The sequence below is a fragment of the Buteo buteo genome, chromosome 19, assembly GCF_964188355.1.
Source record: "Buteo buteo chromosome 19, bButBut1.hap1.1, whole genome shotgun sequence".
Classification (NCBI taxonomy): Eukaryota; Metazoa; Chordata; class Aves; order Accipitriformes; family Accipitridae; genus Buteo; species Buteo buteo.
The window spans coordinates 1,571,389-1,625,987 of NC_134189.1; the positions used below are offsets into that span (position 1 = coordinate 1,571,389).

The 54,599-nt window shown below is 43.9% G+C and overlaps 1 long non-coding RNA gene across 1 annotated transcript; it reads left to right on the top strand.

The window, feature by feature from the left end:
* Positions 1-451: 451 nt before the first annotated feature.
* LOC142042231 (uncharacterized) lies at positions 452-16,667 on the top strand. The gene is made up of 4 exons (XR_012653653.1): positions 452-553; positions 12,279-12,316; positions 13,786-13,868; positions 16,240-16,667. It is a non-coding gene; the product is annotated as an uncharacterized LOC142042231 (long non-coding RNA).
* Positions 16,668-54,599: the final 37,932 nt, after the last annotated feature.

Sequence of the window (54,599 nt, forward strand, 5' to 3'; positions counted from 1 at the left end):
TCATTTCAGGGAAAGAAAGATGCAAGTCTTGCAGCTCATGGTGAAATGTCCTCAGCACTGTCAGCCACTCCTGGATACAGGCTTTGGCACTGAACATATCTTTAATTCCAAAGGTGTAAAGTATTACCTTCAGTCAACTTGACAAGCATTTTTCTTCCAAAATTTAGCCTTCAAACCCACAAATCTCAGCAGCAAGTATTGCACAAATCTTTAAAATTGGGCAGTAGCTAGGACCTGCTGCTTTTAACTCTCTTTTAACCTTTGCTGAGCTGCTGTTCTTTAAACGGCTGCTACTGCTAATTTATTGCCCTTCCCAGCATTATCACTTATTATTAATTTATTTAATTGTTTCTTCTCACTTGCAGAGTGGAAGATAATAGCCGTGTCATAGTGATGCAGCACTAACTCTGGGAGCCAGCCCTGGTGATGTCACGGCTGTGTCACAGCGGACAGAATGTTGGCAGTGGCCATGGAACAGAGGAGTCATTGACGTGGCAGCTCAGGACGGGTATCAGGGCTGCGCCAGGCCAGGCTGGGAGGTGAGGAGGCAGAGGTGAGCAAGGGCTCAGAGGGGAGGGCAGAGACAGAAAGGCAGGGACGGCAGGGGCTACCTGTGGTGGTGGTGGCATGGCCGGCGGAGGAGGAATTAACTTTTCTTGCTTCTCCAGACACCATGAAGGCATGTGACCAAACCATTGGCTGTTTTTTGCTGTCTTCTTTGGGAAACCTTTGGGGGCTTTTCCTTTTTGCATACAAATTGCATAAGCCTCAATTTCTTAGGAAGCTGGGCTAAAAAAAATTCAGAGCATATTAAGTGTCGTATCTAAGATTTCAGTCTGCGAGCATGGATATGTAAACCAGTTTTCTGCCTTTTTTGAGCAATGTAGCAAATTTGTATGACAAAGGAAAGAGCAGGTCCTTCAGCAGTGTAACTGAATCCAGCTGGGTCCCAGGGAGCTTGTGAGAATCCCTTTCACCTCTAGACTTCAAACCTCTGCTGGGCTCTCTAGGATGCAGGAATGAACAAATCTTAGGTTTAGCATCAGAAGAGACAGACCCTGAGCATGGCAGAAAAGCTGAAGGACTCACTTTGATTTATAGGCACCAGCTGTTACACCCTATAATAACTAATTTAATCGAAAGGGCTGAGATCAGTTTCTCCCTACTAACAAAGTAGAAGGAAAACCTTCAAGTGAAACAGCAGAAAATGCTCTCATTACAAGCCTACAATACCTAGACTGAAAAATCTTTTGCTACCATCCTGGTAGGACTGCTACTGTCACAAGAGCAGCTGAACCACTCTGCTCTAGCAAAATAAGCTTTCTTACAAGATGTGCAAGTGCGATGTACTGTGAAGTTGCACAGGAGGACCTGTGCTTTTAAGGATAAGGAACAGACTGCATGGCAGCCAGCTGACCTACGTCTACAGCTGAAGACGTAAAGCTGACCCACAGCTAACCTACAACACAGAAGGAGTGCTAGTTAAACGGAGGGTGTCTTTTAAAACGATAAACTGAGCAGGAGCAGCAGCACAGAGACAGGTTTGTTCTACTGCCATATGTAAGAAGCGAACCAGTTCAGTACAGCACGATGAGCTCCTGCTGGCAGGGAAACACAACTCAGAGTAACTCCTACCTCCTCACCGTGCTGTGCTGTGGGGAGGAAAGCACGCTCTTGGTATGCGAAGGCAAACCCAGGCTTGGGAGCGCTCCCAGCAGTAAGTGAGATGGCAGCATGGGCCGAGCTGGACAAACCAGGTGGGTGCCGGGGCCCCGAGGCAGGCAGCAAGGCTGCGGCAAAGCCAGCGCTGCTGTGCTCTCGCTGCCGCCAGACCCTTGGCATCAAAGCTCACGGAAGCAGCGACACCCAGCCGCAAACACGGCTTGCCACGTGAGCCTGGATAACCTTCAAAAACAGCAAGGGGATAAACAGTGCATTTGTAGGGTTGCTGGGCCATAAAGAGAGCAGAGGAGGAAACAGAAGCGAAACCTTCCCCCAGCTCAGCGGGGATAATTGCATCAGCACAGGGAGAGACTCTCGCACACGGGACCAGATTTTTAACCGCCACCAAACGAAGTAGCTGTGTTGAGATCAGCACAGTGCTGCTTCACGCTGTATGAGGATCTCCCTGTTGGCAGAAATCAGCCTTTAGGAAAACAGGCTCCCATTTAGTTTGCTGAGTCCTGCCCCAAATACACTGACTTTTTTTAGCAGAGCCTTCCCCGTCCCTCTGTGGAGCTGCATGGTTGTATGACCGCTAAAGAGCACATGAGCAATTACTGCTACAGTGGAAAAGGAAAGATCTAAAAGAAAAATTGAAAGTTACTACAAAACAAAAATGCATATCCTAAATCTGCCTTTTAAAGACAAACCATAACTGTTAATTAAGCCACCTTGCCTATAGTTAAATTACATGACACCGACACTTTATCCCTGGCAAGCATGAATGACGGTTCTATACTTTGGAGTTTTATAAGACAAAACCAGAGCAAGGAAAATAGCTTTGCTGTGCTCAATAAATGTATGCAAATCGCCACAGCAGGAAATGATCATTAATAAAGACTTTTCCTGGGACCAGCAGCTCCTACCTTGCTCAAGACCAACATCTGTGGTCTGATGAGATCAAATGGTGTCAAGGAACATGAAGTTCAAATCTCCGTGAGATAAATCGTTCACTATACTTCAATATAGGAACAGGTGTCTGAGTTTACTGTCAAAAGGACATCATCCAGAGAATATAAGAATAATTGTACAAAATCAGACCAAAGGTTCCCCTAGTTCAGTATCCTCTGTTCAGCAGTAGGAGAACATAAGTACTATCTTGGGAAGGACTACAAGAAGCAGGATAAATTCTGGGTGACCTTTTCCTGAAACAACCTTCTAGCTTCAAGTATGTAACAGCTTGAAGGAACTAACATAAAGGGTGTATGTAGAGCATCATGTTCAGTAGCCACAAATGTATTTATCCTCTGAATTTGTTCAGTCTGTTTTTGAACCCTGTCTGTTCTTGGCCTTCTCAAAACCCTGTGGTGCTGAGTTTCACAATTATATGCTGTGGGGAAACGTGGTGCTTTCAGTTTGTATTGAAGCTAATTTATTATAGCTTATAAATTCACTGGGTGCCCTTTAGTTCTTGTGTTGTGAGAAATAACAAGTAGTCATTTCCTATTCACTTTCTCTGCTCCACACGTCTTTTATAGATCTGCATAATATCTCCTGCTTTTTTTCCAAGCTAATGAAACCATTTAATACTTCCTCCTGTATAAACCACTGTATACCTTAAATCACACTTGCTCTCCTTCTCTGTAATCTTTCTAGTTCTTTGCAATAGTCAAGGTTGAAAATGCACCAGGAATTTATACAGTAGTACAATTATGCTTTCTGTCTTATTCTAGTCTTTTCTTAGTAACTCTTAACATTTCCTTTGCCTTTTTCACCTCTATGCAACACTAAGCCGATGTTTTCATAGATCTATAGAAGACAATTGTAAGATATCTTTTGCAAGCTCTAATCACTAATTTAGAACCCATCACAGAATGGCAAAGAACATTGAGAAGATAAAGATAACTTACTTACAGTCTGAAAGGAGGAGGACTGTGACAATTCTAGAAGATTCAGTGAAAAGTAGCAATGTGGTAATTTTGCAGTAAGCTGGATTGATTTCTTGTGAGTCACCTTCCTATATAGTCTTAGTTGCTATAGAGTAACATGAAGATTTCCCATGTTGTGGCACAACGGTAAGGGGACAGGTGAGCGCTGGATCTGAATTGGTTGTACCAGTCAAACATGGATCCAACTAAGTGATTTTGAATATGTGTTTAAGACTGCAGGGCCTAGAAGTAGAGATGGAAACCACATCCTCATCAGCTTTAAAGGAGGGGACTTGGGAATCTGGGGGAAAATGACCCATTTTGATAGTAGGTACACAGTTTTGTATTGTAACATGGACCACTGGAGACTGATGTTCCACACTATGATTGGACTAAATATGATCAACAAAGGAAGAGGTGGAAGATTAGAGAAGAAAGAGAAATCACGGTGGGAAAGGTTTCAAGAGAAGAGATTATTACAACAAGAAATAACACAGAGGACATTTTGGACAAATTGTTTACAAGACATTGTATCTTTAAATATATGAACCAGGCAGGGTGCCTAATTAGCTGTTCTTACTTCTGTAACCAGATTTAAATTTTTCTTGATGCTTAATTCATGGAAAGAAGTCTGAAGCATATTTTACTGGAAAAGTGATATACAAGCAATGCAGAGCATGAGCGAGCAAAATCATAATGTCACCTAAGTTATGAACACCAAGCCATGAAGTACACATTTTCAAATATCTTGGAGAGGCTATTGATTTAGCATAAAATCCCCCACTTCACCCCACACAATGCAGGTCTCAGAAGACAAGTTGGGAGAGAAAGAGAGAAAAAAAAAAGCACACACTAAACAAATCTTTCAGCTTAAACATTAAGTTTTGAACCAATACATTTCATCCACATGGTGCCAGACCTCCATCACCCATGCAGATATTGAATTTTGAAGCAGATCAGCCCTTTTCTGTACTGTCTTGAAAATGTCTTTGCTTTCTTGCTGGAACCTTCAAAAGTAAATGGCTTGGGAATCTCTCTGTTGACCAGGGCCAGCGCTCACATTTTTCTCATGTGACTCTAGCACTCTCATTCACCTTTGTGTTTCGCATAAATTCTAATATATCTCCTTAGTAACTCTGACTGAAGATGGCCTCCACACTGAACTGGAATACTAGACCAGAAGGGAAGGTTGTTTTGGCACATATGCTGAAATAGCATTTACAGGCTCATAGTTATTTTAGTGGTAGCAGACATCTCAGAACAGACATGTGCACCACCTAGATTTAGAGGCAACACAGATATGTGCAGAAACATGAGCCTGGACTTTGTCTTCTCAAGCCTGAAGAGGATGAGAGAAGTTGTAGTGGACAAACAGGAAGGCTCTGGGCAGGAGAACAGAAATAATGCAAGGAAAGTTTTGGAACAAGAGAGAAATGCAAACACTGACCAGGCAGCTCCAAAAAGAGACTTTCAATAGACACATACAAGCTTATTTAAAACAAACTACATTACTGAACTCAAACAGTTCAATTGCTGCCAAATGCATCAGTCTAAATGAAGGCAATGCGACTTAATAGACGACAGTGTACTCCACAGCTCTTGACAACCATTTCAGTCCTTGACAAAATCTTGGAAAGGAGAACTGAAATTGCAGCAAGATGTCCTTCTGAACACGGGAGGTAGCATTGCTATTGATCTTCGTTGCTTACTTTTGTAGCTGGCTTTGCAGCTTCTGCATACTTAAAGAGCTCTAAGAATCCTTTTGCTGGCTTCTAGAATTCATCAGGTCAGAAGGAAGAGTCAGAAGTTTGGATTTAAGATCTAGAGAGTTAAGCACTACAAACATGCAGTAAATGAAAAATTTAGACATTGGGCAAAATACCAATTAAAAATGTCTACTATCCATCACTTCATTATTACATCAGTTCTTTTGATTGGTTTAACTACAACTGCTCTGCACTAGGACAGACCTCAAAATACAATGCTATTTAGATCCTAAACACTGTTAATTCACCTTCTTTAGCCTTTCATAAAAGTTGCAGACTCTTTCGGCTTGCTTTCTTCCAGCTGATCCTGACATGATCAGGCATGGCTATTGCAACAATATGTCTCCCAAGTGGAGCCTGATTCTCGTTTAGAAACAAAACAAAATAGCAAGCCATTGTCTTAATTTGGAATTGAACCTAAACAAATAGTTCTAGAGACTCAAGAATGGTCTGTCAGTTTTTCCAGTCATTTTTCATTTCCAAGTTCTCTATTTTCTTTTCAATGGGAAACAAAACACAGAAATGCTGAAAGGATTCTCCCCTGCCCTGGTAATTCTGGTCTAGTTTTTCAAGTCTAAGGGAGGGGGGTGGAACAAACATCAGCCAAACTTTTGGATGCTTACATGAATTAAACTACCAGACTTCAAAGTTGTGCCAGCTCTGAGCAGTGTAAAAGGATTTGGACTTCTCTGATATGCTTTTTCTTTGTTTTGAGAAAAAGGAGCAAACATGGATGTGGGCTATTTTTTATTTTGTCTGCTTTTCTTATTGTTGTTATAATTGTCTTGAAGAAAGATAAACAAAGACAAGACAAGTATGAATTTCAGGGTGCTTCCTGAAGAGCTTTGTGTTCAAACTTTCATCCTGTGCATCATCAAGCAACTGCTTTCTACTTCTACATGTCTGCGTCTGTTAACCCACCCACACTGCAATCCTATAAGATCATACATATTTATGTCAATCACAGTTACTCCCTGTCTCCCCTGGGTGGCTGTCAATCTGTTATCAGGGCAGAATCACTTTAACCTGCTCTAAGAATTTATGCCTTTCGTCATGACTGTAGTACAGAAATATCCTCTGCTAATAACAGGTGTTAGCAGTATAGAATCACAGAATTGTTTGGGTTGGAATGGACCTTGTCCTGACATACTTGGATGTTATTCAGCATTGTTTCAACTGTATTTCTTCTCATCATCCTCCTTTAAGCAAGTTACTTTTATTCTAGTATAGAAAAAAGCCTTAGTTCCCTGTTCAACTGCTTTCAGCAGTACGCTGATAAACTCAGCCTGTTTAAACCAGTGTCCTGCTGCAGTTTTTAAGCCTTTTCTGTAAAGGGAGATAAATATCTCAAATATTACATACTTGGATACTAGTTTTGTGTGTCGTCAATCAGTATGCAAGCAGAGAAGCCCATTATCTATTTCTGATTTCTGCTTGAAAAATCAAACCCACTTCAAGGGGAAGTCAACTAGAATTTCACCTTATGAAAACAGAGGTGAAATGACCGACTTCACTGGGGCAATACCCACTCCTGTCACATGAAGACCTGGCCTACCATTTGGACAGAGTTAAGAGATATAAGACCTCTCTCCACATGACCTCAGATATATTTCACTGACCCGTGCCAAAGTTTCCACACCTAGAAAGGCAGATCAGGTCTGAATTTCCTGATAAAGCCTATGTGCAAACAGGCTACATTCCCTTCCTTAGGTACTTGGGATGCTCTGGGTGTGGTTGCACAGTGCCTTCTCCCATTCCAGATGTGTTTAGCCCTTTTATAGCCTATTACACAATAGTGCCATGCAGCTCATTTAATTTAATCCTTAAGTGCTTTAACAAAGGATATGATAAAATACCAAGTATTAGAAGCACTATCAACAGAAGTAAAACTGTCAGCTGGATAAAAGACAGCCCTTCTTAAAACAAATCTTTTCAATAACAGCTATGGAAATGCAGTACAAAGATTTTCTTTTTTTTTAGAGCAAAGTTTGGTCTAAGCATGAAAGTTGCCCTTTAGTAGATCAGGTGTACTAAATAGGTCCTCTGCTTTGTTTTAAAGGTGATCAGAGATGCCTGTGAGTGCTTACTGAAGGGTGCTGCTTCTTGCTGTAACAACACAAAGGAGGAGCAGCTCTAGTTGCAGTAGAAGCGTTGGTAATATTACTACCTGCAGCAGGGGAAATATTCTACTCTCCCCTAGACCCTGTTGCAGAGCAGAAAAACAAACATTCAGCTATTTTTGGTGTTAAATATCTGCTTCTAATCATCTGAATTTCTCATGGTTACACATGAAATCATCTGCTGTCTTAAGCATTTAAAAAATACTGGCACTTGGGCCAACAGGTTTTTTTACACACCAATACTGGTTAAATAAGTTGCAATTTGTAACCACCTCGCCCTTCTTTCTCCTCCAACTTAAAAGGAATGAAAAAAATCACCCTCATAACCATCAGAGTGGCTTGTATATGAGCATTCGCTCTTCCATTTATCATTTCTGTATTTCTTTTTCATCATGACTTGATAGTGTTCAGTGCAGATGAGCAGATCCCCTCCACTACCACTTTATCATTATGCTGTTTTGCCAGAAGCTCTGCAGATGAATGGCCACGAGTGGTTAACAACGCTGTCAGTGACGCCTAGAGCAAAAGTATGATGTTTAAAATGCGCCCAGCTTGAACAGGGTATGTATCCTGAGTAACGCAGGATCTACAACTTCCTGAAGTTTACCAAAATAAGTCTGTTTTGAAAGTAATTGCTTAATGAAGTACTAGTACAGATAGCAAAACAGGTCCTACCCCATATATTATGATATCTATTTAAAGTCCAGTCCACCAGGAAGAAATGGTATAAACAGGGATTTCAGAAGAGGCTTGGTTTGATTCAGGGAGCTGTTCACAAGGGCATATGCAGATGCTAACTCCTTGTTCTTGCAGTTTCTACCCCATGATGTTAAAGAAGTCCCACATCAGCCCTGTTGCATACAGATTATTAGCCTCTTGTTCATAGGCATCCTTTATCTTTACATTTTCCAGCTTCTCATGTTTAGAAGCATATCGTTACATTACATATCACAAAATGGAGAACAATACAGTGGAGTACCAAACTCAGCCTCTAGAGGTATTCAGTACAGCAAGGGGGGCATTTTCAAAAGACACTGGAGTGGTTTGGGAAGGATGTGTAGCAGGGGAAATTTTTTGGAAGCAGACAGGCGTAGGGAGAGAGGAAGACAGGGCAGAAAAATAGAAATGAGGATCAGAGCCAACTGACATGAAAGGGGATTTCAGGGCAGGAAGCCTGAGAGGAAAATTCTTAGGTTTATTGAGAAAAAGTTATTGTTAATATTTTTAAGATCCATTTTGCATAGTGCGAGTGTAATGGAAGCAGTCCCTGAAACTGAGTTTTCTGTAAATGGATTTCTAACAGCTGACAGGAGCTTAAAATATCTTTTTATGTAGGAGCAGTTCAACTTCCCCCCAATATGTTCTGTGCTTTCCTTCCTTCTATTTCACTGGGACTAAAATCAGCTTCTCTGAGGACAGTCCACCTCTTCCTCCTGCTGCCTCATCTCCTGCACCTCCAATAAGAGTCTTCTATAACGTCACCATTGATGTCACTAGCGGAGGGCTAAGACAGTAAATATAAGGCAAGGGGTGAAAGAAGCATTTGTAGTGGGAACAAGTCAAGTATCAAGAAACCAAGAGACTCTTTTCACGGCAATGCTTGTCTCCTTAGAGATGAAAAATGAGGAGGAGTCAGATGAAGGAAATCTCAGTGATTAGAAAGTGAATTGGGTTTAGATTTTTTTAGGTATTCAGTGAGATCTCAGTAACTCTTTACATTCGTAATGAAGACATGAAACTGAAGACATGAAACCAAAGACTTAGTCTAGCTGTAAAATTGTATTTAGGTATGCATATAGGAAATGTATACAGAAGAAAAAATCCTGTTGAATTTTGTTCCTTGCCTTAGACTATAAAAACATAGGAGAATGGTTATTATTAATTGTGCATATAAAGCAGGCCATAAATTTCTTTCTAAAAAGCTGATGAAAAAAACTGGGGCGGGTAGTGCTGGCGGTAATGCAACGACAAGAAGGTTCATTTTTACTCCTGTTAATGCAATAGGTCACCACAAAAGCTGCAGCAGTAAAAACCGATTAAAGAGCCAAAAGAATGGAAAAAGCTTAATTATACATAGGACTGCAGTCCCCTTGCATTTATCCTGAAGAGAGAAATAATCATTATATCGTATTAGAGAGCCTAAAATAAATTTGAGAGACCTGTACTCCTGTGAATCTGGCCCACAGACCTTGGAGTAATGGACACAAACATTTTAACATGGCCTTAGCAAACACCTATCCTAAAATGCAGTGAATTTAATGCAGGAAATTGCCGCTCAGTTTCCTATAATGTTGCTTATCTCAGTTAGTGTCAGTTTGACTGTACCACGTACACATTCTTGCTTTCACCACACGTGTGAAAAGCATAGAATAGAATCTAGCCAGAGGAAGGAATTCAACATAAATAATCTAGCAAAATAATAAAAAAGCAAAGCAGTAACAGAGCATCTGCATTAATTATACTTCTCCTCATACCTCTTACACATGCCACCAAATTCTCTGTGTTGCCATTACTTGGTATTAATTGAAGAACATATCATCAATCTCATACGCTACCAGTTATATTATCAGCATCTAGAAAGCAAAGAGTTCTATATCTAACTCCTAGGTACATATTCACTTGGCAATAAACTCAATTAAATCAAGACATTATCTTCTCAAAACTGTTTGTTACTGTCTTTCTGGTGGAGATTATGACCTGTACCTTTTAACCTTGTAAAACAAAACATATGTGTACTTTTCATGTGCTTCAGTGTGAAGCCAGCTCATTAGCTTGAGTAGATGATGGTGTTTTGAGGCAACTTAGCTGATTTATGAATAGCCACACTTGGAATGTGAAAAGGTATTTTTGTCTTCCTGGCAATAGGGAGATTTTAATATTTTTTTTTTTTTTTTAATGTAAAAGCTTGCATTTTAGCAGGTTATTAGGCTATTGGTCTTGACTTTCTATCCTGATCTTCAGTAAACGTTTTTTCTATACATTTTGTTCATGATTACTGTTACAGTAGGAAAGCAAGAACTGTAGGAAAAAGGCCAGTGATGAGAAAATGCATTTATTTAAATAATTACTTGTACTGCGGTAGCACCTAGAGACTCCTATGAGGTCTTCATTTTGCTATTTTGCCGTGATTTAAAAAACAGTCATTGAAGAGCTTAATTTTGTTTTGTGAGAAGGCAACAGGCAAATCACGGGTGGGGGAAGGGAGCAAATGACACAGTTTTGATTAGCTTAATAAGCAGCACAATTGTCTGCCTGAACTGTATTTGCCTGAGTTGTAGCTTACTGGCAAGCACTTAATTTCACTTCTAGAAATGCGAACACTACAAACCAGAATACTTGTTTTTCAGTCAGATTTTTCCTGCTGACAAAATGATGGAAAACTAGCAGCGCTCTCCGTTAAAGTCATTCTAGCTTTGCAAAAGCAGCCCCCGATGCTAGTCTTACTTGTGCAGTCTAGTAAATGCCATGTGTATTTCCAACTTACAAACTCAATTTCAGAGCTGCTCAGAACCTCAGCTATAGCCCTTAAGAACAGAGAAAAGGTATAGTTCAATTTTTAATAAGCAGCAGCAACCTGAAATTGGTGCAAGCTGCTTAGCTCTAGATAAAACTACGGCAGTTAAACCACAGTTAAAACCCCAAAGAGAAAATGACTGAGAATCAGGAGCGCATCCAAAAAACCTGCAGCACTTAATTGACTCTGTAACCAAGGTATGACTACAGTCATATGAAACTTAAGAAATCTTCATTTTGTTTTCTCAATCTTCCTTTCCTTTGAAAACAAAACTAATTTTGTTGTTCACATTTCCCATGCTGGAGGCTTGGCTACCTGCAGTGCGATGCAGTAGAATCTGAGACTGGCCTCTTTAATGAAAACAGAAGATGGGTTATAACTGAGACCGTCGTATTTCCCTGTGGTAGCTTTTGAGACAGATCTAGCAGCTTACTCTTGCCTTTCTCGGGCACCAGCTGCAGCCAGAAAGCGCTCAGAACACAGGGTCCCCTGCCTTAATATTAGAAGAGCCATAGCAGACCACTCAAATTTTCCTTCCTTTTAAACTGCCCTGCCCCACAAAAAAACCCAAACGACCGTGGGCACCCGAGTCAGCCCACAGGCATGGTACAGGGATGGCATTTTTTGATTGGTTATGTCTAAAGAGAAGACTTCTCTGCCTCTAATTTTTTTGTCAGCATCTTCAGTGATTGCTCTGTAAAAATAGCCCTGAGTTTGCCAGTAGGCATCTCTTTGAAGGGAGGAATAGTCTTAAAGCACGGGCCTTGGAACAGAGCTGCAGTGAGAAGTCATTCTCTCAGCTGCATTTATAGGTGCAATTTTTTCACGTACCAGTACACTAAAGAAGCAATTCTGTGTTTGAGTATTGGATTTCTACCCGCTGCAAGCAAGAGCAAGTCAGACCTGCAGCCTTTCCTGTAATATTCTGCTCAGACTTAGCACAGATGTGTTACAGTAGTCAGACCACTGGCCTGGTCTTCCAAGCTTTCTCCAAGAGTAGGCGAGTTTGATGCTTAAGTGCTGTTCTCTTCAAGGTAGGCAGTGACAATAAGGTTTTTTTAATCTCCGAGTTGTCTAAAGCAACTTGACTTTTCTCTGGCTTAAACCAAATTTGGCTGCTGAAACTTGTAGTCTAAATAAACCTGCTGCCCTACCATTCTCCTTGACCTGGTTATGCTCCGGTTTTCTGTTCTTTTAAAAGTTGTCATGGATTTGTTAAAAGTTTTGGCTATATCGGGACAATCTGTGAGATTTGAGTATGTAATTTTTTCTTAATTCATTTTCCTAGCTCATAAGACATTAAGGATGCTGAAGCCTCTTAAGATGGTGAGTATCAAGTTCATTGTCCCTTGTCTAAGATGTTCCAAAGCTGCTCACAGCTTCTGGAGCAAGAAAAAAAGTTCAAGACGCTCAGGCCCTGACTAGCAGGCTGTACTGCAGTAGTGCAGCAATAAGAGAACCACATAAAGCAAAATTATATAGCTTTTTGCTTCCCTATGTTCCCTCGCTGGCATCCAGCCCATTTCTAAGCTATGTCAGAACGATTTCTATGGGTTAGTTTTCCTTGATGTCAGAGTAGCAGCTGAGCAATTAATTCTTTTTTTATTTCATTTTGGAAACGAAAAAAGGCGAGTAACAAACCCATCAACTACATTACAGGCAGTTTTTGCAAGCAAAGTAGTCAGATCCATTTCTGTTTAGATAAAATGGAATATATATCTTCTGAGGTACAGCAAGGAAAACAGAAAATAAGTGATTTTTAAACATTAACTGCCTGACAGTGTAAGCACAATAAGCTGCTCTGCAACTTGCACTATGAAGCATTTAGAATAATTTCCAGGTACCTTTGAGAGACAGAACTGAGAACGACTTGTCTAAACAGCCAAACGCTTCCGTCCTCAGTGTCGGGGCCAAAGGTGCATTTTCAGATCACATCCACAGCGCTGTGCTTCTCTGAGAAAGACTCTTCTCAGATAACCCTTTTGGTAACCCGTTTCCCTTTTTTTTTTTTTTTTTTAAAAAAAGTCTAAAATGACTGTCGGGAAATACTTGACAGCCAAGCACTGAGCCATGCCTTCGTTTAGTGTTAAGAGATCCGTTAAATGTACAGATCTGGTCCGCAGAAAGCATTCTTTTGGCCTGCTGGCTTCCTGTGCGCGTTCGGGTATCTGCATCGGGGCGCGACGACGCGGGAGCCCTGAACTGCTGCCAGGGCAGGGCAACTTCCAGCCCAATCTTGCACCGCGCGGGCGGGCGAGGTGTCAGCATCCAGCAGCGGCACCGGCGCGTCGGCAGAAAGCTGTCTCGGGGCTAAAGAGCCCAGCTTTTTCAGTCCAATCTCCTATGCGCAGCTCTGCCTCTTCTGGGGATGAGCTGGTTCATGCAGCGCGGGGCGTGAGGAAGCAATTAGAACAGTAAATAAAACCCAAATGTAAGTACCAGTGAGATTTGTCTCTATAATCTCTGTCCCTGCTTTAATGAATTTTTGCTACACAAACGGCGGGCCGTCGGAACAGGCCTGGCTCCTAAATGTATTTGATGCCATGGATCGTGCCAAGACTCCACTAGCTAAGGATCTTACAGTCACAGAGGCTTTAGATCATTGAACATCCTGTTCTCCTTTCTTTTTTTCCCCACAATGGGCTGGCATTAGGGTTGTATGAACAATTTCCCTCAGCCGTTTTAGCACACAGAACAAAAGTACTTTCCTTTGTCTGATCCAAACCAAATGTTTTCAATTAAAAAATAATAAAAAAAAGTTCAATCCAAACCAAAACACTTTTTCCTTGTTTCAGGCATCTTTAACCAAAAATAAAGCAAAGGAAGTGAACAACTATGAACCTTACCAAACGTGTAAAGCAGCAGCTTGCCAAAAAATGTGAGATGCACTATTTTTAAATCTATCTTCAAAAGGTGCCTATTTTTTTAAAAAGAATGCTTTAACTATCTGCTTGCAGAATATTGTGGTGTAACTCTCTTATCGCTATTAACACTGCTTACTTTGAATTAAACACTTAAGTGTTCACAACTACAACACAGGTATCCCACTTCCCAAATGAGGGCCTAGCAATTCATCCCCAGTCTTTGGCTCAATGAATATTTCAATTGTCCCATGCAAAGCAGAAAAGCTACAACAGAAAATTTCTGAACCGTATTTGTGTGCCAATCTCATAGAGCCTCTCTCTCGCATCCAGGATTTCCTTGTGGGTCTGGTAGGTAGGAAAAGTAGGTTTAGGTCTTCTTGGGTAGAAAAGAGATTTTTCACTTGTTGGATGACCCTGGGTGAAAATGGAAGAAACTAATTCCTTCAAATTCCCTCCCCAGCAAATTCAATGTTAATTCTCAAGTTGTTTTGAAAAGAATAAAGAAATTACTGAACGAGAAGTCATCAAACCTTTAACTCTGTACTAACTAGACAGTAAGAAATGTCACCAAAGAGGAAAAGTATCCAGGAACTAACATCTGTGTATACTGTTGGTAAGATTAATTTCATTACCTGTGGGAAAACCAGTAATTTATGCCAGCAGACATCCAGCTTTGTGTTCAGATAATATGAGTATTGCAAAGAGTAATTTTTAATCCTGGTCACAGATAGGTGGGTCCTGGCAGGCTTCTCTTGCCCATCACAATACCAGCCACACTTTGTGGTTGGTTTCAGCTAGTGCTCATCTCTCAGACAAAAATCTATGACCATTTCTTACTCTTGTGGATTATGGTCAATGACTTCTGCTTTATTTGAATACATGGACATTCAGTTTTTTTAGTGCCTGGGATGTGCACACCACCGACCTCCAAGATTAACCACCCTGTTACAAAGATTATGCTTCTGTTCAGCTCAAAGAGGTGCAAACACACTGATTTGTCACTTACTACTTCAGAACTGGAGCCTCTTTGTTATGGTTTCTAACCCCTCTGCCCATCAGACAGCTTTGCACGGTCAGGTTGCCGATTTGGGCGGGTAATTTGGGCAGAAGGCTACTTAGTTCAGCAGCCCAGGGAGCCTTGCCTTCCGTCCTTGTTTGTGAGTCAAGACAAACGGACAACGACTTTAACCTTTTGTTAACACAAAGTGTATTGCTGAAGACCCTCGGCTATACTGCAACGCGGAGAGTTTGTGGTTTTGTTTGTTGAGACCACGGCAGGCGACTCTGGGCGCTTCAGAAGTTGCCGTGAGTCTCCGCTGAAGCCCCACTCATGTTTGTACCTGCAAGAACTACAAGGGCTGTTGGAGCACGGTGCCTGCCTTCAGGGCCCGGGTGGGGAAAAGTGCTAAAGCAGAAGGCGATGGCCATACAGCAGTTAGAGGGAAGGAGGCAACACTGGCGAGGTCCTTGCCCAGAGAAAGGAGAGCCCTGCACGGGCGAGGTGGCAGAGCGCCGTTTACGAGCACTTTCACACTCCTGGCTTGAGATAAACAAAGGAACCTGTGTTTCTCACGTGCTGGGAGCACGTGAACGCACGCGAAAGCAACATCTGAGGCTTCACGTGCAGCGGGAGGCTGACAGCGCCTGCCCCAAAGCCTGACGCGAGCAGCCGGTGAGGCTCTGACAGCACCCGTCCTGTTGGCGCTCCTGTGTGCTGCACCGCTCACAGAGCAGCAGGTCTACCCAGCTCCTCCGAGCCGCTGGCTTGAGAGGAGACCTTTTCTAATGAGAGGGGCAAGAGAGGCTTCTTCAGTGGGAGCTCTTGCATCCCTTTGGACCAGCTTCATATTCTCCCTCAGTTATTTGCTTCTTGGTCCCAGAAGAGGATATTGCTTGCAGGACCAATGCCTGAGTATCTTCAGATCATTACTTTTTCCTGATACTACAAAATACACCTCTCTCCCACTTCGTTATATAGCCCACATTCTGCTAAAAAGGGTATGTTCACCACTATAAACACAATTTTTTTTGCTTTCACTGCCTACGGTTGTTTTCAAATGCCCCATTCTGCTGGTTCGTGTGCCTGCCTTTAACTGAAAACAAATACACTTCAGTCTGATAGCCCACTAATCTTGCACTGCAGCCCTGTCCACTGAGTCCCAGAGAGATAATAGTACTTCTCGCTTTTTTTTGTTTATGTTGAGTACACTTTGCCAAAATTAAACTCCTGCCAAACCATGGAATTTGTAAGAACCATGGCTGTTCTGCTAAATGCAAGGGATTGTCTGGGCTTATTTTGTTTTTCACAACATAAATAGCTTTGTATGTGGAGGGGTTTTGTGTGGACTCTGCCTTTTACATTCTCTCTGATATCTTTTCTTACAGCATTTTGAATTTTCTAGAAGAGGAATACCAAGCCTTTTCTTAGCAACGAGACATTAACTTTATGACTACCTATTGCATGCATAAGCAGTGTAACAGAGCAGTTTCTGCTCCAGTGCTCCACAGATGTATGTTTGAACCTGTCCAGGTCCCTCTCTCAAACCACATAAAATCAACATCTCAAGTATATTGTCCATAAGCTGTTGTATGGAGTGCCAAACTTCTGTTTGGCAAATTCTTCTCTTTCTAACCATTAGTTTTGGTTCTCTAGTAGCTGTTTTTTTCTTGGCCTTGAAACTGTTACTGCCTGATTTTTCATGAAGGACATCAGGAGACAGCAAGAAGTAGGTAGAAACATGGTTTGCCTCTTCAAACCATTTGCAACCTATCCTGGGATCCTCCAGACTTTTCATCTTTGTGCAAATGTAATACCTTTCAAATTTCTGTTACACAGTGTCATAACTGAGTTTTACTGTTTGAGTTAACAGAGAACTATTTAATACATCTAGTGCTTCAAACCCAGCTATTGTCAGAAAATAAAGGTCTGTTCTGATTGCCTTCCTTTTTCTGGCATCCATTCCTTGCAGCAACAAATTTCTGTTTAAATCCTTTCCAACCATCTTCCGTAATTCCAGAAAAAAAAATAATAATCACCTCAGATGAGGCTTTTAACTGTACCATTATTCCATTTGGGATATTTTTAAATTTCACTTAACTCCTAGTACTATTGTTGCTCAGCGATCATTTAAAGTCTAATACAGGTCTGCTTTGTTGAGTATCTGCTTAGAATTGCATATATGCCGAGCTGCTGCACAAGAAAAGCGACCTAATTGTTTCAGGTGGCTGGGCCAGAGCTTCTTTACTCACTACAAAATCAGGGTTAGAGGGCATCCCAAAGAATGGCAGAATACCCTGCCATTCCCCCAGCTACTATCCAAATTCTGAATCACCCCAGTCAAACACACCAAGCCCTAACACTTCCAGCTTTGTGCACTGAGTAAAACACACCTTTTGTTCTTTTTGAGAAGATTTGCAGGAAAACAAAGTGAGGGGTAGTTAAACTCCTCCAAGTGCCCCCACCCTGCCCAAATCCCAGCCCCGGGAGCCTAAAACGAGCTGCCTAAGGGTTTATACAAACCCGGGAATAAACGGACCCTGACTTTTTGAGAGGGGTCTGCAGCCAGCTGGCGCAGCACGCGTGCCACGGTCACCTCTGCGGTGCGGGTCTCGGGCTGCGTCCCAGGGGCGAGGCTGGTGCAACCTGCGGTGTCCTGCACAATCCGGTCCCTCGGACGTCGAGATGGGAGCGGACCCTGGCTCTGTCCCTGCTCGGGCACACAAAAGGACCACGCACGCTAGTTCTCATCCAAAGGCAGGGCTGGGGCAGGGGTCTGGGCACACAAAGAGGGGTTACACACTTTGCTGTGGAGCCCACCCGCCTCAGCGTTGACAAAAATGCCGAATTCAAGCACCGCCAGCAGTCTTGAAAGCCACGCGGTCTCTGGAAAATCCACAGAAGAACTGAGCACCCCAACTTTAAAGCATTTAATCTTTAATGACCTTGATATTTTCACAGCCTGCCTGCTCCTCTGCTTGTAGAAGGTGACAGCCGCCACCTCCTTTGGAGGACAAAGTTCGGGAGGGTCCTGCACAGGAGCTGTAGCCAGCCCTTCACACAGAATCTCTTTTGCTTTCAGGAGGTTTATAGAGCTGCTTGGAATGGCAGAAGCTTGGCTGATAGCATATTTGCCTGCTTAACTGTCTCTGCTGTTCTCCGATATCAAAGGAAATGAGTGTTTGGGGGGAGGGAGGAGGAGGAAGATGAAGGGGGAGAGAGGAAGGAGATGAGTTAAGTGAAAGTGAATGATAAAAGCAGTATTTCCTGGTATCAGATCTTCTGAGGGAGAGTTTTGAAAGGGTAGGTCAGCATGTACATTACAGTGATAAAGTACTCGCATGAGAACTAGAAGCCAGTGAAGAATGAGAGCCACCCAAACCACGGGAGAGGAAAAGGATCTGCACCTACGGCATTTCTCAGGTGGAGCTCTGCTTTACAGAGGTTACACTCATCAGCTTCACATCGGGTTCCAATGTGAGAAAGCCAGAAGGCATCAGCTAGCGAACATGTATTGTTATCTAACTGGAAGACCTTTGGATGTGTTTTCTGCTGAAGATGTTGCATGAGGGTCTTGAGTGAAAATGCCTACCCAAACTTAGGATGCTTAAAGCTTTTTCAAAATGTATAGATTTGTACAGACATTTCATGTCTTTCCATTACTGGGGGATATTATTCACTCATCTTTGTATAAGTGGTGGAAGAAAAGAAAAGAGAGAAGAATTAAAATCCTGTCTCAAATGGGGTGTCTGGTAGAACATATGCAGTCATTGTCAAAGGACACAACGTGTCTACCTTTAAATCAGTTCATGAAGCAATTCAAATTCCCCACCGTATCAACTTTTAGTGCTACAAGCAATTACTACACTGGCCTTTCTATTATCTCTGAGCTCTATTTCTTTCAGCAATGTAATTATTGAAGGCAAATTTTTTTTTCACTTGCACGTTCTCAAATCAAGAGATAAATTTAAACTTTTTTTTTAAATCCCTTGTCATGCTTGCTGACTCTGCTTTGTAATCTTTAATGGGATATGGTGTATCAGGCTACTGGAGAAATTGCTTATAGAGACAATCTCTGAAAAAAATCTAGCTTTCTCAAAGAAAGCTCTGGTTAGCAGTGCATGAAGAACAACGCAGTGTATGGCTACAGTGAGAAGCTAAAGTAATCAGCAGTCAAGAAGGAAACGGTAGTACAGATCTATCTAAACCGCAGGTGCAGGGACTCGCATAACATCAGCTTGTGCAGCTCAGAATTACATTGCAGCTATTAGAAGAAACGGCACTCCGGACCACCGGGAGGAATCTCTCACATGGCAAATAAAGCTATCTCCCCATATGGACCTCTTTCTCATACTACCGAAGTGGCCTTAATTGGAGTATAGCTATAAGTCACATGCAAATCTGCATTTTGTACTTCAGCAGCCAGAGTAGTGCATGAACACAACCAAACCGTATCACAGAAGATGCGGTTTTGCTATGGCAGTTGTGCATACACTGAAAGGGCATGCCCCAGGTTCGGAGCTGCCAATGGAAGGCTGGAGAAGCTCCTTGCTCTGCAGTCTTCTGCACATCAGTCATGATGAGCAATTTGCATCTCTTAGGATAGCTGTGTTGTCAGAAATCTGCTGTGAAAAAGTGACCGAGAGAAACTAGTAAGGGAGGGGAGCCATGTTAACAGACTTTTCCTACCATTTAAAGAAAAGAAGGAAAAAATATTACCATATGCTATATGGCTCTTGGATTTCTACAGATGGTACCTTCTGTTGCACAGTTGAGAGAAAAATGGATTTTACTCAGTTTTTAAATAGGTCCTACAAAATTTGCGCACATCCCTTGTATGCCAAGTAGGTATGTTTACTCCTCTTTTTAATTTACCACACTTTCTCTGCCTACCTACCAGCTGCACATTGTGTTTTATACTCTACCACGGTGAGACAGCACAATGCTGTGGGGCAGCCTCTGGATATATGTACGGCTCTTTAGTCCTTTTATGCAAGCAGCTTCCAATGAATCTTGCTTTGGGAGAGTTTTCCGTGCAGGCTGGAAATCTCTCTCTACCTTTCCTTCTCCACATGGCTCCGAGTTTGCTAATGATCACATTTAAGACCATTTGGTGCCAGCAGCTAACTTTTAGGGCTGCTCAGTGAATATGCTGTATCAATGTGGGATGAGTGGGTGGAATGTTTTCTACTGTTTTAGTTTTTATGGGAAAATAGAACTAATCTGGTGGTTTTAACAGTTGTGCTGTCACTGGTTATGGCCACAGTGATAAAGAATAAATTGTTCAGTCTTGACAAGATCTTCATCAGCAACAGCAAGATTGCTCATTAGATTTCACAGCATACGCACTTCAACTACATTCTGTGCATCTGTGGTACTGTTGACTGTTTAGGATATTTTACATATCTATACACACACACACACATTTTCTTTGACTTCAAGCTTTGATGCTTGTGGCTTAGTTTATAAACAAACAGGATCCTGAATTTTGACATTTTGCTTCATTGCTGATGCATAACCCCCAGTACTCTGACTGCGACCTAGTATGTTGATGAGAGTCATTCCATTAAGAACCACAGTATCATCATCAGAATGACTTCTTTGCAAGAGTCTCCATAAAATCAATTTTACCTGTTGCTTTTAGTTCATTATTTTCCAGCTAAGATGGGCATTTGTGTTCATGTCAAATGTTTCTGTAAATCACCTGTATTATGATGTATTAAAGCATTTACAATTTGATAGTCAGCATTAAGAGCAGCAAGACAAGCAACAAAAACTGTCCATGTCACTCCACAGTACATTATATTAATTAGCAAGAAAACATATTTTGCATTTTTCAGTAATAACGGGTCCATTAAGGCTACGAGAAAGTTTCCATATTAATTCTGGGTGTTCTGCCTCCAGACTTCTCTCAAGCTACATATGCAATGCTAGTCAACATGCAGGGCTGACTGTGGATGGACAAAGAAACATGCCATTTTACAAATGCTTTCAGTGAGGGCATTAGAGTTACCTTCTCAAAGGACAGAACAAACACAAGGCATGATATCTTCCTTTCATGTCATGAGTCAGAACTTAACATTGAAATATTTTCTCAAAAAAAGTTTCAAGGTTATTGTCTAGAGGAACAGCAGAAAATACTTTCTTCAGGAAATAATATAATGCACATTCTGTGATCCCGTGGGTTCATACAAATCTTATTGTGATTGTTTTCAGGGGAAAAAACCAGCCCTCAGTGACTTTCACCTTATCCTGGGATTCAGTTGACCTACTCTCTTTAAGCCAGTTACCAACACGTGGCATAAGTGCCACTAAACTTTACAACAAAGTTACATTTCCTAAAGTTTCTGGACAGGTTCATTGCTCTCTTTCTGATATAAAAAAGAATTGAATCAGCTGTCATCCCTGTTGCTGTTGTCTGACCAAGACTCGCTCGCTTGTTTGTTTCACCAGATCACAGGGTGATGAATCATGAAGAGATGCGAGGCCTGTGTTTAGAAGCTGCAGATTAATTTGCAATAATTTGATCACTTCAGCTCACTTCCTAGAGCATTGATCATAAAATCCCGAAGAACTGACGTCATGCAAGTGCTTATTCTTATTTTTCTCATACTGAAGCCTTTGCTAATTTAGACTTCCTTTGGAGATACATGAGGAAATCCTTTTTCAGCACATCAGGCACTATATTAGAACACCATAGTGGCAATACTGGTTCAACAGCTAATAAAAAATAAGGCCACATGATTCATAAAGGGCTTTTATCTTATGGATACTAGATTGTCAGCCCTGTGAAAAGCATGTATTCTATTTCTGAATTGGGTTAAAATTTCATTTTTTGCCAGATACCGTTGCAAGTAAACTTTTTCAGAGTTTTGGTGGTCAGGAACTTTTAGCATCAAACCACCCACTGATCCTATAAAAAAGATTGTCTGAGAACATCTTAATCCTTCATGAATGGATAAAGAGTTTTCCTTATCTTGACAGTGGCATACAGATACTGGATTATAAAAATCAACTTCAACAGTTATAAAGTAGTAAAAAAAAAAAGCAATCAAAATATAAAACCAACATATTTTTCAGAAGTGTTCTACCACTCATGTTTTATAGTTGTGTTTGATTTACTTGTTACCGTTCTTGGTAAGCTACTGAGAGTTAGATAAAATTGCTAAGAGATTCCTATCTTCTAAACTATATTTACAATTTTCTCATGACAGAGATACCCTCATTGTCCTCCTGGACATAAGCTTTGCACAGTGCTGTCCTGTCTTAAATGTAATGAAGCCATCAGGGTCTTCCTGACTGTAACTAAGTTACAAGAAGAGAAGTCTCCATTCTCTGTAAACACAGTCCATTTAGTAGAATAAGACATTCTAATCTATGAGAATTCAGTTATCTTAAACACAGCTGTTTCATCACATTTTTAAAATTTGTTAATAAAAGAAAATCTCAGGGAGTGCTAAGTCATTCTCAACTTTATCAGAATTCACTGAAAATAGCCTTTTTGCTGTAGTGCCTTGTTTCAGAATGAACCAAGAGCGCTGGCATGATGAACTGCTCCTGTTGCCTTCATGTCACCAGCACTTAATTTTGCCAAATTGATTTATCTTAAGAAACTGTAACAATTACCTGAACACAATGTTTCCTGTATTGTTATGAATTGCCAAGGCAGGTTGGAAAGTGATGTGTCCCACACACACACATTGCAGGTTTTTTTGGGTTTGGTTTTTTTTTTTTAGTTTACTCTTTCATCAATATTACTACTCGTAGGTAACTTTTTGGAAACAGACCTCTTCTTTAGACTGTACAGCAGTCTGAATACATTTCAAGCCTTTCTAACTTTGCTGAATTGTACCGTAACCAACAAGACTTACATGGTTTCCCTCTAGTAGGCAAAGAGATAGCTTTCAAGTAATTTACCTAGCCAAGCCAAAAGATTCAGTGTCCTAAATTACTGAACATGCAGAAATTTATTGCAATAGCCTGTTCTGATTTCAGGCAACAATACTCATTTACCTGCTTATTTTTAATGAATTTGCACAAAAATCTCTATTGATAGCACTGGCATTAGAACAAGTTAGTAAAATGCTGGGGGATAATTATTCATTTTCACCTCGTTTAATATATTTTACTTTTCCCCCATGGGGTCAGTGTCTCTAGCTGGCAGTCGGTCTTGCAGTTTTATTCCAGTCACACATTTCACACCACATAAACATCTAAGTGATCTTAACATGCATCAGCAGAGAAGACCAAGGAGGAGACTTGGGTCACTCACAATGCCACCTGGGTTCACTTAATATTAAGAAATGAGCACTTAACAGACACTGTGTGTGTAGGGGGAAGGGAGTGACATTGTTATAATATAATACAATACCATATGGCTTATCAGCAGGTAAAGCTTTATCCTCTGATCATCCCGTTCATGATTCAACAACGTATTTTTTTATTACAGAGCGATCACATTAGTGAGGAAATGAGAGTCCTCCAAGTTCAAGATCTTAGAATGCAGAGCCCATTCTGAATGCACAGAATAAGCATAAAATTAAGGTTATAGCCATGTAAACTCTATATTCCTGATCAGTTAAAGTAGCTTAGCAGTTAATATTTACAGATGAGCCACCCTATCTCCCCATTTAAGTATATCAGAAGGACTGTCCTATGAATTCCAATACCAAATCTCATTTTCCTTGGCTGATGCAACACCACACTAACAAGATTGAAACTTACTTTTTGATTGTGGATGTTCTATTAATAGAAAATAAACTTAGATTTAGCAACTTGCTTATGTGCAATTTGCTATAGTGATCGCAATTTGATATTCATCACAGTTTCCCTTAAATTATTCTAAAGAACTGCTTGCTAGCAGTCAGTTCTTCCCCAGTGGTGGCATGGCACAGCTAGAGCAGTCACCCTTGTGGGAATTTCAAGCCTTCCTTCCCTATAAATACAAAGATATTCAACGAGATCTTCAGCTAAGATTCTTAAAGAAACTAATCTGCCATGGGATAATGGTCCTTAAATGATTGCGTAACAGGTAAAAGATAGGAAAAAAGGGGTTTTGTACTAGAAGCAGGTCACCAAAAAAGTCCCTTAGGAATCTGCAGTGGGACATGTCCCGTTCAACATATTCAGAAATTATCTAGAAAAAGAATATGCCACGTGATGACAAACTTTGTTGAGAAGTCTAAATTAATCAAGTTATTAAAGACAAATATCAACCACAAAGAGGTGTCAAAATACTGAACAGAAGTGATATAAAAAGGCAGAGGGGGTACAGTGTAGGTAAAGCACCACCCATGGGGAAAACCAGCAACTTACATACACTGTGATTAGTTTTGAGATGACAATCACTGCTTTGAAGCAAGGTCTTAGCATTGTGAGAGAACTGTGAAAATGTCAGTTCATTGCTCATCAGCGGCCAAAAAGCAAGTGGAATGGCGTGACTGATCAGGAAAGGAATAGAGACCAAAGTGGATTATCATTATGCAACTGTATACATTTATGGTGAGCCCACATTTTTAATATTGCGTCATGTTCTGGTGTCATCCCCCCACAACCTATCCCCAGAATCATATAACAGAACTGTGAAAGTTAGAGATGGGCATCAGACCCCCCCCAAATCACAGGTAAAATAGTAAGAGAATGAATAGGGAATGACTTGAATACAAAAGCAAAGAAAGGAAGGTGACAGATAAAAAAATAAACAGAATGGTAGCCTTCTAAGTAAGGCATAACTGAACTGCGGATCTCCTTGCCAAAGGATGTTATGAACACCAGAACCAATTTACCTAGATGTAAAAAGTGACTGAACACGTTCATGAGAAAGAATCCATTCAGTATCACCATATCTAAAAGCACCACCTCAAGCTGAGAAAGTCCCTGAGCAGTAATCAGGATGGCTGGTCTGACAGTTCAGATGTTCTTGTAGCACATACCCATTTGTAAAGTACATTGAAATCCACGACCATGTTTATTGCTGAGCCACTGCACTCCAACCAACACGACTGCAACATCCTCCCCCCATCTGCGGTACATTCCTTTTCTGTGACATTATTTTCATCTGCTGCCTTGCAGGTGTTGCTTCCTGCCTTTCAGAGACAAACCAAACTCCTTCACAAACAGGGGGCTTAAACAGGAAAGGAGATAATACTGCCTCAAACCTGCTTCCTCTGTCACCCTGAAACCTCCTTCCAAGAAACAGTTAGGTGCAAGCGCTCCGAAAGACACAAAAACCATTTTGCTTGATCCTTGATTGCCAGTCCCAAAAGATGTCACAAGTCACCATCAAAACTCCAAGTCAGATCTTCTTCCACCCAGTAGCAAAGCTTCTGGGAAGACCATCTACCTCACTTCTATATTCAGTGCCTTCCAATCTTTGGGACACACTACAGTGAGCAATGCAATTCTGAAGCCAAACCCTTTCTCTCGGGATAGCATGCAGGCAGCGGGCAAGTCTCTCTATCCTTCTCCAAGGCCGGGTGAGTTTACACAGCCCATGCTACACGTATCCAGATTTCTTCATTCTCCCCACTCCCAGTCTGCTTCCTAGCGCTTGCTGGGTGAGAATTCCTCAATAGCTCGGCTAAGCACATCAGCCCTTCACAGTTAGTGCATTATTAGCATCACCTTTTGTGCTGCAGGCAATTCTTGCAGTCACCCCAGGTGAGTACAATATTGAATATGCCAAGTTGCTTCAACAGAGTTCAGGCTGTCCAGGGTTTAAGTAATCATTATAATTTAAATCATCATTACTCAACAGTAGGTCTTCTTAATAAAGGCTTAAATCTAATAATGAAAACCAGTAACAATCACCTTTAACAGAGCATTTAAAAATCAGGCAACACACTTAAGTGGTTTTAGCTCCGGGCAGAGGCTCTGGCTTGCCAATTCCAACCCCCAAACTCTTCAGTTACTCATACAACATGAGCCGCTTCCTCAGGAACACAGCAAGCTTCTCCTTGACCCGGTCCCCTCTGTCAGTCCCTTGACCTTGAGGGAATTCAAACCTTACAGTTATGTCTAGGTGTTAAACAATGGCCAAGTTAAAAATTATCATTTTTAACATTTTCTAGGCAGGTCTGTAGTCAGAGAGATGTCCTTAGATCCACATGAAAACAAAAATGTGTTTGTTTTGTTAGCTGAGCTGAAGAAGCAACTCCTGCTTCTGCCTTGCCACACCACAGCATCATTCACTACTGGGGAGTGGCGGTAGCATTCAGAGCACCCACGCTGCTGGAGGAGATGTCACTCTGCCAGATAAATTTTCACATCCTGCACATGGGTGTTCTGTCATGTGTAGAAAATCATTTCAGAGCATCCTAGGGTGAGTGACCACTCTGAAGATGCTGGACGATGCACTTTATTCCAATAGAGAGACATTACTGCCAACAAGAAAATACTAAGCATTTCCAGAATAAAAGAGAAGCCACTACCGTGGAAGTACAGAGCAGAGAAGCTTTTGTCTCAAATAAACTATCAAAAAAAAAATTAAAAATACATCCTGCATGGTTACCGGTGCTTGGAAATATACAGTCAGAAAGCCAGTATTGCTTGTTGCAGAAAGCTGATATGCAATAATTCAAATCCACATATGTTTAAAATATTTTTAAAGTAATAATTTGATTTCTATTTAGTTAAAATGTTAATGTTATTCTCATAAGCAGAATATAATTTAAAAATACTTAATGCAATGTAACAAAATGATTGCATCTTATCTGCATTCTCATGTGAGTTGGACCGGTGCCTAGTTATGCACCGGTATCTCGCATCAGCATGTTACCATGTGACAAGTAAATGGCAGATCATTGCCCACAAGGACTCTTTGTCATGTCTCCTAGTGAAAAGGAGCCGTAAAACTTTTCTAAAAGAGACATCATCGCATTCCTCCACAGATGGGGAATTATGCCGGTTTCAGACACGCTCCTGCATCCCAAAGAAGGAATATACCGAACAGTAATAAATGGCTGCAGGGTTATTTCAAACCAGCATAATTAATTAGCTCAGAGGCTGAACACATCCCCAGCTGGCCCTAGGAAGTGGAGGAAGGATATAAAGGTGGCATTCCCACTTGTGTAGTTAGTCCTCAGTGTAATCTTGTCGTTGGGTTGCAAGGCGGTGCTCACGGGAACGGTGCAGAAGATAAAACTCGCAGGTGGAGAGGGAAAGAAAAGCATACGTGAATCTTGAAACCGGCAGCTGCTCTGCCTGCAAATCTGCACCTAAATATGCTACTATTTAGTATGCTGCAGGCTGGACAAGTGCTTTCTGGTACACAGATCAGGCCAACATCAAGCTTGGGACTGTGCCGAGGACAGCGTGACACTGTGGGTGGCATGTAAGACTGCGTTGCACTTAGACTTTCTGAGGATGTTTTTTTCTGTAGGTGAACGGCTGTTCTGGGAAACAGAAGCCAAATCCTCATTAAATCTGTAGGCACTTTTGCTGACAGCATCTCCCATTTAACTCTCATCCTGCTTTCCCTACTCTGACACCCCCAGGCTTCCCTTCTCAAGAGATGGATGTTTCATTGCTCTCCAGTGACAGCCCCTCAATCCCACAGCTGTCACCAGTCAGTGGAGCAGCTCCACCTCTCAAATTGCATACTCCACCCTGCAGGTTACAAAAATCGGTCTGAAGGAGCCTGGGAAGTGCAGAACTAGTTCAACTCCATCCTTCCAGAAGAGGTGTTACATAGGTGGCTGCGATTTACTGCAGGCTATCATTTTCCCCCTTCCCTTTCCTTCAGCTAGGACCTGAAAGGTGCAGTAGTGGCAGCTGCTGTTACCAGTTTTTGCAATATGAACTGATTGCTTCTGAACAAAAGGCAGACTCCATAAATTTATCCTTCATGTCAAAACCTCAGCTTTAGTTTAGACAAGTTTCCAGTCAATAATTTAATTTAAATACATTTTCCCCTTGGATAGGGGAAAACAGCTTACGAACAGTCATCAACAGCTACAGAAACAGCACATGCAGTGAATTAAAGAAATATCTTTTCATATTTGTAAAGCTTCAATTGAAGCTTCAATTCTATTTTTAAATATTCTTATGAGGCAATGTTTCTCAGTATTTTCTCCTGGAGAACTAAATATGATTTTCCTGCTCTCCCTCCCTTTTGACTTCTCATTTGGTGGGCTGGGTCTTGCCACAGCTTCTCTCTGTATGCTTTGAGAAAGCTGAACAACTAAACATGTGGAATTTTTTCCATCTCTATCTGTAGAATTGAGTGATCCCACAACAACGTTGTAGACAAATGAGCAGCAGTTGTGGGGGGATGCTTATGGCTTTTAAAAGATCATCTTAGTCTAAAATAGATACAGTGGTGGTCAGTCCCGTACTGGCCAGAGTGCGTGACAACCTAATACAATAGCAGTACCTGGAGATTGGAGGTTTGGTACCCACCCCAGCATATAGCTGAATATGACTCCTTGCTCATTTTAAATTAAGCTTTTACACTTACTTGCTTTTGCACTTACTTGCTTTTGCTACAGCATGTGAAGACCTCTCAGAAAAGCATCAAGCAGCCTCATTATTTCCTTATTTTTGTTCCCACATCTCCTGCCCCCGCTATTGTCTATTTAAACTGGTCAAACTTTTAAAATTCACTCATTTAAGCAGGAATCAAGTCAACAAGTATTTGCATCAGATACATGTTAGCATACCCATTAGCAAATACCTGATGCAAATCACTGCATTCTCATTTTAGAATGACTATTTCTAGCAGAGTTTTTGGTGGTTAAGACATGTAGATTTTCAGATGAAGAGTAATTTACCTTTGTGCCTTCTTCTGCCACCTCTATTTGTTGATTCTTAAATCAAGCCTATACTGAAAGGGCTCAGCACACTTTTCCAACAGCCTGGTCTTCTGCAAAATACAGCTGCATTTAAACTGGGGCCTTGAGGAGCTATTTTAATGTGGCTAATTTATTCTATCCTCACTGCTAATGAGGACTTATAAATTAAACTTTCATTTTATGAAAATCTAGTACAATGTTGATTTCTATTTCTCCCTTATGTGTATTTTAGATTCAACCATCCCCATGGCATCAACTTCTCTTTACATCTTTGTCTCATCTCCCGATTCAGTTGTTCCGGCAGACAAATCATCCTTTCCTTACTCCTGCCACAAGGTTTTCATGTTTGCCTTCACCTCATGGGTTCTCCTCTTTCGCTTCATTCAAAGAGCTCAAGGACAAGGTCATAACCTCCAGTTCTTCTTGCCCCACGCCAGAAGAGGAAAACTAAGACTCCATCATCCTGAACCTCCTTCCAGAGAATTCAGGAAATACTGCTGAAAAAGAAAACAGTTTTGATAGCAGAACTTTCCACATTTCCAGTGGGAGTTGGAGGAAATTTCGTCTGCAGAAGAGTACTTGTGTGCCCTGTGCAGCCTTCTGCTGGAGGCCCATATTCTTTATGGATACTACGCCGAACACCATGGTCTTGGAGATGAAAATTGCAGTTCTGAGGCTCCAAGGCAATATAGGTATCGTGGTCCAGGAGCTACAAATGATTAAGAGGCAGGTGGCAATCATGGTTAATGCCATTCATCATCTGATCAGATTCTGGACAATGGCCTCCAAGCGTTAAGGATGCCTCTAGTCCCTTCTAGGTCGCAGGATGACTACACCAGCCTCCTTTCCAGCTCTCTGCTGTTATTCTCTCACAATACACATCACACAGGCCATCAGGTTTCATTTATGGTGTTCAAGTAATTACAATCAGAAACACAGAGCTGTTCAGTTCTCTTCTTGAAAATAAACTTCTCGCATCTTGTCCTTTGTGCTTTGTCACTACCCATACTATTAGCAAGTCCCCATTGTTCAAGAGTTTAATCCTCAAGAACACTCTGTGGGTACAAGACGAATATTTGTGCAGTCTTATCTGCCTGGGTGTTACTTAGCTATCTGCATATTCACCTATATTTGCATCTGTGGGTTGTCCCTGCATTTCCCAATAATCTCATCTTCTCATAAACAGAAAAATAAAGATGTCTTATCGGCTAAGCATGAGGATAGTAGTGGAGAAATACATAAAGGGATAGTACAAAAGATGCCCATGGGCAGCTATAGGAAATAGCAGGCAAGAGGTGGAAGATTTAGGATCAAAAGCTAAAAAAGACCCAAGTGAAATATCTATGAAAATGTTTATTGCATCAAGAGGGAAACCACTACCCTAATCTCGGAAATATTCTATGCAATACAAAACCTGATTTATAACAACTCTAAAGAAGTCTCTACTTTTCTAAGTGATAGTCTTCTTAAAGCATTATTTTACAATTTGTTTTTCTTACCACAGACTAAATAGACTCTGAAACACTGTGCTTTACAATACACAGCCTCACTGTCCTTCTACAGCAATCAGAAATTTTCCTCCCGGCAGCTTGCCAGTATATGTTCTGCATACCTTTATAAAATTGATGGCAGCTTCTTCCCTGGCTACAAAACTAAGCCAGAATAGATGAATTGTCCATCATCCTCAGAGTGAACCTGTTGCAAGGGCAAAGGACTGATGCAGGGGAGGTTGCTGGCCACTCCTGGGAATTGTAGGGTACCCAGTGAACCATGCAACTGACCCAAACAGATTTTGCTACCCTATCACAGCAATGATAAACTAAACTAACTCAATGATAACTAAAATAGATGGTTTAACTTAACGCTGCCAGCACAGTCCAGATACATGCACATATTTTTAATAATCTTGTGAAGTACAGAAACAACTCTTAAAGTTCTTGAGACGTTCTCACTCCTAGAATATCTCCCAAGCAGACGCTTATGACATGGTCTCTGCAGAGTCTTAGCCAGAACTTAAGACATCTCATCAAGCAGGTCCCTAAAAACACATACAAGCAACGTGACCTTCAGTAAAGCAGAATGCATCCACCGGCACAACGATGTGCCAAACCACTTAAACTCTTCTTCTTTCCCTGACAGGCCGTTTGCAGCAGAGAAAGCAACTGAATCCTTCCAGCAAAGGGTGTCATCAATATGATTCATTCAGGTTAGACGGAGCTCAATGGTTGACTCAGAGACCTCTAAAAATACCCATGCACTGAAGAAAACAGAGGTTGTAATTCATATGTGACATCCTTCCTTTTAAGTTAATATTTAGCTGATCAACAAGACATAGAGGAAACAAGGACTTCTGTACGCTGTCTAGCAGAGGCGGCACAGGAGAAAAATTCTGAACGCTTGGTGATTGTTTTTGTGGTAACCTTGTCTGTGGCAAATCTTCACAAGTAAAAAGCCCTCCCTGCATTTTAACCACAACTCCAGTATATTTCACTCAATGTAGAGATCCTCCTTGCACTTCTACTGAAAGTATATTTAATTCCCTGTTGTGAACTGTTGTATAATATTGCTGAGAGACAACTGATTTTAACCTCAGAAATAGCAAAGTTTCAGCCATGGCTCAAGTACAATTTGTATAGCTATAACCACTTCAGTATCTGTCCGGGGAAGGGGTATCGATGTGTAACAAAGAACATGACAGAAACACAGGACCTTTATAGAGAAGATCCTGCTTCCCGCCCTCTCAAAATTTTGTAGCAGTTTCAACCCTAAAGTGTCCTTTCAGATAAACAACTTCTGTATTTCACAAAGGTGCCAGCCACACTTAATACAAAACATAACTTGTCACAGTGTCTTATATTATCAGTGGACCAATTATACCTTATTCCACACCGAATGAACGACCTTCCTTGCTGAAGGGTGTTAGACATGCCAAGGCAGCCACGGCTTTTGCTTCGCCCCTTCCAAAACAGCCCGGGAGGCAGAGACACCCACGGTGCTTCACCTGCGCACGCGGTGCCGCGATGTCTGCAGACATTCACCCGTGGCAGCTCTGGGGTGGAGCGGTGACTCCAGGCACTTCTGCCTGGACAACTCGGTCTCTGGCTGGCCACGTCTGCCCACACCGCGCTGCCTGCTCCCCTGGAAGGCAAATCGGAGCCTCGAACAGGAGGGGAGAGCGAGAACAACAAGGGGTTAATAGATTCACGTGCCAGTATGAAGGGAATCAGCTGGTGGTGTTGAGGGTGCTGAAGAATACGTACGATGATCGCAGAAGTTCATCGACTGGAGAAGCTGGGAACTAGAAATAGGGGTGGATATGCCAATAATAGACTCAACGCGGCTGATTTCGAGTGGCGGTTTGAACGCCGTCTGATGAAGGACTAATGGGAGAATAAGTGACTGGTGAGGTTTGTTTGGATGGCAGCATGCAGCGAGAGAGAGAGGATGGATGGGCCCCGATCGTCATGCTTCAGTGAAAGACAACTGCTGTTAATCAGAAGCTGTCTGGCACTGATGAATATATTAAAATCCACTATGGGCACATTGCCTTCTTCCCTCCTTCCCCCCAGAGGAGCAGTGAGAAGGTTTTCTGCTGTGGCTGCTGCTAGCGAGCTGTCTAAAGGTTTTTGCATTTATCAGATATGACCCCCGTGGAAGGTTTGTCTGCTGAGAATTTGGCCTCCCCCTCCCCCTAACCATAAAGGTGCCCAAAATAAATCCAAGTAACCCCCATCAAAAGGGCAGGACATGGAGATCTGATGATGTATAAAAGATGAAGATGAAGAGCAAACAAACACAAAGAAAATTACCCTGATGCTAGCCCTCTCTCTTCATTCTCTGTTAAAGTAATGAGCCGGTCATGGTTGTGCAAAAAAACCACAGCCAGCCTGCTCTTCTGCAGCACACACAGTTTTCCCTTTCTCATCTTAAACTACTGGCAAATATTTTTGTTCAATGTTAATCTTTCTCCATGACCCAATTTCCACCTCCTCCACAATTTAGGATATTTTGGCAGATGCCTGTAATTTTTATGAATTAAAGTAAATGTCAGAAGGAAAGCTGCTCCTCCCATCACTCTCAAAGTGCTGGAAATAAAACCCATGTCTAAGGTTATAAAGCTCAATGCTGCATTTTGGAAAATTGCTAGAACAAGTTCACTTAGCAGCTCCGTGTTAAAAAATGCTTCCAGAAGAGCTTCTGAATTCCCTCTAAATAAATCAAAGAACAATATTTTTTTTTTACAAATACTTTTGCCAGAACAGCTTCAGTCTGCACACTCATTTTAGCACCAGTCCCTTAATGTTTTATACTTTTTCTGATAGATTTGTAACTGTAGCAGTCTTGAAACAGATTTTTTTAAGTCAAGATGGTTGCAAGCTGAACTAACTATACTGCATTGACCCCAAACCTCAAGGCTGGGTAAGGAAAGAAAACTATTTTGCGGTTGGAGGTACGAGGCTACAGAAACAGGTGTGACTTCATACCCCTTCTTAGGAGTCTGCCGGGGTAGAGATGAACTCTCCCTCATCAGCTCCACTTTTTTCTTTTCCTAGTTTCTCCTCCAAGCCAGTTACCACTCCACAACATGCAAGGAAAATGGCTTTCCCCAACTGGACAAGAACCTTGTACTCCTTAACTACTTGTCCCCCTAAAGGCAGCAGTTTTGTCACTATGAAGACTTTCTGAGATCCATAGCAGCCCTCTTCTGATGCCTGCAAATGATTCTCACGGCCTGACTTCAGGTCCTTTTTGATATGAGGGAGGAGAAAAGACTTAGCAACAGGGAAAAGAGGAAAAGCGAAAGGACAGCAATGTTTTCCTAGACAGTGTGATGGGACAGAAGGGCACAGATGCAAGCAAGGATTCCAGCTCTGCAACTTATTTGTGGGGTTTCCTTCCCTTCTGCCCCTTACCATAGTAAACCTTATATACAGACCTTGATCTGAAGCTCCCAGAGGAACTGACCACTTTGGGATCCCTCAAGACACTATAGCAGGATAAATTTTTACGGCAATAAGATATTATCTTTCTTCTACATATCTGTAGCTTCTATATGCTTTCAAAGAACAGAGATCACATTTTTAAATAAAATATGTATTTTGAAATTCTCATTTAATAGTGTTGGACTACAACTGAAAAAACACCAGTGAGTCTGCAGTACTGAATGAACATTTCTAGTCTCAAGATTAATTATGTTAATGGTCTAAGCAAAACTAATCTCCTCTAACTCAGACAAATTAGTGTTTCCATGTGGCTCATTAATCCCTGCCTCTTCATCTGAAGAGGCCATGCTTCATAGGACCAATGTATGCAAAAGAATAGCATGCCAGGAATATCTCAGACTGGAAGTGCTGGGAACAGTAGAAGCACTGCCTGATCTTATCTAGACATCTAAGATAGCGTTTCGTTCTCTGTTCACCTTCCATTTATCCCCACCCCATGTTAAAGAAGCCCAGGGTGTACCACCAAATTCCGTGGACTGCTGCAATCCCACTGAGACTAGAATTTGAAATTTAAGGAACAGCCTTGTATTGCACATTTTGTCAGAGAAAGCTTCTGCCATCTGGACAAAGGAGGAAGGAACCAAAGTGTCTGCAAATCTAATAACCTTGCCATTGACATTCATTCATTATTAATAGTTAAGAGTCATCTCGCTGACAGACCTTTACATGCGGTTTCAGTAAAATGGGACAACTGAAGAAGTTTTTTCCCAGCCCTTTCAGTCTTTCTTCAGAGGTTGGGCTGTCCCGTCCCTGCCAGCTCACCCAGGTACAACTCCCTGAGAACGGAGCAGCCCAGCACCGAGCCGAGGTTCACCTCCAAACAACCACTGCCTGTGCTTTACCTGCTTACACTGAGGATGTGCCTTGACTATAATCCTCAGCCGTCAGTACCAATGCAAGCAATTAGCATGGACCAGGCAAGGTGCTGCTGGGGGTGCTGCAAAACTTACAGTATAATTAAGTTACACTTGTGATAATTTTCAGTACTTGTATATGATCACACACAATCTATGAAAAAGCAAGGAATTGATCTGTTCATTGTATTAGGCTTCAGGATCTAGCCTGGCTATCATCTCCCGTTCCTCATAATCCCTCCTGATTTAAAATGACTTTACTGCTCTCTCAAGGTATTTGATCCCTGAGGCCTGAAATCCTCAGTGTGGGTGTCACTGCTCACAAATCAATCGCTACTGTCACACACGATATTGACTCCTGCAGTGCAGTGCCTAGGAGCAGCAGACGCAAAAATGCCAATTTCAATTACTAAGCAAAACAGAAGATTTATTTGCGATTAGATGACAAGAAGAAGATTACCACTAACTACATTCTGGGGAAGAAAAAGAAAAAAAAAAGAAAAAAACCACCTAATGTCCTCACTTAGCAAAAAGATATAGAAATGTATATAGATACATCCAGCTACATTATTTCTTTTTCCATGCTATCGAAATAATTGATATGTATACATATAAATATATAAAAATATATATACACACACAGAGCTGCGCCACAACAACATACCCCTTTGAATGCAATTCAGACTAATGAGAGAGAAGTGTGACAGGGTGATTTTCCAGTGCATTCCCTTGAACTCCCCTGTGCTACACAAATTTTGATGAATTTTAGCCGGATCCTTTTAACGCCCTCCATCATTGCTGCATCCTGGCACCTCATTGGCATCATTGAATTTAGCCTGACAAAACACTCCCATGTGGGAAGTATATCTCATAGCAAGCACAGGGAGATGAGTGGAGCTGAAAGAATAGGTCCAAGAACCAAAGTGTGTGGGGGGGTGTCCCCTGGCAAAGAGAAGAACCATGTCTGGATCTCCAGGCCCCTGACATCGCCCTCTCTTGAAGGGCAACCCACACTAGAAGAACCGCATCATCTCCTAGCAAAGAACTGAAGAGCAATTTCTTTCCCATGTTTTGGCCACTGCTCCCACGGACATTTTTCCAGCCCTAGCTCTGCCAGCAATGACGACCTTCCTGTCGGAGCCCCGTTTCCCGATGCTCGGGCTCAAAGGACCACGTTATGCTGCGCATCGCCCTCGCCGCCGCAACGCGAGATCGGCCGACCCGTGGTGACAACGCCACCTCAGAGAGGGTGACAGCAGCCGCGCCGAGAACAAACCCTCTCTGCCTTTGGTCCAGCCGGCGCTATTTTCATTAACGTCTGCAGACGCGTGCGGGCAGCTGACGGCGCGACACCGGTGGAGACGGCGGTGCCTTCGTGTTCTCATCGCAGGCATCGCCTATCTGTGGTTTAATCTACCTGGGGCACGTCTGTACGGGCTGCAGCTTGGCTTCCTTGTACTGCGTAGAGAAATCTCAGTTATGTTACTGTGAGCAAACTGACACGGCACGAGGCGGCGATGCCGGAGGCACCAGGGACTTACTGACACCCGTGCACCAACCGCTTCCACCAGCAGCAACGCGCGGGCAAGAAGCATTAAGAATTGGCCAGTGCCGACACTGCCAGTGGGGATGTCCTCTTGGTTCTTGACCTGGTGACATCTGCAGTCCCTGTCTTCGGCTCACATGTCATATCAAAAGCTTTTTCTATGATCTCCTGTTTCTTGGGGGGGGGAGACTGTTCCTGCATCTGAACTGCAGTACTAGGGTGTGCGTGGGAGAAACAGCGAGATCCACAGAGGTCGCAGGGGATTATTCAGGGAAGCAGACCCACTCAATTTCATGTTTTCTCTTCTGCTGGAGGGGGAGGTAGGGAAAGCAAGAGAAAAACAGGCTAGATACACTTCAGCTCTTATTAAGAGAAAGAGTACTCCAGGCAGCTTTCACACAGCTTCTGATTCAGCTCAGAGCACAGCTGCAGGGGATGCAATGCAATGCTGTGAAGGGCAACATCTGAGGCACAACACATACAAAATACAATCTGCACACCCGCATACTTTCCCTTCCTCTACACTCCCCTAACCCTCTCTCTGCCCAGTTTAGCCAATATATTTCTGGCTAGAAGCCGATGCATAAGAGGAAAAGGAGATTGATTTCCTGCAGTATGGCTTCCTTCTTTAAAATAACATTGCTTTTTTGGACTAGCAACATCAACAAGGTACACCTGTCAGTAACACTTAGGAAAAGACAATATTTTCACGCCACTGCAGATCCTTGTGCTGGCCCTTGAACTGCAACATGAGTTGAAGTTAGTTTCTGAGGCTGCTAAAGCACAAGGAACATTTTCCTGAATCCGTTTTGCTGGAAAATTATGTGCAGGACATTACTTTAGAGATCTAGAGGGGTCTGCATTTAGACTTCCATTTTTCCTTTTAAGTCATTGCTGATATTAATTAAGACTGAATCTTATGTGCAGAAGGGATGCAATTTGCAATTGGAATAGGCCAGATGCTGTTTCCAGTGGCACCATTAAAAATATTCCCACTACAGCCTTGGTGCAAAGGACAGAACAAACCCTTGACTTTTATTTAGAGTCACTACCCCAGGTTCAGCTCTACAAGGGGTAACTGATCTTGCTTTTAGAAGGGCAATTCCCACCTTTCTGTAGCTTGAAGTGACTTCAGTAAAAAAAGCTAAATTGCATTTGCTTACTTAGGTGTTTTGTTGGGGTTTATTCTACTGCATAGGAGTGTCAGGTTCCCAGGTGACACGGCAAAGACCTTGCACAGAGCAGGTGAAGGAGGCGTGCAGTCTTGCCACAGGGGACCTGGATCCATGGTTCACGGAGTGTGACGGACAAGCCCTCACGGACTTCAGATGGCTTTGACTCGGACCTTCTGCATTAGGTATGCCACAGGCCCAAGGTGGTTCCGTCAAGCCCTGGGTCAGTTTTCAGCAATCTGACATCCCTGGTGGGACCCCATGTCATCCTTAATACTCTTCCTCTGCATCCCTTTACTTCAAAACTGAAGCTGTAACTAGATTTAATCGGCAGAAAGGACAAGTTGAGTTTACCTTTCTGGAATTACTCATACCTCAGATCACAAAGGACACTTAAAAACACCCTCATTGACCTCAGATCAGAATATCCAAGTCAAGCAGGCCAACAGAGAAGAGAGTAGGCTCCGTGATTTTTCAGAAATCAGCAAAAGAAGCCCCAGCTGTTGCCCAAGTGAGCAGTTCTAACCTCTGCCAGGCAATAGGTGAATCCTATGAAGTGCATAAAATACGCACCAAAAGTTAAAGAAATTCCATCACAAAATCTTCTTAAATAAACACCTCTTGCCAGGACTGTTTTGGCATGCTGCAATCAGCAAGAGCACGGGCTGGGCCAGAAGGCTACTTTTTGAATGTAAAATCAAACAGCTTGGCTAAGGGAGTTTACAAACTCCACCAGCTTCTTGGGCTGAGCCCATCAGTCCCCTGTCAAGGGAGCTCACCAAGTTCACAGGCAGCGCTAGGAGACCACATAACCAATTTGGACCCGAGTGGTTCAGCTGGTGGAATTTAACATTGACTATCTGCAAGAGTGCAGTCCGAACAATTGCCAGCTCTCCTAACCCAAGCGGAGGGGCTTATGCAGCTTGGGAACCTCAATCCCTCTTCCAGAGCCCAGCACCACCAGCCTATGGCACACTTTTTGGATAGGATCTCGAAGTGGGCTTTGAGTTGTCCAGCCTTTGCTCTCTGGAAATCCAAGCAGGCATGGATCAGAGAAGTTAGATAAGTGCTGGATGCTCTGGAAAGTTCTACCTCTACAGTCTGCAGCCAGTGAGTACTGCAAAAATTCAAAGTGGCCTTGCCAAATGCTTAAAACCATCTCCTAATTTGATCCGAAGTCACACTTTATGTCAGCATATTATCAAGGATTCTTGCAAAACGGAGTTTCTAGGCCAAGTCACTTTTGAGATAGAGCCTGAGAAAGAAGCATTTGCAAAAAGCAAACAGCACAGTTGATATTACAGTTTCATTCCAACAAAACAGCTTTAAATTGCCAGAAATATGGTTTATTGGCCACACATCACACAAACAAACAATCAAGAGAATGGACTTTGTTACTGAGGGGATTTAGAAGGCTTCAAAATTGGATGCAAAGCTAGTTAAAATCATTTCCACATAGACATTGCCAATTCTCCATGCTGTATGCACATGTACACAAGTTGTGTAGTCACAGGGGGTAACTCGCTGAGGGAAAGTATAAGAAAATATTCCACTTTTGCAGAATTGTTTACTTCAGAGGCACAATATGTTCTCCTGACAAGGAGGGGTTACACTATACATGATTAGAAGTCTCTCATTATACAAAAATTCAGATATTGTAGCTCTTATAAAAATTGGTCTCTGACAACACCCGAGCTATTTAATGGCACTTGGCATATTAGTAGCACACACAGTATTAGCAAGAGTGTGACAGTCATTGCTAAATAATCTGTGTAGCTTTATCAACGAGGAAACATTGCAGATGCACGGCAACAAAACCTTTATACAACATGCTTCACGTATGTGAGTGTGAATAATACTTTCAAATCCTCTTTCTCTCAGCTGTGTCGTCTCCTTGTAAGATGGACCTGCCTAATATTGGTGGGAAACCCTTTTGCTAAGGGAAAAGGCTCCTTTTCTGATAAGCTTTACTTTTAACAGGGCGCACAATCCTCATTCATAACAGAGTCTGCACTTGTCCCCATCTATACAGGTTTAACCGTTAGACAGAAATTGAACAGTATGTTTTAAGGAGCTCCCACTTTCAAGGTCATATGGCTTCAAGCAAAGTCCATTAGGGAGCTATCTGCAAGGCTGACTGAATCAGGATTCTTGCCTAAAGACCTGCACGTTATCTGTTTGACATACCTGCATTGGTAGGTTCAAGACATAGTCGCTGGGAAACACTCCATTTAGCAAGACTTGAATCTATTTCCTTTAGCCTAAGGACAGCCTGAAGCCTGTGTCTACCCTAGAAGATTAGGATTTATTTTCTGAGACCACATAGCAAACATCCGCAGTTCACAGAGTCTTCCCAGCGATGGCCAGACTCACTGTAGACTATAGCGCTTCATACTGACAAAACTGCTGTCCGCATCGGGAGCCTTGAAAAAGTGCTAAGCAGCAAATGTGACCCACCTGACCTACAGCTGACCACAAATTAAAAAAAGGTGAAGGGATGTGAAGAAGGATACCATTCAGTGATAGATGCGGCTTTTCAACAAAAAGGCTCACTTCTTAGTGATAACACTTTTTGGGTGGGTATCACAGGTTGGGGTTCAGACTGGATGAAGCTGACGCCTTTGGATTTGTCGTTGCTGTTCTTTTAAACTTAAGACATTATAGGAAGGACTCAGAGCATTCTGTCATGGGTTGAGGGATGTCCTAGTCTGACCTTTGCAACCTGCCAATTGACTAAACTGCATCAAAAAATGAGTCATAATATTTTCAACCTGAAGCTCTCAGTGGCCGTTTCATAGCACCAGCCATCTGACAGTGAGCTGCCCTTGGATCACCACAGGAGGTGTATTGGCCCATCACTGGCTTGGACAGGGGTACCTGGGGGTACACCAGAGGTTTATACCTGATCTACCTGGGCAAGTCAGCCAATGCCCTTGCACAGAAGATCAATAGTCCTTGGAAATATTACTTTGCACAGTGGAAGACACACTGATACTGTTGTGAGCTGCGCTCACTCAGGGCTGGAATAAGGCAGGAAAAACTCCCCCACGATGGTTGGGTGGGCGTCTGAGCCCACTCCTACCAAGGCAGGCTGGGAGTCCCAGCACTGTACTCCCTGGTGTGGGGAAGCCTTTCCAGCTCAGACCTCCAAAACCATAAGAAAAGACGGTGCCTGCTAGAGCCCAGAGAGCAAAACATTTCTGGATTTGTGGGAAGCATTACCCACGGGGAGAATAATCTGCCCACCAGGTGACAGAGCACTGCCCGTGCAGTGTCACGGCAGCAAGGGCAGCGGTATGTTCTCCTCCGTGTCCTCCAGCTGAGCAGCACCGTGGCCCTCGCGTTCAGGAGCTCCAGTCCCAGGGGCGTATTGAATGCTAGCCTGCAGACAGGAGTCCTCTAAGTGAAATGAAAAATTCAGCCTCTCCTTTGCATTGCCCTGCTGGCCTCCTTGCCCCATCCCTCGGTAATGCGGCAGGACGCTTCTCGAAGGCCAGATGCTCCCTGACAGCCAGTGACATGATTTACATTTCCATGGCACATTTCACATTAATGGATGCCAAAGGACACTTCAAACCATTTTTCGTAGAGAAAGTCTTGTACCTGAGTTATGATAAAACACTGCAGCACATAAGTATCACACAGTAGCCTTATGACAAGCAGCAAAAGATGACTATCAAAGGCAGCTACAAGGGGAATTTTGGTAGGGTGAATGCAGTTTCTCACATGGTTCTGATGTTCTGGCCAGAACCAAATATCATTCTCCTTCTTACAAAGGATGGCACAGAGATCTTAGTAGCTACAAGTTTTTCTGTCTCAGAAGATAATGTGTCCTGGAGCCAAAATCACACAGAGAAACTGAAATTAGTAATAAATCAAAAATAAATGAGTTCCACTTACTGGGTCAGTCCTCACCACAGCCTATCATAACCTATGTCTTCCCTTCAGCACTCTGTCATCAGGCTCATAATGACTTATGATGAGATCCCAACCCAGCTCAAGGCAACATGTCTGGATGCAGAGGGCTAATCCTCTGCCGATGTACACTGACAAGATCTCGCTGAAGTTGATGAAGTGGTATCAATTTACAAGAGCCGAGGATATGTCACATAAGGTAATCAGACTTTAAAAGAAATCTGATGGCAAGAGTCCTAAACATTTTCAAAACACTGCTGTCAGAACAAATCTCAGAGTACAAAACCCTTCTTTGAGAAGTCGTCAGAGACCCAGATGGGTTGCTGGTTTATTTTATCCTGCCTGGAACACTGTGCACCCATCTCTCCTCCTTTTCAGTTATTATTATTCCTGTACCCTAAAACCCTACTGACAGGAGTCTCTGGTATCACATCAGCCCCAAAGCTTGGCTTAAAATCGGCCAAATATTTTGCTAAGCTTTCTTCCCACCCCCCCACCTTGGTTGTAAAACTTTAGCTTAAAACGTTTTTTGTTTTTTTTTTTTCCATTACATCTGTGATTTGGGAAGTTTAAAGAGAGACAGAAAAACAACCCGTAAAAGGCAATTAATAAAATATGCCAGCACTCCCCAAACTGTTCAGAACACTTCATTCAACAAGGCATTGAGACAGAACAATAGCAAAGTTGCTAAATAGCATGTAACAAAGCAAAACCCAGGGAAAATAACCACCTGCATTTCTTAGCATATTTTATACAAAGTGCTTTGCAGACATATATGCATATTACACAGGTATCATTCATCTAACTCTAAAATATAGCTGGTTTCACATCAGAACTAAGTTATATAACAGCACATAATAAAACTATATAGCAGAGTCAGAGAGAGGAAAATGAAGAGTAACTGTTCTAGTTGAATTACAGAACAAATGCCAAGTCAGCAGAATACTACTTACTCTAGGTGAAATTTAGTGGAACATCAAGGATTGCATTCAAACTCGTGTAGAAGATGTTATGGCATCGCTAACGACTAAGCCTTTAGGTTTACCTCTAAATGAAAATATAGTACCTCTGGCAGCAAAATGCCACTACCACAGTGTTAGAGAGGGCCCAGCTGTTACCCAGTGAGTCATCAACATTCATTTCTGAATCACCTGCATTTCCTCAAAGGTCTCCCAGCTGAGTATCAATCAGTGAAGCCCAGCGAAGATCAATATTTCTCAAGAGCCAGTAAGATCACAGCCCCAGCACAAAACTGCTTCTAACACTTCTGTTAGGCCAGAACCACTCAGTACGGTTTCTGACAGAGGTCAGCCAGGCCACAGGATGCATCGCTTACTCTAAAGACCGTGGATATCGGTGTGATGGAAATGCCAGTGTGATTGCATGGAGCAGGGAGGGATTGGATTTCTGGCTGTGGACCACACTAGCTAGTTAAGGGGCATGTTCCCCCCTAGCTACTGGAGCTTGGAGATTTGCACAGAGGCTGCTGGCAGGCCACCACACTCATCTAGGAGCTACGATTTTAATTATTATTATTCATATAGAAACTCGCTGTTGCATTCCACATCACAAAATGCATGTTACAGGCAGAAGCCTTTCTGTCAGGCAGCTCTTCATTGCCTGTGAGTGCCCAGCTCTCACTTGTTTTGCATCATAACAAATTCCACATATTCAGAGGTCCAGCATTTTATTCAGAAATTTCTGGTGATGGATGCCTGGGGGAGCCAGCTCTGCTCAAACCCCTTAATTCTGGTTGGTTGTTGTTTCAAGCCTCAAAGCGCATGAAGTTGTAACTGGTTCTTGTTTGGAAGATTTCCTTTGCAAATAAAGGCTAGAAACACGAGTTTAACACCATCTTTGATACTGCAGAGCCTAAATCTATTCCACAGACCAACGGTAATACCCCTGCAACAGGGATTTCCTTTCTTTATCTTACAATACACATCACTTCTCGGTGGTCCATCGCAGCACTGGAACCAGAACTTCTCTCGTAGGTAGCCCCATGCCTCTTTACACTTCCAGCAGGCTTGGAAGGTGGCAGAAACATACAACAGTAGAAATGCAAAGTGTAATTCACCCTTCCTCCCAACTAGAGGATGGCCAGGAAAACCAGTTTGTGTGTCCTTTTCCCAGAGAAAGTTGCACAAAAATCTTTAGTGGTGAGAAGAGAATGGGATTCCTGCACTGGTGTTTCATCCAAAACCCGGGATCACCACTCTCGTGGCTGATGAGGAACTGCTGCTGGTTCAGAGCGAGGTGCATCCCCTGCCGAAGCAATATTACTTACTGCCACCTTCATCTCTGTCCTTGCCTCCTCCAACCTCATGGCACAACTACATGAAGGCTGCAGGAATACTTCCCCTCTTTTCTTTACACAGTCCATTTCTTTTCCTCATTCACACACATATATCAATAAAGTCACTGTTTTCTGTGGTTAAAATTATATCCCCAGACATTTTAGACCTGTAGCCAAAGCAGATTTGACTAGTCTGAATTCACCTTTGAAGAATAAATAGGAACATGGAAAGGTGTTGGAATCAAAGCTATCACAATCAAAGAGTGGATATCTCCAGCTATGTCTTGAGAGACTTGATCTGGAGATAAGAGAGCCCGTCCAAATTAAGGAAGAAAAAGGAGAGTATTGAGCAACTACTGTGTGACTCTTTCACCCGCCCAATCCTCCCATAATTTTGCATCTGCATGTGGCTTTTTTGTTCCTAAAAGCCATCTCTTTCCAAGCTATTTATTGTGGCATACCAGCCTGAACACAGAAAATACCTCCCCAAACCAGGGAGCTTACTGGGACAGACCCGAGTCAGTCGGCACCAGCTGATAAGGAATAATTCAATACGGTCTATTCTGCAGTCTCTGGCCCTGGGACACTAATCCAGAGGCTAATAAAGCAGTAATCCCCTGCTGATCCGCAGGCTCCGTTTCCCCCACTCAGCCTCGCGGCATTACTCCGGGTTATATCTGCTCTGCCACCCTCAATCTCCCTTCCCTCCCCGCTCCCCCACCTTGCGCTGTCCTCACTGGCGAGAGATGCTTACAGCCGCCCGTCAGGACCCACCTAACAGAGCCATTCGTATTTCGTTATTTCAGCCTTATTGCCGTCCCAAAGCACAGGCTATTTAGTTTGCTTTTTGAGCTGGTGGGGTCGAGCCTGTCTCAGAAATGCCCCTGGTGCCCCAGCATGGGAGCTGCTTCTGGTTCCCGGGGGGCTGCTCAAAGCCAGTAAGGGGAGCACCATCACCTCCGAAAAGGGTTCCCCCCTCCCCAGGCACCCCGACCTGCCCCAGGAGGGGAGACGTACACACGAGCCGGCGGGAGGTCCCAGGTACCACACGACAGCCCCCCTTTACTCCGCCAGCCGCGCGTTCGTCTGGAGTGGGCAGCCGTAAGTCATGCCGTGGATCAGCCAGCCCTCCGGTTCACTTAATCTTCCTGTAAACATCGCTGGCAGCCACAAGCAAGGAGGGAGCGAGGGAAGGAGACGTGCAGCTCCCTGGCAAAGCGTAGGGCTGCCATCCCAGGCATCCCTGTACAGTTTGGTCTCCCTGTGGCCGCTACCAGATGCTACAGAGAAGGTCAATGATGCAGAAGCACTGATCTTCTGTGTTAGTCTTATCATGCTCTTAACGAGTAGAAATCGGCTGAGGAACTGAAGCATCGGGTTCAGCATACTATCAGTAAACATTATTATTTATTCTGAAACCTCTGGATTTTCTCAGTCACCTCTCACAAGTCCAGCCCAAATGAATCGTGCAGAGATCCTGCTTTCAGTACTGTTCTGGGGCAGGGAGTTAGTTTTACAGCATGCTTTCACTTAGCAATCATCTGGAGCTTAGTTCCAAGCTTGCCATCTTTTAATTTAATCAGATGTCCTTTGAGTAAGGTGCTCTATTTTAGGCATCCCAAAGAGGCTGATATAGGGAGAGCTGAAGTGCTGATTCTTTCCCACCTTTGAAAAAGCACACCTATGGCCCGCTGCTAGAGTTCACCCTGAGACACAAGAGCCAAAGACAAAAGAAAAAAGGAGCCTTAAAAGTATATAGGAAAAGAGATATCAAATTCTCCCAACGCCCATCACCCTGTAAGCACAAATTATTTGCTTTCAGCGGGTGTTTCAGGATGTTGAACACTTCTACTAGCAATGAGTATAAGGGCTGCAGGGTACATTACTGGATAGGCTGTCAAAGAGTCGTGAGCTCTCTCCCTTGATTTAGGGGACAAGAAAGGCTCCTCATCTTCCATGTGGATTTAACTTTACTCCAATTTTTAAAAACAAAGCAGCACTTAGAGATCCACGTGCTTCGGATCACAAACAGATTAACGAAACACAATGGAGCCACAGTGGTCCCCCCGGTTGGTAAAGTGCTATTTCAAGAGGACCAAGAAGCTGACTACAGCCCTCATTTTCCATCTGTCTCCTCCTGCATCCCTTTCATCTTCCCCGCTCTCCAGATGCCAAGGAAAACTGATGAGGTATAAAGATCAACAGGTTGGGGTGTTTCAGCTGCTTCTTTCCTGCTGGCTAAGAAGGAATAGAAATGCAAAAGCACGTACACAAGTCATAAGCAACAGAACAGCCTTAAAGATCCATGAGACATCTCTAATGCCACATCCACAGTAGCTATGTATAAAAATGACCCTCACAATCAATGCTGGAGTCTAAAAGGCCTCTGTCCCTCAGTGAGGCTTTTCAGAGCTGTCCATTAGAGGTCACTGGCACTCAGTCACAGCAGGAGCCCGGCCCCTGCACATGAAATCCCAGGCACCAGACCTCCAGCCAAAAAAAAACTTTACCCCCAACCAAAGAGAAGAACCGAACAGAAAACACACGCCCTTCTTCACCCTATCGCACGTGAGAAGAAAACCTTAGCGGGAAAAATGGAGCTTAGGAGAATAGGTGCTTACTCCTTTCCCACAGGTTGGGAGGATCAGAGCAGCCTCATCCAGCGCTCTTGGCAGCAAGCTCATGGCTTCTTAGGCAAAGGCAAAGGTTTAGGCAGGCAAGCTATACCCTAGGTATTAAAACTGCCAGGCCGTTCGGGGTTTGATTTCAGCTGCCAAGAGACAAACTGCAGAAGAGCAGCAGACGGCCAGCCAGGGCATGGGAACCGGCCACTGCCTCTGCTCCCCTGGGGAGCCACGTCCCTGCTGCAGCCACCCACCAGCCTCCGTCCCTCCCGGGCAGGAGGGAGTCCTCCCACCGCAGCCGGCGTGAGACACAGGAGGGAATAACCGCCCTGCGATATGATGCGGCAACGTCTGCCCGTTCTCGCCGAGGACCTGCCGCAGCTCTCAACCAAAGCCCGTCCTCCCCGCCATCCCACCGGGGCGAGGACACGGCACATCCCTGCTGGCCTTCTGTCCTGCAACGACGAGAACTTCCCTCCTCTCTCATTTTCCTGCCAAGCACACAGGACCCTCACGGCTCCATCCACAGAGCCCCCGGCTACCTGTTGCTCCTCCAGATGACCTGCCTGTATTTGATGGCACTCTTGTGGACAGGACACAAGGGCTGTGGTGGAGCCACGCTGCTGCATCAATGTCTGAAGATGTAAAAGTCAGGCTGTGACCTCTTCTGACCCCATTGCCCAATCCTCCCTCCGAGACACAAAACCTGCGATGGCAGCCCCTCCGCATGGCCACCTTGCATCCATCCAACTGCTCCTAACCTGGTAGTAGCTTCGGTCCTTAAGCACCTGACTAGCTCATCTGAGATGACGGTCACAGGCGCAGCATATGTTTGCTGCATCCCTGCCTATATGCTCTTTATGAACCCCCAGCAGCATGAGGATGCAGCTCACGGAGGCAGCAGGAGGCCGGAGAGAGGGGAAGGATATTTGAGTGCTGACTGGGCTGTCCTCCTGATGAAGGACAATGACGAGCCAGGATTCATCGTCCGCAGCTGCTCCCTTTTAACTGCTTGTGATGAATATTTACAGAAGGGGAGGGGGGAATCATGAAATTATCTGGGGTTTTTTTGCAGCAGGTTTTCTTCCAGAGAAGAGGCCAGTCCGACAGCCACCCAGGCTGCCTCCAGCCTTCTGTTTATACCCGGCTGGCAGAGGCACCGCAAGTTTGTACGGACACACACACATCTCACCCACCTCGGTGCTGACCTGCAGAAGGCTAAGGGAGGAGATCAGAGAAGTCAGAGGTTGATGAAGACACTGCTCAATGCTGTATTGATTTTTCTGACCTGGCGCTGGCAGATCCAAACTGAAGCCCAAAACTCTTAGAAAGACCCCTCCCAAATCTCAGCCTGGTGTTCGTGACTCAGTATGCTGCTGACCTGGGCTGGACCCACAGCATAACTAAGCCCGAGAGGCTTAATGCCTCCCCTCTAAGGGTTGCTACCATCTGACACTTCACTACTACCAGGCAACCTGCTGCATTAACCCAACTCCCCAGGGTTCACACAATAAATCTGCCTTTACTTTGCATTCACCTTCACCCCAGGCATTGGCTGCAAGAGGGACCACAGCTTGGCAAGCCTCAGCTCATAGATGAGATCATAGAATCATTTAGGTTGGAAAAGACCTTTAAGATCATCAAGACCAACTGTTAACCTAACACTGCCAAGGCCACCACTAAACCATGTCCCTAAGCACCACATCTACACATCTTTTAAATGTCTCCAGGGATGGTGACTCCACCGCTTCCCTGGGCTGCCGTTTCCAATGCTTGGTAACCCTTCAGTGAAGAAATTTTTCCTAATATCCAATCTAAATATCCCCTGGCACAACCTGAGGCCTTTTCCTCTTGTCCTATTTCTTGCTGCTTGGGAGAAGAGACCAACGACCACCTCACTACAACCTCCTTTCAGGTAGTTGTAGACAGCGACAAGGTCTCCCCTCAGCCTCCTTTTCTCCAGGCTAAGCAACTCCAGTTCCTTCAGCCACTCCTCATAAGACTTGTGCTCTAGACCCTTCACCAGCTTTGTGCTGTGTGATGGCACTCAAGATGATCTGCTCCATAACCTTGCCTGGCACCGAGGTCAGACTGACAGATCTGTAGTTCCCTGGATCCTCCTTCCAGCCCTTCTTGTAGATGGGTGTCATATTTGCTAATCTCCACTCAAGTGGGACCTCCCCAGTTAGCCAGGACTGCTGATAAATGAATGAAAGTAGCTTGGTGAGCACTTCCACCAGCTCTCCCAGTACCCATGCATGGACCCCATCCGTCCCCATAGACCTGTGTGTGTCTAAGCGGTGCAGCAGGTCACTACCCATTTCCTCTTGGATTACAAGGGCTTCATTCTGCTCTCTGTCTCTGTCTTCCAGCTCAGGGGGCTGGGTACCCTGAGAACAACTGGTCTTACTATTAAAGACTGAGGCAAAGAAGGCATGAAGTACCTCAGCCTTTTCCTCAGCCTTTTCCTCAGCCTTTTCCTCAGCCTTTGTCACTATGCTTCCCTCTGCATCCACTAAAGGATGGAGATTCTCCTTAGCCCTCCTTTTGTTGGTAACGTCTTTATAGAAACAAAGATTTTTAAATTGTCTTTTACAGCAGTAGCCAGATTAAGTTCTAGTTGGGCTTTGGCCCTTCTAATTTTGTCCCTGCATACCCTCACGACATCCATGTAGTCCTCCTGAGTTTCCTGCCCCTTCTTCCAAAGGTCATAAACTCCCCTTTTTTTCCTGAGTTCCAGCCAAAGCTCTCTGTTCAGCCAGGCTGGTCTCCTTCCCCACCAGCTCATCTTTCAGCACATGGGGACAGTCTGCTCTTGCACCTTTGAGATTTCCTTCTTGAAGAACATCCAGCCTTCCTGGACTCCTCTGCCCTTCAGGACTGCCTCCCAAGGGGCTCTGTCAACCAGGCTCCTGAACAGGCCAAAGTCTGCCCTCTGAAGTCCAAGGTGGCAGCTCTACTGACCCCTGTCATTACCTCTCCAAGAATTGAAAACTCTACCATTTCCTTATCACTATGCCCAAGATGGCCTCCAACCACCACATCACCCACAAGTCCATCTCTGTTCACAGACAACAGGACCAGCGGGGACCTTCCCTAGCTGGCTCAGTCACCAGCTGTGTCAGGAAGTTATCTTCCACACACTCCAGGAACCTTCTAGACTGTTTCCTTTCCACTGTATTGTATTTCCAGCAGACATGTGGTAAGTTGAAGTCTCCCACGAGAACAAGGGCTAGTGATTGTGAGACTTCTCCCAGCTGCTTATAGGATATTTCATCTGCTTCTTCATCCTGGTTGGGTGGTCTATAACAGACTCTTACCATGATATCTGCCTTGTTGGCTTTCCCCCTGATTCTCACCCATAAACACTCAACTCTACCATCACCATCATTAAGCTCTAGACAGTCAAAACACTTCCTAACATATAGGGCTACTCCATCACCTCTCCTTCCTTGCCTATCCCTTCTGAAGAGTTTATAGCCATCCATTGCAGCACTCCAGTTGTGCGAGTCATCCCACCATGTTTCCGTCATTGCACCTATATCATAGTTTTCTGGTGTACAATGGCTTCCAGCTCCTTCTTTTTTGTTGCCCATGCTGTGTGCTTTGGTGTAGATGCACTTCAGTTGGGCTATTGACCCTGCCACCTTTTTCGGGGGGAAAGCCCTAATTCCTCTGTGACCATTCTCAGGCACTTTTGTGGTTTCTAACACATCAATAACCCTTGCATCTTTGCTGCTGCATGGATCTCCATCCCCTACCTCCACTGAGATGACAGACTGAAGGACCTCGCTGCTTTCCCCACCTCAGGAACGGGAAACAAAAACGTAAGAGGGTTTGTTCCACTCCTCCTCTTCACGTCCCCTTGTACAGCTCTTTATTCTTTCTCGCTTTTTCAGCTTTGCACACAGAAGCGTGTTCTGGATCTCCAGGCTACATTTGCCAACACTTTGAAACAGTCCTCAAGGGGAAAGCTGGGCAGCCTGCTCTGCTGAGGTTGGAGAAGACGCGGGAAAGTTTACTTTGTTGAGCAGTCCTATGTGGGCAGTGGGAGCAGGCTGCAGGTTTGTTCTGCCCTCAGCGCCTGCCAGGATATTTGGGGTTTGGAAGGAAGGTGGAGTCCTGCTGGAGGAGCAGGTGAAGCGACTGCTCTGTTATTTCGGTGCTCCCCAACTTCAGAGCTAGAAAAGCCTTACCCCCAAGGATATCTTCTCTCCCATGAGAGGGTGGCAACAACTATCCAACAGGCTGAAATACAGCTCCTTCAAGCTCCCACCCTTACCTTGGGACTGACAAGCAACTGCCCCTGCTCTCTAGTCACCACTGGGCACTGCCCATCAGGTTTTTCCACGTTCTCCCCCAGCTGTGGAGTCCTCTGTGAGCGCAGGCATTTTGTGCAGCCGCTGATGGATGCTGACGGTTGTGGGTGGGAGGGTGGCTGAGCATGAAGAGGACCCCCTCTCAGAGGCTCAGTGGCTTGGAAGAGTTTTCCTCAAGGGGAGAGAGTGGTACAAGCACAGGATTCTCCCTGTCAGCCAGCTCATTTCCCTTACCCCTGTCCAAGTGAGTGGGAGAACACTGTCTGCTTGCATTAAAGCGGTTGCACTGTTGATAAGCTGCAAGCAGGCAAAGAGTTCATTTGGGGGAAAACACAAATTGTGGCAGGGCAGGAGAGGAGAGAGTCTTTTAAAACACTTTTGTCTTTTAATAATCACAGTAATAAGACCTCTGGTGGAAAATCTATACCTAATAAAAAGTTTAACAAGTCCAAGGAGATATTCAAGGCTACTGAGACCAACTGGAGAAAGCCTGAGACTTACTCACCAGCCCTCAATATGTTAATTCAGAATGTACCTGAGAGAAGAACATGGCCCAGAGCTCCACAGAGTTACAAAAGCATTGCTGCTGGGAGGATCAGGTGAAAAATTTTTAAGCTGGTGGTGGTAGCAGCCACTGTTCTTTCAGTAAGAGAGAAAGAAGCTGTTCATCTATTTTGGAATAGGCAATTGCAAAAAAAAAAAAAATCTGCCTGAATCAGTCTTGCAATCACCAGGGCTGGTCAGCCTGTTTCCATGGTAAGCGTTTCCACCAGGAGCTTAAAGCAAATGGCGAGGGCAGTTTTGATGGAGGGGTGCAGAGAAAGGCAGGGGCAGCAGGACGGGAGAGGCAGGCAGCAAGCCAGGGAAGCGCTTCCCACAAAGCACAGAGAAAGCTAAGGGAGAGCTTTGACTGCAGAGCACAGGTTAGGAGAGACGCTTGGAGTTTGGGGCAGCTGTGTTCAGGGAAACAGGACTTTGTGCGTGTTCCTTGTCCGTAAAGCAACCTGCACCGAGGACAGACTTTCCTCCGCTATCAATTACCTATCCAAACAAGTCCTGCACTCCTGAGCTGGTTGCTCAGGTCTGGAGGTGGCACTGGCTGCTGGAAGGGTTTGGGGGATTCTGCCTCTCCTGCAGCGAGCACCATGAAGCAAACCCCAGCGCAAAGGCTGGTAACAAAACTCAGGGTACAGGGGAGGCAAAGCTGCCGCTCGTGCTCAGCATCTCCAGTTCCAAGACCAGGGCACACAGGATCACAAATGCAGGTCAACAAATACATAAGAGTAGTTGGAAGGTTTTACTCTGGGCCCCGCCAGCCCAGGCACCCCCAACTCTAAACCTAAGGCCATCGGCACAGAGATGCGCGCAGGGGATCAGTCCGCTCCAACCCGCTAAAAAACCAGTCCCAGCACAGCAATCCCATGGCCTGGTCACGCGCAATGCTGCTGGGGGAAAAAAAAAAAAACCCAAACCACAAAAAACCCTTGCTACCACTGCTTGAATGCCCATCCCCAAGCTACTCCGAATATACCATAGCCTGAGCAACAGTGCTTTTCAGTCCCAGCGATCGCGGGAGGCAGATGCAGCACCAGGGAAGGAGACTGCCAGTCCCCCCGCCACCCCCACCACACAGGCAGACATACAAACTTACCTTTCACTCCTTCCTTCACTAACTGTCTTATCGCCATAGCAACTGTAATCCTAGGTCATGCAGCTAGAAATAAAAAAAAAAATTCAGTGCAAATGAAGATATACACTATCGCCAAACACAGCCTCAATGGTAGAATCTAATTTTCATTAGAGACATAACAGTGGTTTTGCATAATTATACATGTATTAATGCCCAACATGCCCATCATCAGTTAAAATTCATGAATTCAGTTCTAAATAAAAAGCATTGCTCATTGCAGGTTAATTTTTTTTTTAAAAGGCAAAAATACTTCTAAAAGCTCAAGCCATACTTGCACAGCTTTTTCTTAATCCTGAGATTAAGAGGCAGAGAAAAATACAAAGATTAAGTCAGCTCTCAAGTAGAAATATGGCATAAAACGTAACAGGAAACTTTGCTACTTTTGCAATATGAGGAGTGAGAGTAAGCAATAAAAAAATTGGCCAGATGCTGGAGCATACCTGGAGTTGAGACCCAAAGGAAAGCATCTCGCAGCCTTTCCCTTTGATGCTTGCGGTGAAAACAATACAGCAGCATCACACTGAGAAGCAAAATACTGCTGCAAGTGACTGAGCACAGGTTTGGCTGGCACAAGAATTTAATACATAGCTTGAGGTCAGCGTTTACAAGAGGTTTATTTACTCTGACGGCACAGGTACGAGGAAGCAGCACCAAGGGACAGCCCCAGCCAAGAAAGCCCAGTAAAGCAAAGAAACCCTTCCTCTGTGTCCTTCCTTTTTTTTTTTTTTTTTTTAAATTGCTCCTACTACCTTCAGGGTCCTTCATTAGTGACTAAATGCAAATGCACTGAGGCTGGTACCCTCTTTATTACCAACTTTCTAGGTGGGCCTCATCTGAGTGATGGGAAGCCCTTGGTGCGGGTCAGAGCCCACCTTCCCTGGTCCAACGTGCGGGGCAGTGCCTGCGGGGTGGTTATTGCCACTTCAGGTGTCAGGGACCTGGGTACATAGGGGCTTTGAAAAACTCACGGCGAGCTCTCGCATTGCAAGCACGCACACAGCTCTGAGGATGCTTGCAAAACTCCGACCTGGTGCATGCTGGACTTGATATTAAAATAAATGCCGTGTCCTTGTGGGGTGCCTCTTCTTTAATTGTGTCAATATCTGAGCCAGGGAATAAAGGGAGAAGCTACTGCCTGGGTTTGTCTCCACAGAGGCTTATTTAATTCCTCGCTTACAGAAAAAGCAAGGAGGACTAGGACAAAAGGGAGAGGAGGGCTGGGCTTGAGGGAAGGGTTTGGGGCCGGAGAATGCGTGGAGGAAGGAAAAAGAGGGAGATGGCAAAACAAATGGAAAGACAGAAGAAGAGATGGAGAAAGCTCTGTCCTAAACGGCAACAGAAATCCCTCGTGGCTGTCAATCTCCAGCTCCTCTCCTCCTCGCGCTGTCACTAACGCACAGCGTGAGGAAGAGAGGCTGAGCACAAAGCTCAGCCAGCATGGGGGAGAAAGCTCCCTTCTCACCCGCGTTTCTGGAGGAGGGAGAGGGAATTCACTGCCTCTATGTCCAAGCCTGTGTTCTCCCTGACCGGGGTCTCGCTCATCCTCCCCTCTGCAACAGGGAGCCCTGCCTGACACAGACCTTCAGGATGTCCAAACGTGGCCCCTTCCCTCCACCCCGCGAGCATCTCCCACCCTGCCCACATACCTGAGCCCTGAAGTCCACCTGTTCATGATGAAAAGAGAAATAACAGCTTGCTCCAGATGCCGCTGGTCACAAACAGATAATTTTTTTTTTTTTTTAAATAATGAACGCACACACCTCTGGCTCACTTGTGCTCGCTGCATCTGTCCTCCCTTCTCAAGGATTGGCTCAGACAGAAAAGATACTTTTTAGAGAAGTCAGATGGGGTCTGGCAGAGGGTCCTGCTGGGCAGGAGCCGTGAGCTCAGTGGAGGGAAGAACCCACCTCCTCCCCAACCGCTGCCTCTGCCACCTTGTTCTTCAGGTTGGCCCCTGACTGGGAAGCAGAAGGTCGAAAAGGTGCCTATATGTGTCTTGTAGCCCATGCTGGGCAAAGCCAGCTCTTCCATAACCGTACCATCCTGTACAGCCGACCGGCGTACACAAAGCAAATCTGACCTGCCCGGACCACGCGTGCCGGGGAGGTGCGGTGAGGAGCTGTGCTGTAGGTATGTGTGGGCTGTTTGCCCAGGATTGCCCACTGCCTACCAAGGCTACCCAGACTCCTGCCTGCTTTATAGAGCAGTGGCATTGCTAAAACCCCCAGAAAACAGGGAAAGTGTTCAAATGCCTCTGAGATAAAATTTACTGGTGGGAACCGGACAGGCATTGAGATATGGTGGCTAGTCTGGAGAGAAGATTCAAAATCTTCTCTGAACTGGTGAAGGAAACAAAACAAGCTGCCCCTCTGATTTTTTGTGTTGTCTGCAATTACCACCTCTGCCACAAAAAGTGGGTGGGCCACAAAAAATGGGGAAATGAGACAGAGAAGGACTTCAGGTGGAGGAATGGAGAGTCAAAGAGTAAGGCAGATATGAGACATGTCTCTGTGGCCATCAGTGGTAGACCTGCAGCAGG